General features: G+C 58.0%; 4 protein-coding genes across 4 annotated transcripts; 3 read left to right on the top strand and 1 right to left on the bottom strand.

Annotated features, from left to right (window-relative positions):
* The first annotated feature begins 5,966 nt into the window (after window positions 1-5,966).
* On the top strand, window positions 5,967-13,917 carry PSMF1 (proteasome inhibitor subunit 1). The gene is made up of 7 exons (XM_075166855.1): window positions 5,967-6,200; window positions 7,236-7,388; window positions 7,842-7,924; window positions 8,613-8,798; window positions 10,315-10,368; window positions 12,389-12,547; window positions 12,657-13,917. Exons 1-7 carry the CDS (start codon window positions 6,072-6,074, stop codon window positions 12,706-12,708), a joined length of 816 nt encoding a protein of 271 aa, XP_075022956.1. The 5' UTR covers window positions 5,967-6,071; the 3' UTR covers window positions 12,709-13,917.
* Window positions 13,918-26,220: 12,303 nt separating this feature from the next.
* On the top strand, window positions 26,221-40,088 carry RAD21L1 (RAD21 cohesin complex component like 1). Its single transcript, XM_075167067.1, has 13 exons — window positions 26,221-26,364; window positions 27,952-28,090; window positions 29,422-29,521; window positions 30,855-30,961; window positions 31,356-31,541; window positions 32,163-32,264; window positions 33,201-33,311; window positions 34,322-34,551; window positions 35,892-35,994; window positions 36,766-36,905; window positions 37,619-37,708; window positions 38,390-38,467; window positions 39,900-40,088. Exons 1-13 carry the CDS (start codon window positions 26,221-26,223, stop codon window positions 40,086-40,088), a joined length of 1,719 nt encoding a protein of 572 aa, XP_075023168.1.
* Window positions 40,089-51,187: 11,099 nt separating this feature from the next.
* SNPH (syntaphilin) lies at window positions 51,188-55,801 on the top strand. Its single transcript, XM_075166853.1, has 4 exons — window positions 51,188-51,333; window positions 52,118-52,318; window positions 53,827-53,976; window positions 54,670-55,801. The coding sequence occupies exons 1-4, from the start codon at window positions 51,188-51,190 to the stop codon at window positions 55,799-55,801; spliced, it is 1,629 nt and encodes a 542-aa protein (XP_075022954.1).
* Window positions 55,802-56,259: 458 nt separating this feature from the next.
* SDCBP2 (syndecan binding protein 2) lies at window positions 56,260-60,257 on the bottom strand. The gene is made up of 8 exons (XM_075166854.1): window positions 59,926-60,257; window positions 59,725-59,800; window positions 59,350-59,453; window positions 59,004-59,165; window positions 58,530-58,705; window positions 58,293-58,464; window positions 58,047-58,138; window positions 56,260-57,940 (listed from the first exon to the last, which is right to left on the bottom strand). Exons 1-8 carry the CDS (start codon window positions 59,977-59,979, stop codon window positions 57,886-57,888), a joined length of 891 nt encoding a protein of 296 aa, XP_075022955.1. The 5' UTR covers window positions 59,980-60,257; the 3' UTR covers window positions 56,260-57,885.
* Window positions 60,258-63,646: the final 3,389 nt, after the last annotated feature.

The following is a 63,646-nucleotide window of genomic DNA, read 5'->3' as shown; positions in this document are numbered from 1 at the left end:
TCGTGTCCCAGCAGCTCCAGCTCCGGCGGCGGTGCTGAGAGCATGTCCCACTTTAGCAGTCTGGATCCTGCCCGGTTTGGGGCAGTTTCCTACCAGTTAACGGGGAAACCTTCGAAGGATGTGGATCAGCCCTGCCAGGGTGTCAGCCCCACTGGAGGATGCTCCGGGCACGCAGGGGCCAGGGACCTCCTGCCTCACAGCGATGCCCAGGGCATGGCTTCCCGGGGGTCTTGGCGGTGCAGGGGCATGGGGGCTCACCGCAGCCCCCATCCTTGCCGCAGCCCCCATCCTCGCCGCTCCCCCATGCACACCCGAAGTTGTCCGACCCTGCAAAGACATCTCCCTCCCCATATGTTCTTTGTCCAGCTTGTGGCCCTGCCTCTCCTCCCTGTTTTTTTCCCCTTCTTTTAATAAACCTGGCACCTGGAGAAGAATTTTCCATTTAAACACCCGGCCCTGCATTTTAGTGACTTTTATTCTGTGCCTTAATTAGCGAACTGGAAAAAATGTCAATTGTTACCTACCATGGGCACACGCGTACCGCAGGCTGCAATGGCAGGAGGTGCTCCCCCAGCGCTGCACACACAACTCTTCGTGCCTTCAGGGCGGGCAAACACCGGTGGCACAGGCTGCAACACCAGCCCACGCTCAACCTGGGTGATAAAGCCCACCCTGCGGTGGGATTTTGCTGCCTCCATCCCCTCCCCAGCAGTGCTCGGGGTCTCTGGGCTGCCAGTGCCGCTGGCAGGTCTCCGGGTGCCCCGATGGCTGTTTCCCGGCTGCACCCGTCGGCAGCCTCGTAGCGAGCACAGGAGCGGGGCCGGAGCAGGGCACAGGCCTCTTTTGGGGTGTAGAAGGGGGGTGTGCATGGCAGGGCCGGTCGACGCAGGCGCTGGGGCTCAGCCTGGCTCCCTGCACGCAGAGACGTGGTCCTCCCTGCTCTGTCCCGTGCTGTGGGTCACAGGGCAGAGCCACCCCGACCCTTTGCTAGTGGGGAAATAGGGGATATTTGGAGGTTTGCACCCAAATTGCTGTTGCACTGCTGCACCCGCACACCTGCACAGCCCCAGGGGGATCTGGGTGCTCTCCCTTGCCCAGACCCCCCCTCCCGTACGGCTAACCTCGCCATGGCCCAGCCCGGCCCACCATGACCAGACCCCCAGCTCCCCCCTCGCCATCCCCAGCCCCACCGGCAGCACGTCGGGCCGGTTTCGTCGGGGAATACTCGCCACCATCTCCCCAGAAGAAAGGCGAGCGCTTACCCAACAGCACTGCGCCGGGAAGCTGATACTCCCCGAGAACATTGCTTCATACCATCCGTGCGTGCCTGGGATGGGGAGAAACGCCGGGGAGCTGCAAACGACATCCAAAAATGAATGTACTGTCTGCAGCAGCGCCGGGGCAGCAGCCCGGGGGAAGCGACCGCCATGTGTCATGGAAGGAACTGCAAAGGAAAGGGTCTTGTGAGGATAGCGGGAGCTGCACCGCGGGAGCAGGCTGTGCCGTCCCTGCGGCTCTGCGGGCTTCGCGCAGCCTCTGAAGTGCTCCGGGATGAGCTTGGGATGGGACCAGCTCTTCCTCTGCATGCGGTGCCTCCTCCTCCTCCTCACCCCCACAAAGGGAAGGTGCTGCCAGCCCCAGGATGCTGCGGTGGGGTCCTGGCCCTGGGGCAGCATCCGCACGCCCCGGCCTTTGATGCTCCCCGCAGCTGACGTGGCCTCGGGCATCCCCCGCCGTACCCCGAGCAGGGAGCAGTTTTTGCATCCCAGCTTTGCCGCCTGGCCCCGGGCAGCGAGCGGAGGCAGCGCCCGCGCAGGCAGCGCAGACAGGCAGCTCGTGGGCAGGGCGCTGCCCGTCTGGGCGCTGGGGCGGCCCGGCAGCCAGCTGGTCCCCGCTTTGATGTGGAGTCCCTCCGGCTCCGCACAATGCAACCCGGCTCAGCCTGCAGACTGGGGTGGGAGTGAAGCAAGGGTGATTGATTGTCTTGTTTTGTTCCTCCAAGGCTGTCCCGGGCCGTTCGGATTCACGTCTGAGGTCCCCCGAGAGCAGGGGGGCGATGGCAGCGTCCACCCGGGCTGCAGGGACGGGGTTGGTGGGGTGCAGGCTCTGGCCGGGGGCAGTGGGTCGGGGGACCAGGGTTGCTGCTGCCCTCCGGGCTGCTGGCTCAGGTGGTTCAAGCACTCTGTGCCTCAGTTTCCCCATCACCACTGCCCCTTAGGAAGGTCTTGGTGTCTCTGGATGACACACGTCCCGTGAAACCGTCCCCGTTACTCGCAGGTGTGTTGGGCATCCCCTGAATTAATGCAGGCAGAGGGAGCGCAGGAGCCCTGCCGAGGGTAAAGCTCATTAGGGCTCGAGCGCGTTGACCTCCAAAAAAATTGAGTTTAGCTCCATCCAGTTGATGAGTCACGACTGTGTGTGTGTGCGTCGCGCTCCCTGCAAGCAAGGTTTCCACCACAGAGCTAACAGGCTTTTCTGGGAAGCACTGGGGCTCTAGGCTTCTTAATTATTTTCAAACCCTATTGGCAGCCTCCCTCCAACGGGGATTATGCCTGCTCGAAGCACAGCACTCAAGCATGTTCAGAGTCCTGAAAGTGCTAATTGACTTTACGTTTGGCCTCGCTGCTGAGAGCCTGCTCTCTCGCAGCCCCGGTCCCTCCTCCTGCTACTGCAGCGAGCCTGCCCGCATGTGGTTTGAATTTCTTCCCTGGAGAAAAACCCCCTTTCTCCTGCCTCGGTGTCATCTTTCCCTGGAATTGGATTTGGGAGAAATGAAGAGGAGGCCAAATTTTCATGGAGTGACTACCTCTCCTCTCAAGGCCATGACGGCAGCCCCATGAAAGCAAGGGGTGAAGCCCGTTCCAGGAGCCACCAATGCCCTGTCCTATCCAATGTCCCTTGGCACGGCAATTTCGGTCACCTTCAGGTGGCTCCTTACGTGCCAGTAAGCCCCAGGCAGTTGAGCAGAGCGTGGAGGAGCCTGCGCCGGCACCGCTAGCTCTCCCTGCTCTGCAGCGGGGGATCCTTTCCTTCCCTCCAGCTGCGTGCTGGGGAGCGCTGCCCGCACAGCAGCGCTGCCTGGGAGGAAGAACAGGCAGCCTGGGAGGAAACACAGCGGTGCCAGCACCCGGCACCCGGCCCTGCTCGCCCCGGGCGAGGTGATGCGTGTGGGCTTTCCCGTCCACGGGAAAGGAGCAACAGCGAGCTGACCCCGAGGGAGGGACGATGCTCTCAAACAGCAGCAGCCTGCAACACCTGAACATCAGCCAGGGATTATCCACGGCCCCTCTCTGCCTTCTCCTGCCGGGCCCCGGGTGATACCCGGTGCACGCGGCGCGGCACGGCACGGGGGTGAGCCAGTTGCCCCAGCCGTGCCGGCTGCCGTTCCCAGCACGGAGGGCTTGCGGGCTGCCAGCGGGGCGGGCGATTGGGAAATCTGTTTCCTCTTCTGCTCGTTACGACACCGCAGTGGGCGCATCCACCGGAGGCAGTGAGGCAGCGGGAAAGTATGAAGGTCAGGGGAGGCTGTGGTTTGTGTGACGGAGGTGACCCCGGCTGATGCATCCCTCTACCTGCTCCAGCCACCGCCTCCCCTGGGACACCGCCCCCGGCCCCGCTCCTGCGGTGAGCAGCTCTCCACGAGATGCGCGGCCTCACGGATCCTGTTCCCGGGTAAAAGAAGGAGGAAAACAGCCACGTGCAGCTTCCCCTGCATTTCCACGGGCAGGAGGGTTGGTGCAAGAGCTGGGCACAAATCCTCAGGAACATGTGCAAGGCGTCCGGGGCAGCATCGCTCCCGCTCCCGGCTTTGCTCCGGCAGCCCACAAAGAGAACGCGGCTGCTCCGACGATGGCACCGGCGTGCCCAGCAGCCAACGTGACGCACTTGCCTTGCAGCACTAATGAGCCAGCTCTGCAATCCTTGTCACCTCGTTAATGACTTGGCCACTGCGTCCCAGCTGGGGCTGTGCTGTCTGCTACCTCCCACGTAGCTTGCAGGCCCCCAACTCGCATTAGGGGAGCCGCTTTCATGTGGCCAGTGGTTTTCATCATCAACGAGCCACAGAGCGAGTGAGACGCTGGAGCAGAGGAAGGAGCCAACGGGGAGCCGGGCGGCGCGGGCTGGCACAGCGAGGCACCGCGGCTGCTGGAAAGGCAGCTTTGATGTAGCGGCAGCCAGCCCCGGGGCCACGGGCTCAGGTACGGTGGGGTCCCGGTGCCGAGGAGGGTCCCGTGATGAGGGGATGCATGGAGGCATTCCGCTTTACCCCATGCTGTGCCCACAGAGCGGCTGCTCGGGCCAGGGGGGTCTCGGCACCAAAAGTCACCCCTGTGTGTGGTCTGGGTCAGCCGGCACGACACGGAGAAGGGAAAATAAATTAAGGATGGACACAGAGGTGAGGCCACAGGAGGACAAGCCGATGGCTGTCCAGGAGTGCGTGGTGATGGGTGAGAGGGTGGACAGCAGATGGTGAGTGAACAGGGATGGCAGCAAGTTGGATGGAAAAACGAAAGCTTGGTAAGCACTCGGTATAGCTTGTGTGCGACTCCTGCTGCCTCTCGCCCCACCGAGGCTCCCGTGGTCGCCGATCCCAAACACCCACACGGTCCAGCACCTGCACCGGGTCCGCAGGCAGGTGGGGGAAGACTGTTAGTGGCACCGGGATACAGGATTTAGGATCAGGTTTCTGGAGGAAGACCCACGATTTCAAATCTGCCTCAGGAGGGGGCATTTGAACGAAGCTACTGGTACGCCCATCGCCCACCCAGGGACTGGTTGTGCTGGGAAAGTGAAATGTGGATGCCGTCAAAGCCTGCAACCGCGGCTGCTGCCCGCCAGGAGCAAGCCGTGGGGCGGAAACGCTGCCTGCTGCTGTGAATCACAAGCCCAGCACTGGAAAAGCTCCGGCTGAGGCATTTCCTGCTGTTCTCATCACATCCCCATCCGATGCCTCCCTTGCGAAGCTCCCGTGCTGAAATCCCGGCCCCACGGAAAATCAGCGGTAGCTTTCCTGCCGAGTCCGGCACAGCCGGCGCAGCTCACCCGGCTTTCAAGCCGCGGCAGTTTTCCGTGGAGCTGGGCCTGGTGGGGGGAATAGCGGGAGGTGCGGCAGCTCCCCGGCCAGCGCGGCGACGATTCGTGCGAACGGGCAGCGCCGAGCCGCAGGGGCTGCCGGGCAGGCAGGCCTGCCGGTCTGCGGTCGATTGTTCAGCCTCAGTGACTTCTTGAGGGTGAAATGGAAAGAGCGAACAGTGCGAGTTAATTAATTGACACATAATGAAGTCAAGATGAGCATCCCCAAGGAGCTGGAGCTGGGCTTGGGAAAGCAGCAGATGATGGCGTTCCCCAGCATGGGGCTGCTTCATCCCGAGCCCCAGCCTCCTGCCAGCCACACCGAGGACACCGGCCCTGGCCCAGGGGCAGGAAAAAAAGCCCCTGAATACCCTTCGGTGGCAACTTTAACAGAACTGAGGTGTTACAAATACTGGGCCCAGAGAAAGGAGCTGTGGAAGGAATGAAATAAACCCATGGATGCGTCAGTCCCTTCGGTCCCGGGGGAAAGCCTCGCTGCGGCAGCGCCCGCAGACCCTGCCGCGGTCTAAGGCTCTTCTAACTACCGAGGCAGAGCGGGGCAGGGGCAGGGGCAGGGGCAGGGGCAGGGGCAGGGGCAGGGGCAGGGGCAGGGGCAGGGGCAGGGGAGCAGGGGCAGGGGCAGGGGAGCAGGGTCGGGCAGACCCCAGCCCGCAGGCTGCTGGACGGTGCCGGGTGTCCGGCCCCGCACGGGGGGTGTCGGCGGGCAGAGACCCCTCGGCGAGGCCCGTCCCGCCCGCGGTGGGAAAAGACATTAAACTTCTCCGGGGAGAACCCCCCCGCTCGCCCCCGGCCCCCGGCGGAGGCGGGCCCGGGCCCCGCGCAGGTGACGAGGGCCCTCTAGTGAGGGGCGGCCCGCCCCGGCCTGCCGGGTGCGACGCTCCGCTCCCCGCAGCGGCCTCGGCCCGGCGTTTGGGGCCCTGCCCGGGCGGCTCCCCCGCGGGCCCGGCCCGGCCCCGCCTGCTCGGTGCGGCGCGGCCATGGCGGGGCTGGAGCCGCTGTACGCCTGGGCGCGGGCCGCCATCTCCCGCCCGCAGGACGCGCTGATCTGCGGCGTCCACTGGGAGCTGGTCCGGCACGGCTACCGCTGCCTCGGCGCCGGCGACCAGGTACGGGCCGGGCCGGGCCCCGCCGGGCTCCTCCGCCGCGGAGGTCGCGTAGGCCGCGGCCAAGCCCCGGCCTTTCCTAGCGCCGCTCGCCGTCGCTGCTCGGCCGAGCCCGGCGCCCGCTGCCGGTGGGGGGAGCCGTGCGGCGCCGGGGGTGTCGGGGGCACCCGGGCCGGTGCGGGGTCTGAGGGGCCTCAGTGCTGTTGTGGGGGAGCTGCGGTGCTGGGAGTTGCGGGGGTCCCGGTGCTGGGGGAGGTCTGTGCGGCGTCGGGGGGTGGGGGTTCCTGGTGCTGGTGGGGTCCGTGTGATACCAGGAAGGGGGCCAGTGTGGTGCTGGGGGGATCTTGGTGCTAGGGAGGGGAACCCCCTACCAAAAGGTGGGTGTCCAGTGCAGTGTTGGGGGTAAATGTGGTGCCAGGGGGGTCCCAGTGCTGGGGGCGTGCCTGGTACAATAGCAGGGAGAGGGCCAGTGTGGTGCTGGACCCAGTGGTAAGGCAGGGGTCTAATGGGCTGGGAGCCTGCTGCAGTGTTGGGAGGGTGCCAGGGGGGCAGTGGTGGGGCTGCAGGGCACTGTCTTGGCAGAGAAACCCCCAGTACCAGGGGAGGGGGCAGTGTGGGGCAGTGCTCCCCCGCTGCACCGCTGTGGGGCTGGGACAAACAGGATGACAGCCTTCCCCCCCCGGCCCCAGACAGCTCTGGGGAGCCGAGAGGTGCCAGGCAGGGAAGAGCATCATCCCCCAGTTTGGGTCTTTGTTGCCTCCTCCTGCTCAGCAAAGGGTGGTTGTGTCCCTCCTGTTCCAGCGCAGGGACCCTGTGGGAGGCCAGCAAGCAGGCAGGGCCAGCCATAGGAAATAAAGCCCTGCTCCTGCAGTTGACACCTGGAAGGCACTGAGAGATCCCCTCCCAGAGACCTAGATCCACTCCCAGAGACCTAGATCCCCTCCTGGATCTCTCTGTGCAGCCAAGACAGGTCCCCCCAGCCTTGCAGCGTGCTGGGCTCGTGGGCAGGGTCTCAGCAGCACGTCTGTCCTGTTGCAGCCAGGTCCTGATGAAAGGAAGTCGGAGCTGCTGCCCGCCGGCTGGGAAGCCAACAAGGAGGTGTATACACTGCGCTACAAGTCCACGGACAATGCCCGTGAGCTGCTGCTGAAGGCCATCATGGTGGAAGACAGTATGATCCTCAACGTCATGGTGAGCACCCAGGCTAGTCCCTGCAGGTTTGGGGTCCATCAGGTGCAGCGGCTGCTGCAGCCCAAGATATGCAGAGAACAGCAGGGCCCATTTCTTAAATTTTTGCTGTTACTTGCAGTTTGCCTTGCACACTCTGGCCCAGGCGTTGCCCCTTTTGTGTCCCCTTCCCAGCTCAGGATTCTTCTGCAGATCTTTTCTCCTGTCCCCCACAAGCATCTACCCGGGGTGTTTTTGCTTTCACCCTTTGCAGCCCTGATCGGGAGAGCGAGCAGGGAAAGCCTTGCTGTACACTGGAGTTTGCTCCCGGGGATTTGGGCACAGCACAGGGATGGACAGGAAGCAGGCAAGCCCATTCCTTGTGTCCCAAGCCCTGGGCTGTAGCTGTACCTCCTCCTTCCCTCATTCCCAGCTCTGCCGGGCTGCTGACTCTGTGTTTCACCTGTATTTTGCCAGGATCGTAGTTCTCAGAAGGTGGCAGATGTGACCTTGGCAGTGGCAGACTACATCAACCCGGAGCACCTGGACGATTTCCACAAGTAATCTCAGTTCCCTGGCATTTTCTGCAGGAGAAAATGTCCCACCGGCGTGGGGAGGCGGGCAGGGACCAGGTTAGGAGGAACCTGGAGGACTCTCTTCCCCAGTACAAACCCCGGGGGCAGTCCAGCCAGCCCTGAAATGCAGCCAGGGCTCCCTCCTCTGCCTCCCCCTGTGCTGCTGGCTAGCAAGAGGGATTTAGGGGATAGTGGGACCCTGGGTCGGAGCCCAGGGGAGAGCCACCCCACCTGGGAACGGGCTGGGCCAGCCCAGCACTTTTATTTCCAGAGCACTGCCTGCCTGTCTGTGCTGGGTGGACACTGCCCAGTGGTGCTACAGCTTCAACCGTGAGCCAGACACCTTCGGCCATGGCCCAGACACCCTGTGGCCTTGCTAAAGGCCAGTGCTCTGTGTTGTGGTTTCCTCCAGTGCAGAACTGGTCGGGTCACGGCCACAGCACAAGGGAGTCCCCTGGGCTGGGTGGCACCTCCAATACGGTCAGGGCTTTGGTGCCACTGTGTGCCGTTACCCCTTCACGTCCCCTCCCTGCTGCCAGCTGGGGACACGTTTTGTGCCAGGGATGCTTTGGGCATGTCTGTCCCCTCACCGCACCTCTTGCAGCCAGTCTGGCACCTTGCACGCGGGTGCCATGGCCTCCCCAGCCCACCACATCACCTCGCCTCCCTGCAGGGTGTACAAGAACACCGAGGAGCTGCGGACAAGGATTGCTTCGGGCATCATTGCTCCCCTCGCGGCCCCTGCAGAAAAGGCCAAAAAGGAGCCTGAGGCTGAGAAGAAGGATCCTGACTTGCCCCGGGATTACGACCCCCTCAGGGTCCCTCCCCGGCAGCCAGCAGGCCCAAGAGCACCCTCCTGGTGAGTAAAGAGCGGGTGGCTGCTGACGGTCCTCCGTTAGAAGGGATGTGGTCCTGGCACAGCCCTCCAAACTTCACCTCGGGTCCCCATTTCACACACATGGGATGCGGAGCAAAGGGGATCCAAACCTTCCCCAGCCAGTCTCAGCCTCGTTGGCCGCACGCTTGGGTTTGATTTAAGTTGCCTGCTGAGGGATGGCCTGTTCTGGAGCTGTGTGTTGGTTGGACCCTCCTTTGGCATTGCCTGGGGGTGTAGCTGGAGACCTACAGACCCAGGAGGGAGAGGGCAGCGCGCAGGGCAGGGGGGAAGGTGAGGGGTGGAAGGAGGGAGACCCTGCTCAATGCTGGCTGAGGGACCGTCAGGGCTCCGGGGCTGGCAGAGCAGCGGGAAGGACGGGAGGGAGGGACACCAGAGCTCGGGGTGTCAGATCGAGCCGTGGGTTCCAGCAGAGCTGTGGGCTCTGTGCTCACGGCACAGGGGAGGGGGCATGTGGTGGGTGCAGAGCTCTGTCTGCGCTTGGCACAGAGCCGGGGCTGCCTCTAAGCCTCCTGCCTGCTGTGGCCGGTAGAGCTGCCCTCCCAGCGTGGTGCACCCAGCCGAGGCTCAGGGCCTGGCCCAGGAAGTGCGGGCTTGGTGGAGGGGAACAGAGACCTCTTCTCCTTGCTTTCCTGACCCCACTTTCCCTTTGAAACCCTTTGCTGGCAAAGCTGGGGAGAGGGGACACATGGCACCCGCTTCACCATCCCTGCCTGGCCCCTTCGTGCCCAGCCATCCCTCTCTCCCCCCACAAGCTGTAATCCCCTTTGGGCTGGAAGTCAGAGCCGCTGCGGTAGCTCTGCTGTCTCTTGGGGACTGGCCGTGGCTTCTGCCTCGCGTGTCACCTCTTGCTTCTTTAACCCCACTGCTGTCTGCTGGTGCTCGGGGCTGCTCAGGGTGCGAGATGCTCCTCGGGGAGGCCTGGGCAGACAGGCTGGAGTTGGGCACAGCTCTGAAACCATGTTATTGGCACATATTATTGGCAAGGAGATGTGACAGCTAGCTGCAGGCTCATCGCCCCACTGTCCACACGCTCCTGGAAGCGGGACCGTCATTGTGTCTCCGACTGGGACACACTGGAGAGTCTGGCCTAGCCCGGCACCGCTCGGGGAGCCCCTGGCATGGAAACTCCCAGCGTCCACAGACAGCTCCAGCCCGGAGCAGTGGGAACAGCAGGGCCCCCTTCATCTCAGCCAGCTTCCTGCAAGCCTGCCATGCACACCGGTGTCCACACCCAGCTGCACCCTGGAGCCGGGAATGCTGTGTCCTGAGCATGGGGTGGCTCCCAACGCCAGCCCGCTCACACAGGGTCCTGCAGGTCCCAGGGCCCTTTGGGTGCTGCAGTGCTTGCCGTGAGAGAGCACCCATGAGCAGAGCACCAGCAACCACGCTGGCTGCACTGCCCTGCCTGCTTGCTCGCTCCTGCTCGCTCCACGCAGCCGGTCTCCGCTGAACGTCTTCGCTGTATTCTGTGTTTCAGGCCTTCCCCCTTGAGCCCCTTCGCTGTTGGTGGGGAAGACCTGGACCCTTTTGGGTGAGTATGGCTGGGAGAGGTCGTGCTTTCTGTGCCTGGGAAGCATCCCCTGCTCTGCCCTTGGGATGTGTGGGGGTGGCTGGGGACCTTCTCTGGAACAGCTGGAGTCCGCCTGGCTCAGGCATCCAGCGAAGTGTCTCTAAATGCGGATGGCGATGGGACAGTTGCTCAGTGCAGATTGCAAGGGACCAATTGACAGTTGCTAAACCTCAATATGGTTCTAATATTGTAATAAGATCCCGTCTCTTGCATAGATGATAGGTTGCAATCTGCGTCTGCTTAATAATCAGCTTGTATTCATTTAACATGCAGTAATTCCTCCAGTAAATCAAAGCTGAATATGTCGTTAAGTGAATGTAAGCCTCTAATTTAAAATGTTACCAGCTGCTGCGTCTACAGCCCAGCAGTCTGGAGAAGGGGAGGCTTAAAGCCGAGTCCACAGATTCTCGAGTCCTGGTTGTGAGCCTCCCGGCTGTCTGAGGCACTCGAGAGAAAGCCTGGGTAGAAGGAGGGCTGTCTGGGGGGCTGATCTTCACAGATACATCTCTCGGTCTTTGGTTTGGTCGGGCAAGGAGAACCTGTCATCTTCCATTCCAGTTAAAAGCACATAGTCAGACAAAAACCAGCTCTTGGAGTCATTGCAGAGCATCCTGCAGCCCAGGGGAGTCCTATTTGGAACCAGTCTCCTGTGGGGATCACATTTTTTCCCCTCTTGCAAGACTTGGTTCTCCGTGGGTTTGGCTAGAAAAGGGCCAGCTAAAAACGTCCTGCCTGGCTGGAAGGAGAGGCCTGGAGCGTGGGTGGCTGGAAGGAAACCTGATAGCACGAGGAGAGGGGGTTCAGTTGTGGGGGAAACCCTGTTTCTCTCGCTGCCTCCAGCCCTTCATCAGAAGTTTCTCTATAAATGACAAAAAAGATTGTAAATGGAAGTAGATCTGTGCACTGACACCTGCCAGCGCTGGGGCTGGAGACCCAGACTCCCAGGCATATGCTCGTGGGCCTGGCTGTCCCAGGGCGCTTTGGGCAGCTGGCCTGGCGTAATGGAAATCATTAGCACGGTTGTTAATGACTTGTATGATGGCAGCGGTGTCCAGAGGCTCCAGCCGAGTTTGCACAAAGCCAACCATGAGGAATGGCACTCGCAGCGTGGGGCAGCTCCGAGGAGCCGCCGTGGTCAGCAAATGACTTCCAGGCAGCTCTTTGGAAGGGCTGGCGGGAGCCCCGGCCGGGTCCACGAGCTCTTGCAACACTGCAAGGGCAGGACGTGCTGCTCGCCCGGGAGAGCAGAGAGCAGGGATGGGAGGACGAGCCGGCAGCAAGGGCCAGCGGGTCCGACACTTCCCCAGGGGATGGTCAGCAGCCCACTGGGACTCACCAGCCATTGCTGATGCCTTAAATGGCTCCTTGCAGGAACCAGGGGAAGAGGTGCCTCTCCGTTGCTCCGAGTGTCTGTTTTGGCATTGGCTCTGAGGAATGCAGGCGGGCGAGGGCTGTTGCTTCCCTGTGCATGTCTGCAGCTAGTCTGGGGGTTGGTGGCATGGTGATGCCCCAGATTTGGGTGTTTGCTGGTGCCCTGGCTCGGGCATGCGCGCTGCAGCTGCAAGACTCCCGCCTCGGCATGGCGATGAGCTGTGATTCGCATCCTGCCCCTGGCCTTGTGGTGTAGTGCGGGCAGGTTTGCAGGGCTGTGATAACCCCAGGTAGGAGCAGGGCGTGATGCGTTCGGGTTCCCTCCTGTGGCAGACAGCAGCCTCCATGGGACAGGGATCTGCTGTGCCCCCCACTCTTCCACACGTACACATACAGACATCAGGTGCTCTCTGTCTTGCTGCCGTGGGCTCGCCTCGCTGGCTTGCCCTGGCCCGTGTTGCAGTGGGTTAGGGATGTTTTCCGTCCCATGTGCTGTGTGTCGGCTTAACCCCACATTCCCGTGCTCAGCATTCCTGCAGCACAGGGATGCGCTTTGCTCCTCTCTCACCGGTGCCAATCTCATCTCCTTCTCTGCCTTCCCTCTCCCCAGAGGTCGGAGTGGGGGAATGATCGTGGATCCTCTCCGGTCTGGCTGCCCGCAGCCCGGCATTGACCCATCGTCAGGCATTCCAGGCCGGCTTCCCCCAGGAGCGGTGCCACCAGGTGCCAGATTTGACCCCTTTGGCCCATTAGGAGCTGGTAGATCTGGGTAGGTATTGGTATCCCCAGCCTGCTCTCTGGGCTGCCCCTGGATCTCCCTGTTGCTGCGGGACTGAACTCTTGCTCCTGGTTTGACTCTGCTCTGAATTTCTTTCCAGGCCAGATCCCGACCACCTTCCCCCTCCAGGCTATGACGACATGTTCATGTGAGGAGTCGCCGCATGGTTCTCATGGCTGCGGCCGGAGCAATCTCCTGGGAAGCAGGAGCACTTTCCCCTCTTCGCTCTCCGTTCGGTGGACTTCGATCTTTTCAGCAGCGTTTTTCTTCTCCCCATTCGGGGCCACGTTCCTGTGTGTCAGACCAGCTATAAAGGTTTCCCTGTGTGCAGAACAGAAGAGGAGGCAGTAGGTTCGTTTCTTTCCGTGCTCCTCTGAGGGTGCCAGGCCGTTTGCTCCCAGCCGAAGCGGTCCTGCCCCGCAGGAGGTGGCAGCGTGGGGTGCGGCACGGTGCTCCGAGAACGGCCTGGGTGCTGTGGGGTTTCCTCCTCTGCTTCTCCGGGGTGGCACCACTTTTGCTGCTGGGGTTACACAAGCGGTCGGTGCTGAGGAGGGAGCTGGCTTCTTGCCGCTCCTGTGCTGGGGAGCTGCAGTAGCCTCACTGCAGGTGACAGCCAGAGTGGGCTCCCCATGCAGAGATGGTTTCTTTCTTGCTCTCTATCTGAGCGAGGGGCTGATCAGCGTGAAGGGCTAGAAAGCCCGACCCACGGGGTCTCCGTGGGCAGACCCCCAGCAGCAGCCGAGATCAGCTTCCACGTGGCCGTGCCCACTGGCTTTAAAGAGCACCACCAGCAAAGCCTTTAATGTGCGTGAGAAGAGACACATATGGAATTCCTGGCCCCACCTTGCCCCCTCTCTCCCCTGCAGCCGTGTTTTTCATTCCCGGGGTGCACGCAAAGCCCCGCAGGCAGCGTGGTGAGGGCTGGGGTGGGAGGGAGGGTGCGTGGTACCCACACGACCTGCCAGGCCCAGCCTTGGCTCTTCAGGCACGGCGGAGCTGAGCCCAGCACCAAGCTGGGGCCCTTCTGGGGAGGCGCACAGGGGGCTTGTTCGGCTGTGGGATTTGCTTTGCAGAAGAGGTTTATAGAACACGTTTCCTTACCGTCAGTCCCGTTGCATCAGGCTGATGCGGCTCTGCCTGGCTGAACTCTGCCAAACAGCTTGGGGAGAACGGGTGAGATCTGTGTGGCTCGGGCTCCTGAGCTCTTTCTGGAAACCTCCTCCCTTCCCCGCAGCTCCCCCCAGGTCAGTTAATTTTGAGGCTGCAGCTCGTCTGTCCTGTCAGGAGTTCATATGTTTTTCTTCTCATGGTTTGATTTCTTGGAAGGATGTTCATGAGATTGAAATAAAAGCCTGACATCAGTGTTGTGTTGGTGCTTGCTGGGGGTGGCCCCCCGCTGCTCCCCTGCCCCAGCCACAGCCCCCTTCTCCCCGCCATGAGAAGGGAAGCCCCAAATCTCTGCCCAGGCGAGGATTCACGCTGGGAACCCGCTTTGTACCTTCCCCTGAGCAGCAGCGCTTTTCCGAGACGATGTGACTGTATTAAGAAAATGAAGTGGAGAACAGCCCAGCCTTGGCTCTGGCTGCGCTCCTTGCGGTAATTGGCTCTCCGGGGTATTGAATGCCATCGGTGCGCTGCATGCAGCGTGCTGGCATAAATAAAAAGGGGGAAGTGATCCCCCTGTCTATCTCTTTTCCCCAAAGGCTTTTTCCTTTTAAAACCCCTTTGCCTACAAACGCAGCTAATAAAGCTGAGTTACGGCGTGTGCAACCCTGGGCTGTGCGCGGGTGAGAGCAGGGAGGACCGGCCGTAGAAATTCAGCACTGGGGGCAGCTGGAGTATCCCCTGCATCTCCCCGGGGCTCGTGCGTGGACCCCTGTGTTTGCTGGTTTTGAGCCCAGACCCGGTGGGGATGTGTCCTCCCCGCTGCACGTCCCTGGGGCTTTTGGTGGACAGTCCCATCTGCAGATCCACGGGTGGGCAGTGGGCGATGCCCGTGACCGGAGCAGACAGCGGCTGTGCTCGCAGCATGGGTGGGATGGAGAGCGAGACCCAGGGCTCGGTGAGACCCCTGCTCCTGCTTGTCCCCTCTGTCCCCTCCGGCTCCTGGGGCAGCCTGAGCCCATCCACAGCTTTGCCCCGGGAGAAAGGAGCCCCGCACCTCGCTGCATGGGGCTGGGAGACGTGGGGTGCTTGGGGAGAGGAAACAGCTTTGGCCTTATCAGAGGGGCCCCTCTCCGCAGAGGCGGCTGCTTTCTGTGCCTGAATTAATCATGTTCTGTAACCTTTCAGGAGGGAGAGACGCAGCCGGCTTTGATGGGGCTAATTAAAGCGAGCCAGCACCGGGAGAGGCTGTGGCGGGTCCTGATAAACAACCTTTTGTCTGCAGCGCTCAACCCCAGCGGGTTCGCGGTGCTGTGCAGCTGGGGGAGCAGGTGGGAAAGGAGAGGGGGTTCAAAGAGGGCAAGTGCCCGGCATTGAGCTGTGCCCGCTGCAGGCCCGTGCCTGAGCCTCGGGGCTCCCCGGGCTGTGCCATCTGCTCTCTGGAGAGGATGGGTGAAAGGAGGCGAGGATCCTCCTCTCCAGGTCAGAGGACGGTGGGGACAGGAGACCGTCCCTGCGGCTGGCTCAGCGCACGCTGAAGGGCGGCTGCGGAGCTGCCCGGAGCGCGGCAGAGGTGGTTCCCAGGGACCAGCGATCCCGAGCGCGTTCCTCGCTCCATCCGCAGGGCTGGCGGCCAGGCACGAGCCCCTTTCCCCGAGCACGGCTGGGGGAGCAGCCGTCCCTGCTGCAGGCTCGTACCGCACCGAGCACAGCGGCTGCGAGGGCCGGGTCTCCCGCCAGCAGGAGGGACGGTCCAGGCCCCCGGCCGCGTGGCCCCATCCCTGGCACGGCTGCTGCTAACGTGAATGATGGAAAGCATTAACATGTAAGGGCGCACATCAAGCCACGCACCTCGAGTTAATTTTATGGGGAGGCCATGAAGATCGGCTGGGGCTGGCGTGTGCGGTCTTGGCATGGGCACAGCCCTCCCTCCTCCCACAGCACCGGCGAGGCGCTTCCATGTCACGTTTGAAGAAAGACGCTGGATTATTGGTAATGGCTTGAGATCCCCGGAGAGTCCTTCAGGCCATCTGCCAGCCCGCCCAGCCCGGTGGCACCTGCCCCGCGCACTCCCAAAGGCAGAGCCCCCGGCGCTGCTAATTACCCCGCAGACGATGCTCTGTCCCTGGGATCCTGTGTGTCCTGTGCACGGTGCGAGGGAGGAACTGGTGCGTATTGCAGACACGGGAAAACAAAGCAGCTCCCGTTATATGGGACTGGGAAAGGCGTGCTGGGCCGTTCCCTCTTTGCTCACCCCTGGCACAAGGGGAGACACCCTCAAAGCCCCGGAGCTGGGGGGCTGGACACCTCTGTGCTGAGCAGGGGGACGAGGACGCGCTGCCCACCACGTCCCTGCCTTTGCACCATACTCCGTGGCCCGGTGTGGTGGCATTGCCGGGGGCAGCCAGCCTCGCGCCCTGCCCGGCGCCTCTCGCTGTGGCTGCGCTGCCCATCCCCGTGGCATCAGGGCGACCTGCCCGGGGTGCGGCTGTGCAAAGCACGAGGCAGGTGCCATTGTCCCCAGCTCTACAGGAAGGCAGCAGGGCCAGGGCCGGTGTCTGCCGCACGCCGTGCTGCCCTCGGTGCCCTTCCCCTTGCCGCTGGGCGCGGTGCCACCCGCTCCTCCCCAGTGCCCATCCCGCACCTCCCACCTCCTCCGGCAAAACCGGCTTCTCCTACGGAAACTGGAGAGGATCCAGGAATGGCATGTAGGGGTGAAATGCTCTCCCACCGGGCTGGTTTCGCTGCACCTCCAGGGGACGGGGGGGACTTCTGGGGTATCTCAAAGCTGCCTCCAACCCACGCACCAGCACCTAATTCCTGTGGGTGGGCGAAGGCCCCGGGCCCCCCTGCGCTGAGGGGCCGGTGACCCTCATCCCACCCAGGCTGCCCAGCATCAGACCGCCTTCCCCAGCCAGATTTTTCTCACCACCCTGGAATATTTTTGATTGCTTCCTAAATACACCCCTGCACATTAACCATCGCAGGTCAGCGCCTCAGGCTGGCTGCGCTGCTCTTCCCCAGCACCGGCCGGGAGCGATGGAGGGACGGCCAGGCCAATGCAGGGAGGAAGCACGGGGCAGCCGGCTGCGGCGCGGGGCAGAGCGGCTCTGGGGCCGCCGGCACCTCCGTGTTCCACTGCAGCCACCCTCCGCCTCAGCCCAGGGGGGTCTCTATGAAATCACTTCCCCGTCCTGGAGCTCTTGATGGGGGAGCTTATTTAATGGCACTCCTTCCTCAATGCGCTTCGATCACCTTAAATATATATCTCTCAATCGAGAGGCTTTTCCCCCAGTCCTGCAGCCTGACGGACAGCCCAGCAACGTGCTGACAGAGCAACGACGGCCCCTTCCCGTAGAGTCTCTTGGGCAGCCTCATGCTCTAATCCATGGGAGCATTTCTCGCACCCACATAAAGCAGGTGCTCAGCAGATGTAAGGCTCAGCCTTTCAACCCAGAAAGACCCCTTCCATCTTATTTAAAGTGACAAAAATTGATGAGGATGATTTCTCCCTCTAATGGGTTTATTTTCTAATCCAGGCTCGCAGGGCCAGCACTGAGAGTTGCAGGAGGGACTTCTGCCTTCCCTGAGGGAGTCTCCTTGTGAAAACCCACGGCTCCCCCGGCAGACCCCATGCGAGAGCCTTCCTCCTCTTCCTCCTGTGGTGTGCCCCGCCTGCCGCTGGATCAGCCCCCCCCGACAGCCACGATGGCATTTGCCCCCCTGCCCTGCTTGGGCCCTTCATTTGACCCCGCAGGCTCTGCTCGTGGCCATTCGCCCCAGGGATGTGGCGAGCGGCGATGCCTGTTCTGGGAACAACGGATCACAGGCAACCCATTTCGCCCCAAGCATGGTTTAATCCCAGGGAAGGGTGTCAGGGTGCCAGGGCTGCGGACGTGGAGCCATTCGAGATTGTTTCCCAGGACCCTACAATAAATATGGAGCGTGGACGGGTGACGTGGTGATGGGGAGAGGGACGAGTGGCCCTTTGCAGCAACAGGAAGAATCAGCTGCGAAGCGTTAGAAATGAAGACATCAGGCAGAGAATGCTGTCCCCAGCATCTGAGGGGGACACTGGAAGCCCTGAAATAAAACCTGACCCAGGCAATCTCACTGCCTATAAGAATGACTTTCCTCTTGTGTCGGGCTGTCTGGAGAGATTTGTCTCTGCCTGGAAACATTTGAAGCGAGTAATTTATGGGATGGATTAAAACCTGGTGGCAGTTCATGACAAACACCATGACAAACCCCCGTTTTGTGGGTCTGCATTTTCCTATGGGATAATTATTTTCCTTTTTCAGCATCCTGCTCATACCGATTTTTCTTTCCACAGAACATTGTGCTTTAATGATGCTTCATGTTTAATTCCCGAGATGCAATTTTACCTTCACGCCGCAAACAATGGCTCTTGCGATCAGCACAAAGGCTCGCGCGCGGGCACCCCGGCGGGCAGAGCTGCCTGTCTAACATGGGAACAGAAGAACCACATCGTTTCGAGGCGTTGGGAATTGTCCTCTCTCCTCCAGACAGAGCACCATGATTTTTGAGGAGGCCGTTCTGGGGTTGCTGGTGGGAGCAGGGTGCTCGGCACGGTGCGTGCATGTGTCCTGGCCTTCATCCCGCTCTCCGGAGTGGGGCTGGTGAGGTGCAAGGGCTGGGGGGCGGGGGGGGGCTGGACCCCACCACACAGACGGTGGTCACGCTTGCTATCTCCTTCTCTTCTGCCCAGAGTGGTGCAAGCGCCCACTCTACACCACAGAGTTTTACAAGAAACTATTGCTAAAAAAAGTCACTGATGGCAGAAAATGAGAAGCTCCATCCCAAAGAGGAGCAGCCGGCCCCAGGCCCTGGCTGCTGGGAAGGAGCTGGCTGCGGCTGCGGCAGGGAGCTTGGCCTCGCGTCCAGCCCAGGCTGCAACTGGCCAGGGCATGGAAATCCCACGGTGTCTCGAAGGTGCCGTTGCCCCGATGCTGGCAGGTAGGACCCCGTCCAGGAGGGTGCCAGGGAGGCGACCAGGGTGTCTGAAGGCCACGCTGCCCTAGTGCCGGGCATCCCAAAGCCGCATTGCTCCCATGCTGCCGGATGGGAGCCCCATCCGAGAAGGGTCCAGGGAGGTGAGGAAGGTGACCGAAGGCTGCCGGGCGGGCGTGGGTGAAGCCTCACCGGACGGCATCAGTGTCGGGGCGTGGCGAGGGGAGCCCCGCTTCTGCCTGCGGCGCGGGGTCCCCGGGACATGTGGGGCTAGGAGCCCGGCCCCTCGGGGGACTGGGGCGGGGGGCTGAGCTGGGTCTCCAGCAGCGCCCGCGTTCCCTCGGCCGACACCCTCCGCATCCGCAGGCGCACCGAGCCGTAGGTGCCGCCGGTGCGGCGGGCGGCCCGGGCGCGGCGGCGGGCGGCGGCGGCGGCCAGCAGCAGGGCGGCGAGCAGCAGCCCGCCCAGGGCCAGCAGCGCCAGCCCGGCCACGGTGCAGCGGTCGAGGCGGGCGCGGAGCCGCGCCGCCCGCGCCTCCAGCCGCTCCATCTGCCGCGCCGGCACCGCCGGGTCGGGACGCGCCGCCCGCGGCACGGCCCCCGCCAGCACCACCAGCGCCGCGCCGCTCAGTGCGCAGCCCAGCGCCAGCGCCAGCCCCGGGCCCGCGCCGGGACCCGCCGGGCCGCCCCCGCCCGCCGCCGCCGCCGCCGCCGCCTCGCTCGGGCTCCGCAGCTCCGCCGCCTGCGGGGACGCCATGGAGCCTCCGCCGGCCTGCGCGGCCAGAGGTGAGCGGCGGACCCGGACCGGGATGCTCCCCCGACCCGGCGCTGGGTCCCCGAACCAGGCTGTACCCCCTCCCCGGAGCAGACCCCCCGGACCGGGATGCTCCCCCTCCCCGGAGCGGGGTCCCCGAACCGGGCTGTACCCCCTCCCCGGAGCCGACCCCCCGGACCGGGATGCTCCCCCTCCCTGCAGCCGGGTCCCCGAACCGGGCTGGCCCCCGGACCCGGGTCGCCGCACCGGGCTGCTCCCCTTCCCTGGACCCGGCACCTGCCTCCCCCAACCGGGTCCCCCCGGGTCTCCCCCTCCCCGAACCGGGCTCCCACCGCGCGACCCACCTCCCCGAACCGGGCTGACCTTCCCCCCGGGGACCCGTGTCCCTGTGACCCCGCCGGGCTGCCCCTCCCGGACCCGCTTCCCCCGCCGGAACGCACCCAAGCCTCCCCGCCCGCTTCCCCCGCTCCCCGCACCGGGCTGGGGCCCCGGTCCCCACGCCGGGCTCCGCTCCCCCTTCTCCGGTCCCACCTCGGTCTGCCCGCCCCGCCGGTGCCCGCACCGAGCTGCTCCCGCCCTCCCCGGTCCCCCGCGCCGGGCTGCCTACCCCCGCCGCGTCCCCGGCTCCCCGGGCCGGTGCCGGTGCAGCCGCGGCGGCGGGCGGGGCGGGCGGTGGGTGCCCCGAGCTGCCGGCCCCGCCGGTGCACCCAGCCGCCGCACGCACACGCACACACACGCACACACACACACGTACAGCGGGCCGCCCCGGGGGGCACACACACGCCCGGTTGCAGACCGGCACCTTCTGTGCACGCCCCGCCTGCAACAGGGGCCCCTCCGTGCACCCCCCGACAGAGCCGGGACCCTCTGTGGGCACCCCGGGGAGTGGGCTGCGTGGGGAGGGGCACGGGTGGAGAGCAGAGAGCAGCAGGGTGGGTCAGCACAGGGGAGAGCGTGGGTCGTGCCCGGGGGACGTGCTGGGTCGAGCGGGCACCCCGTGACCAGCCGTCCCCGTCAGGGACGCGGGGCAGAGCTGGGCTGGGGGCAGTGGGACTGCATCCCAAGTCCCCGCAGCCCCCAGCCCTGAACGCAGCAGGGAGAGCTCCAGCCCGGCCGGCTGCCCACTGAGAGCCCCTGCAAGGGGCAAGCCTGCCCCCAAATCCCCGGGGGAACATTCAGGGCTTTGACCTGGCTTTGGGCCAGCCATGAGATGCTCCAGCCTGGGACAGAAGAGCCCGTGGTGGTGCTCGCTGCCCAGAGCCATTCCCCCAGCCGGGCTGGCCCCCGTGGTCCCACCACGGTCCTGTAGCACAGACACACACACCCCCCCCCGCCTCTCACAGCGCTATTTATTCCATTTTTCACGGAGCACTTGTGTTAGTGCCCACGCTCCGCTTCTCACTGACCTGAAACTGGATCCGGGCCTGAGCCCCAGCAGTGACCTGCTGGCAGCAGCACGCTTTTAGCTCATTTGTTAATAAGACGTGTGCTATTTCCGTGTTTGGAGCGGTGCCTGGAGATGGGCTTGTGGATGTAAATCCTGAGCGATAGTGGGTGGGCTGCTGAAAGCTGCCGGGAAGATTTGTCCATCACATTGCTATTCCCTTCAGCACATTCACATGCTTCCAGCATCTTCACAAGCTCACCCGTCATTGCGCTAGAAGATGCTGGTGCTGGGTGAGCTCGCAGCGCCGGGGCCGCAGGGATGGGTGGCCGGTGCCCTGAGCCCCCCGCGCCCGGCGCCCTGGCCCCCCCGCACAGCGAGCCCTTCTGCAGCCGCACTCGGCTTCAGGCGACCCGCGGTGCTGGGGCATTTTCCTGCGTGGTGACAGCAGATGGGAGTCTCCTACCACCCGTTTCATGCCACAGGCGGGGACTTTTGCTGAAGTCTCTGTCAAATACAGCTAAAACTGATCAAAAAGCTTCAGAGAGTTTAGGGGGGATGCCCGCACAAATAAAGAGGTGCATTTGTATTTTCTGAGGGAGCCAGGCTGAGGGCTGGACAGGCTCAGCCCGCACCCATCCAGGCACTGGTGCTGGCAGGGTCCCGGCTTGGCTTGGGCCACTGCTGCTCAGCAGGTTGATGATGGGTGACAATGTTATCCTTCGTTGGACATCTCCCTCATTAAACTCTAAAATTTCTGTTAAAAATTAACCTCTGGATAATTTTTAGCCATTTTCTCACATTTTTTTTATTTTCCTCCAGGTTGCCCTGGGAAGGTTTTCTGTCTATTTTAATTATTTGTTTAGCTCGGCAAAATGGGTTTGCAGGTTCCCCGCGTTCCCTGCTGCGATGCACTCACATCACGGCTGGTGCTGACCGGCACCCTCGTGAGTCGTGCAGCACTACCTGAAAAGGGACCCACCCACAGCACCTCCGGTCCCCGAGCTGCGGCAAGGCCGGGGGGCTGTGGGGTGGGCTGGGATCTCCCACTACTTTTTGCTGTGTCAGGGACAGGGATACACATGATTTTATTATTTTTGAAGTTTGTAGTGGAGGTTGTGCGTGCTGCGACCCACCCGCTCGCTGCTCCCGTCTCCTCTCATTGCACTGTGTCGAAACGCAGAGGCTTCCCAGCACAGCGTCCCCGGGGACGCATCCAGAAGTGGGCCGAGAAAGAAGCAGAATTAAAAATAAATGTAAGTGCATCCTGACACGTTAACCACATTTAGAGAGGCTTTAGTACCAACCCACTCCGCAGGAAGGCAGAAGATGCTTGGAGACAAGTAGGTCACGGGACACAGATTGTCCCGAATCAGCAGGAAAAGATGGATCTGGAGCAGGCGGGCACATCCCTGCGAACAGACGGGCAGGCAGGAGCAGGGCCGGGAGGAGAGTGCGCCGGCGCCGGGGACTGCTGCCTCTGGCATCGCCAAATTCCCTGGGAAAAACAGAAACGCTGCCAGTCTGCTCCAGAGCAGAGCCATGGTCAAGCCCTCTGTTTTGGGGCACCCAAACCCTGCGGCTGACGATGCACCCAGGAGTCCCCAGGGTGCTAATGCCAGGACCCCTGTGAGGCTGGGGGATTGGGGGGCAGAGGCAGAGCCACTCGTGCCGCGGCTCCCGCCTGCCTTGGGACGCAGATGGGGATGAGCCCGTGGGCACAGAGGCAGCCGGTGCGGCGGTCGGGTCCGTGCTGTGCTCTGCTGCTCCTGCACCCCAAACCCGCAGACACGCTTGAGAGGATGAGATGGAGGGACGCATCCTGCAGTCATCGTTGCTTTTGCTGTGCTGCCGCTGGGTCCCGCTGCCTTTGCTGGATGGGAGCTGGGAGATGGCCTCAGGCCTTTGCAGGGCTGGAGGGCGCAGGGTGGGCAGCCCGAAAGCCTTCCCCAGCCTGATCCCGAGCCGGCTGAGCCTGGGGCTGGGGGCTGGCACCAAGGGAAGGGGAGGAGTGATGGAGACAGCCAAGATTTATGCTGCCAGCGCAGGAGCAAAGAGAGGAGGGAGACAGCCAAGGTCAGAGACAGCACTGCCAAAATGCACAATGAATCTGCAGGAGCGCTGGAGAGGAGGGACTGAGGGCTTGGAAAGAAATGGAAAGAGGAGGGAGGGAGGGAGATGGAGCAGGGCAAGGGAGTTGGGGGACAGGGCTGCCGGGGCCAGAGAGATGCCGCTGCTTGGCCAAAATGATTAAATGGGGATGAGAGGGACAGAAAAGGGGAGCCCCAAGCCAGCAGAGGAGACAGTGGGAGCAGGAATGGGAGGGAGTCGGGAGGGCTGTGGACATGTCTCTTGCCCTCCGGGCCCCTCCAGCGCACCCCCGTGCATCACAGCCCAGTTTTGGGGTGTGCACGGCTGCTGTGGCTGCCCGGGGCCCGCTGGCAGCGCTGACTCTGATCCAACCCCACCACAGAGGTGAAGTTTAATTCCTGCCTCCTTAATATTCACAGCATCCCACGGCAGAGTGAATGCCCGCAGCCGGCACGGCTCAAGGTGACTCGGAGGTCAGGGAAAAAGCAGCCAGGCAATTCGGGAGCCAGCCGCTGGCTCCACACCGGTGGGGAGATCCAGAGGATTGTGAGGACCGGAGGTGCCTGGCACACTGCGGCCTCCCCTCCTGGCACGGCAGGTCCCTGCGTGCCACGGACACGGCACCCTGGTGCTCCCCGTGCACACGAGGACGCACACACAGTGCCAGCTGCCCGTGGGGTTTCTGATCCTGCAAACTGCCCCTGGAGCTGTTGCCACCAGCAAGGCAGGCAGGGCTGGCTCTGCACCCCGGGGCTGGAAATCAGCCTTGGCACTGGGGAGGACTGGAGCCGGCACAGCCGGGCACTGGCGTCGGTTGTTTCTCTCTCGCAGGGTGCTGGATGCCAAGGCCGGCTCGGTGCCCTTGCAAGGGCAGTGGATGCCTGCTTCGGGGCTCACAGGGGGGCTCCTCCAGGTCCCCATTGGGGATGCATCCCTCCGAGGGTGTTTTGTAGCAGAAACCCCTCTCCCTCCCCAAACAGCGACATCCCAGCCCAGGGTACCAGCTCTGCCCAAAGGCAGCCGGAGGGACAGAGCCCTGCCTTCCAGTAACACTAGCTGCAGAGCCACGCTGGGAAGAGGCTCCAAACTTTCCTGGTGATAATTGAGATCTAATTATCTCCAGCTAACACCAGGCCGCCGGGGAGACAGGGAAAACCACAGGTGCCTTGTGATATGGCAACAGCTGATGCGCTGGGCTGTGGCTCAGGAGCACCGGGAGACTTGCTGTGCTCTGCCCGAATAGAAAGCAAAGCACGGAAAGCATGAAGCAGAGGACTGACAAACTGATTTTTTTCTGGCTGGTGACCTGTAAGTGTGCAAACACGCTGCCGTTTCCTCTCGGTTGTGGCTGTGGCTGACACGGGCGGGTGGCTGCAGAGCTTTACCCTTGTCCCTCTGCACAGAGATCAGATCTGAAGCTCATTTTTTTTCCTTCTGCAAATTTCCTTCACCAAGACAGTTTTGTCAAACGTGCCTGGAGCCACGCAGGACCTGCTCACCTGCAGAGAAAGAGATGGGGTGGTGCCTCCCAAGCAGGCTTTTAAAATGTCAAGGGCGAAAGAGGGTGGGAAGAGGAGGAGGAGGAGGAGGAGGAGGAGAGTGCTGGGGAGATGCTCTCTGTTCACAGGAACCTAAAATGAGGGGAGCAGCACCATGCTCCCTGTTAGCCCCAGGAAGGAATGGGGATTTATTTCTACGTCCCTGCCTGGGGGCCGTGGGAATCACCTGCCCTGCAGCAGTGCAGCTGCATGCACACAGGGCTCTGCAGATCAGTGCAAGCGCCAGCGCAGTCCCTGCAGGGACCGTGGCCCAGAGCTGCCACGCTGCCCCCGCAAAGACAGCGAGGGGCTTCTCCAAGGGACCCCGAGGGGCTGCCGGCTGGGTCCGAGGACCGGGAGCCCCCCGGGAGCAGCGCCCGCCGTCCGGGGGGCCCGGCTCGCTGCAGGGACCGGGCCGCGCTCAGCGCGCGCTCCCGCCGCCGCGCGCGCCCCGCTCCCCGGCTTTTGGCGGGAGCGCGCAGGCAGCCGCCGCCGGAGGCGCGGTGCCGCCGCAGCGCCTGAGGGGGGTCCGCCGGCCCAGCGCCCCCGCCCCGCGACTGACCCTCGGGGCCCGCTAAATCCCCCCCGTCCCCTCAGCGCCCGGCTGGGTCCCCCATCCCCCGAGGTCCGGCTAAATCCCGCTGTCCCCTCAGCACCCGCTAAATCCCCCTCCAATCCCCTCAGCGCCTGGCTGGGTCCCCTCGTCTCCTCAGGGCCCCACTAAATCTCCCTCCATTTCCTCAGCGCCTGGCTAGGTCCCTCCATCCCTTCAGGATCCCGCTAAATCCTCCCCTCCATTGCCTCAGTACCTGCCCGGGTCCCCCGTCCCCTCAGATCCCACTAAATCCCCCTTGTCCCCTCAGCGCCCAGCTGTGTCACCCCATCCCCTCAGGTCCCGATAAATCCCCTCGTCCCCTCAGCGCCTGGCTGGGTCCCCCCCATCCCCTCAGGTCCCGATAAATCCCTCCTGTCCCCTCAGGGCCTGGCTGGGTCCCCCCCATCCCCTCAGGTCCCGATAAATCCCGCCTGTCCCCTCAGCGCCTGGCTGGGTCCCCCCCATCCCCTCAGGTCCCGATAAATCCCTCCTGTCCCCTCAGCGCCTGGCTGGGTCCCCCCCATCCCCTCAGGTCCCGATAAATCCCTCCTGTCCCCTCAGGGCCTGGCTGGGTCCCCCCCATCCCCTCAGGTCCCGATAAATCCCTCCTGTCCCCTCAGCGCCTGGCTGGGTCCCCCCCATCCCCTCAGGTCCCGATAAATCCCCTCGTCCCCTCAGCGCCTGGCTGGGTCCCCCCCATCCCCTCAGGTCCCGATAAATCCCGCCTGTCCCCTCAGGGCCTGGCTGGGTCCCCCCCATCCCCTCAGGTCCCGATAAATCCCGCCTGTCCCCTCAGCGCCTGGCTGGGTCCCCCCCATCCCCTCAGGTCCCGATAAATCCCTCCTGTCCCCTCAGGGCCTGGCTGGGTCCCCCCCATCCCCTCAGGTCCCGATAAATCCCTCCTGTCCCCTCAGGGCCTGGCTGGGTCCCCCCCATCCCCTCAGGGTCCCGCCAAATCCCCGCATCCCCTCAGGGTCTCGCCAATCCCCCCCCTCCCCGTCCCCTCAGCACCCAGCTGGGTCCTCTGTCCCCTCAGGGTCCCGCTAAATCCTCTCATCCCCTCAGTGCCTGGCTGGGTCCCCCCACCCCCTCAGGTCCCTCTAAATCCCTCTTCCCGCTTTGTGCCCCAGGACCCCTCTCCCGTTGGAAGGGGAAGAGCCCAGGGAGGTGGCAGCAGGGCTGGCCCGTGAGCCTCGGCCCAGGCGCCATGTTTTACATGCACTTGCTCATCAACAAGCGCGGGCCGTTGGCCAAAATATGGCTTGCTGCCCACTGGGAGAAGAAGCTCACCAAATCTCATATATTTGAGTGCAATTTAGAGACTACCATTGAAAAGATCATCTCGCCAAAGGTAGGCTATTAAATGATGAGGTGTCTTCTGGTACGTTCTGGGGCAGAGGTGTTCATCTTTCGCAGGGAGCAGGACTATTCCGTCGTGGAGACTTACGTTAGGACAAATTTGTGGCTATTTCAAAACCAGTGTGAGGTAAACCCCTACTCTGATTTTATTCAGTTCTCATTCGGATAAAACCTCCATCCCGTTAAATGACAGTTATATAAATATTTTACTTGCTATTTTACTCCTGGAGATCTGTGGCATACATTTATGTACAGTGTAAGAAAATGTTACCACAGTATATTCAAATGTATTTTTCCGCACACGGATAGAGCTCCAGGGAGTGCTCTGTGGGCACTGCTGGCCGAGGGATCACGGTACGTGGGTTTGAGCTGCTCGTGAGGCAACAGGAGCCCATCAGTGCGGTGTGGAGTGGTAGCACTGGCCTTTCTTCGGAGACTTTGAGTACCAGCTGTGGGTATTGTTCAACATAATTTGGGAAATGCTGGTGTTTGAGGAAATTGTCTCAAACAGATCAAAAAGTCAGCTGCTTAACCAAAGTCAAGGGACTAAGAAAACGGCTGTGAAATTGTACACAGACCATTTGAGGATATTGCTTTTACTGATCTTATAATAAGTAACTTTTGACATATTGTAACCATCCTTCCACTTTCAGTGGACTTCTTCCAGGTCCCCCATTATAAGCCAATAAATATAGAATTAAGCATACATAGTGCCTATGAGAGATTCTGTATGAACAGTCCCAGAAGCTGAAGTCCTCTGTGTATCACAGATAAGGTACGACTCAACGAGCGCAGATGCAGGCAGTCAAGTACCTGTGACTCAGTCCTTGGCCTCGCCGTTGCGATCGCATCCAAGGGAACAGTGAGGGACGCTTTGCACTGTCACTAATCGGTGGCTCAGGAGATCCAAGGCTTTCAGCTGGTGCAAGCAGATTTTTTAATTCTGTCCATGAAAATACCTGCTTGATATTTGGTAGCCCGAATTTCATTGTCTGTCTTGCATGGGTTACGATTAATAATGTTGTTAAAATGATCTTGGTATTATTTGGTAGTATTTTCCAAGAGGTACTAGTTAAGTACCCTCTACTTTCTCTTGCATGCTGTCCTGTCTAGCATCTAGTGTGACCACGTTGAGTATGCTTGGTGCAGGAAGACTTTACATAAATGAGGGCATAGTTATGAACTTTATTTGCATAAATAAGGGCATAGGTGTGGTGTCTGCTCACTCAAATAACCAAAGCGTCAAATACTAGGATATGCGCAGCTACTTTCTGTTCAGGGCGTGTTACACTGTTCGTTGGCAGTCAGCTGAGATGTTTTAGATAAAATAAGAGCTTAGGTAAAGTAAAGAGTTCAGGACTCACACTTCGGCATGGCAATGTTTAGGAACAGAAGCAACTAAAAGTTCGTGGCTCTGAAAATTCATTTCTGTTCACGATGCTCTATATCAGCACAAAGCCCTGCTGAATTTCATAGAGCTCTGTACTGGTATATTTTAGAAGAACTCTGTTACTGCTGTGTAATATTTTCATTTTAATGTTTTTGCCAAAAATACTAACTCCTGAACAACTTTTTTAAATCATCAAAGTTTACAATAGCTCTGCGAACTTCTGGGCACTTACTCCTAGGAGTGGTGCGGATTTACCACAGGAAAGCGAAGTACCTCTTGGCAGACTGTAGTGAAGCTTTGACAAAAATGAAGACAGCCTTCCGCCCGGGTATGTACAGAATTCTGCATTTTCCTATCTGTGTCCTTTACAACTCTCATTTTAAAAGTTCATTTTGGATATTTCTGTTAAATACATATTATTGATTCCAAAGGAAATTGAACTTATTGGTGCCTACTGCTGATGTGTAGTCTGGCTTAATTTAATGCCATTTCAGGTCTTTGACTCCTGTAAAAGAAGTAGTATCTGAAGTGGTCTTATGAGAAGAAGCTTGAATTCAGCCTCTGTTGCTAGATAATTAATTTTAATTTCTGATGACACCAACAACATGTCTAACAGTTTGTTAGTGCCAGATCTGACAGTGTTTTGAGCTCCAGCCATGTAGCCAGCGAGAAGGGAGCAGAGATGACTGGATCCTTCTCCAACGGGCTGTACGTTTGTCATACTTGGGCACCAAATGGGGAGCAATGTTGTCTAAAAAAAGGCTAAGAACAGGACACCAGTGTCTATTGCCAGCCTTAATGTGCTTTGTGACCTGGTCTGTTTGGAGAATAGTGAATATCTACTCTACGTTATTCTCAAGGATAAGATAATGATTAGTTAGTTAATATGCATAAACATTTGGAAATCTCTAGAAGAAACACTTAAGTACAGAGTACTATCTGTTTTGAATAGATACTACAGTAGCTTATAGAGGACTGCATGGCACAAAAACAAGACACAACGATCACAGCTGCAGCAAGGGAGACTCCAAATAGATATAAGGTGGAAGTCTCAGGGGAAGTGGTAAAATGCTGAAACAGGCTGTCCAGGGAGGGATGCTGTGGAATCTCCATCAGCAGAAATAGTCAAAAGTGATCTGACTTAGAAATTAACCCTGACTTGAGCAACAGGTTGGATTAGATGACCTTCAGAAATCCCTTCTCATCCGAATTGTTCTAGGATTCTCTGATTACCAAGTATTTGCAGTCTCACTTCATAATTATTTGATGCTGGAGAATAGCGTTATACAGACACCGGAGAGAAAAAGAAAATGCAATAATTCATTTGAAGTGGTGTAAAAGACTCTAGGCTAAATGTCACCTGTGAGAATCTTTCAGGGACTTAAAGTAGCTGTTCATAAACTCAATGGATTTACAGCATTTCAGGTCCTGTAGCAGCAGACTCTTCTGTAAAAAAATATGGCTTCTGAAGTATATGTAAACTAAGGATTTTAATTCCACTTTGGAGTCCTCTTGACAAAGTGCCTAAGCTTTACCTTTCTGTTATTTAGAATGGCAGCAGACCATCCTGACAAGTTTATAGTCTTATTATACATACTTGGGAGAACATTACTTCTATTTTATTGATACTTATTTTGTTATGTTGTCTGTTTCTTTTAGGACTTGTTGACCTTCCAGAAGAGAACTTTGAGGCTACTTATCAGTCCATTACACTACCTGAAGAATTTCATGATTTTGAAACACCACTACCTGATTTAAAGTAAATGCTTCCCTCGTTTTTATTCATTATTTTAGTATTTTCAGAAGTAAAAGATATCCTTGCTGATATCTGATCAAGACTCAAATTGAATTGTTTTGATTTGATAACTGGATTCTCCTAAATTCTGAGTCAGCTTTATAAGGCTACAGTCACAGGAATTGTGCTTTTGTAGAGTTCCTCAAAGTCTATTTAATCAACGTTACAACGAAATAATGTGTTGAACTTAGACTTCAGGATTTTCTAATTTTAAATTGTCTGAGTGAAGCCTGCAAACAACTTACTGACCTCAAGAGAAGATAGAAAAGTTAGTATAAATCCTGTTACTAGCTCTGGCTAGTAACCTCGCAGTGTTGTACTGTTCCATTGTGTAACTGCATTTGATTTCTGCTCCACTGCTCTTTGGGGCCGGAGTATTTTATCAGCAGTAATCAGCTTGCCTCCCGATGAAAAGCCAGCATATTTCTTTGGCTTTTCTGACACAAGTCAGCATTAATGTAGAAAATAAGCACAGCTGTGATGTAATACTATTTATTCAAGCACCTCAATGTGCTAACTCTGTAAAGCGTGCCTTTTCTGCCTACCCAAAGAGTCCCTGTGGTTTGATTTACAGATGATGGTGTTTTACACTAATTAGATGCTTTCTGTGTGACAAGTGTCGGGTAGATAGCAGGGCCTGGACGGGAACAAACTCACACAAGCTGAAGTTTACTGGCAGAAGAGAGCGGAGAAATATGAAATATGGAGAGGAGGATGGGTGCTTCCCTTGTCCTTATAAATATGTCTGCTGTTTCTTGGGGGATGGCTTGCTGAGTATACACCCGGATCATTTGTTCATGGAGTTCCAGGCGCGGGGAGCATTTCAAAGTGCAGTTAGCTAAATGCTTTCCCCTCCTCGTGGACCTCTCCCCAGCTATCTCCTGTTACGGCTATTGCAGAGTGAGTCTTCACTGTACAACGTACGTTGGAGATTGCATAGAAACTTTGGCTAGCAAAGAAGGCAGCTGCCTACTTGCTTAGAGGTATCAATTTTAAAAAACATATAGCACCTGTTTTCCACATGCTTATTTTTAGCTTTTAGAGGAAATTAAAAGCAGTGAATTTCATCAATAAAACCTTAAATAGCTTGAATGCAAATAGCTTTGGGTTGTTGTTCTCTCTCCACAGAAGTGAGGATCAGCCGGGGTGCTTTCAATGCCATAGAAAACAGAAGCTTTCTTTGGGGGTTTTACGATAAAAGGATTGAAGACTGTTTAGAAACAAGTTTTCACATTCCAGCTAAATGGTCAATGGGTTTCAGTTCACCCTATATTTTGTATAATGTTTTTTTCATCAGTGCCATTGATGTTGCTGAACATTTTACCTTGAATCAGAGCAGAGCTGAAGACATCACACTTACAGAGGATTACGAAAGCAATATACTTCTCTGTGATAGAAACTTTGGTGAGAGAAGTTGAGAAATTAGAAATATTCCATAAGGAAAAGTGTGTTTTATGCAAAATTTTGTACAGTTTGAGTCCTTTCCACATGTGAAGAAGCTATTATTAAAAATGCGTTTGTTTCATGCTTGTGCTGATTGGCCCGTCATACCATCTCATGCTTAATTTTTTGTGCAAGTACTCTGCCTAAGTAATATAATATGATATCAGAGATGGAGAATAAAACCCAACATTTTTTGCTTTTTACTGAATTAGCTAAAATTGTTTATTGTTTATTCCATTTGAGGTATGGGATACCTTACAACCTTTTAAAAATTATCTGAAAAATTAGGAAACAGATAAATATGTATTTCAAAAATTAATGCAGATGAAGCATCAGAAATTCTGTCTTTATTCAGATGAAGAACCAGATGCACTAAGAAAACAGAGCTTCTTTGACGGCAGCATCTTAATGAGCAGTAACAGCCTTGTGGCTGATCACAACTCTGCGAGCGTGAATGGAGACAAGTCTGCACTGCATGAAGATACTTACTGTTTTGAGCACGACTGTTTTGGAGATGAGGAGGATGCTGCCGATATGATTGGTAGGGTTTACTGCAGATAGACAGAATGACTTTCATTCCAAATATTCTTATTCTTACAGGAAAACAAACAAGACAGCATGAAAGTGATTGTTTTCAAACATAAATTCTATATTTTTTTGTTGTTTTCATACTTCATTTTTTTCTACTTGTCATTAAATCTATGATCACTTAGACATTGCCAAGTAAAATTTACTAAAGAAGGTATTTCCGTTTTTTAGAATTAAAGGCATTCAATTTATACTTAATGTTTACCAATTTAATTTATATTTTCCAAGGTGAAATGCTGCAGCATTTTTATCCTTATTGTTGTAATAACAAAGGCAGCAAAGTAGCTTCTACATCTTTATGATTTAGAATATTTACGTAAACCTTTATAGATTTATACCTTTTAAATAATATCAATATCATACTTTTCAAAGAAAAGGTGGAACTCTCAAAATTAAGACTAATGTTCTCCTTTTTGTACTGTTGAAGGCAGACGTATCATTGATAGCCATCTGTGGAAGCTGAGCTTTGTTTGTTTGCACAGAATTAACCTTAAATAAGTAACATTAGGCTGAATCAGGCTACTTCATGACTTCTAAGGCTTAGAATGATTAAAACTATGCATTTTGTATTAAGAAATCCTGTTGAGGGATGAGCAAAACGGCCTAGATAAAGAGACTCTTGATATGGAGGAAGAACGTCCTTTGTCACAAGATCTGCCAGAGAACAGCACAGCCAGTGAGTTTGCAGTGTCCGCTCTGTCTTACTCATACGAACCCTCTGTTCCTGTATTAATGCCTGAAGTTACTCACATTCAGCTTTGTATAATATCCCGTGCCTCTTTCCTTTGTTCATTACTTTTGTTTTTTTCTAATATGCTTCACCCACCACTTCAGGTATAATTTCATTTGACCTAGGGATTCCAGATTTGTAACTTGACATTGCTTAGAAACACTTTTATATGATCTCCTGTTGGATACGCTGTGGATCCACCCTGCTGCTTAGACAGCATGATACCACTTTGTAGAGGAAACTGAATGGGTATGCTGTAACTTTGAACTTTACCTATGAGTATTTCTGGCTTCATATTTCGCTGACAAATGACACTTTAGTAGTCCATAAAGGTGCTGTTAGTCTTCTTTTGGTTTGATATCGATGACATCAATTTTTGAAAAGCGTTTCTGGAGTTTTTTTAATATCTTAAACCCTTATACCCCCATCACACTGTTACTTCAAAACTGAGTAATCTGGAACAGCTTTAAAGGGAAACAGTGGCACTTGCCCCTCCTTGCACTAGTCCTGGTACTACCTGTTCCTTTTATGTTGACAGAAATGTCCACACTGCCATGCAGTTGCCTGGAACTGGAATCAGATATGTATTGAAACTAAACACTTTCCCCCCTCAACACTTTTCGTCAGGTGGGTTTTCCTCCAGATCAGTCCTTCAGACTGTTCCACCACCCGGTCGTACAGATTCTGGGGTCAGCAAAGGAAAGCATGCAGTGCAGAATATGAGCAGCAGCAGTGCCAGTTATTGCTGAGATTATAGACAAAATCATAGTTTTCTAATTCTGATCTTTTTTGTCTGATATCATTCTATGTCATGAGATTGAGAAATTATTCCATCTTGTAAACTTTTTTTTTATTTGGGTTGTTTGCGGGGTTTTCTTGCAGTTGAGTCCAACTGCGCAGACACCACCATTAAGACAGTCAGTCATCTAATGAATGAAGCAATGCTTTTCTTGAAAGAAGACGACGGATTTGTGCTTGAGCCAGTTGATACAGGTCAGAACTTCACCAGTTTCTTGCTGAATGTTTGCGTTACTAGGTTTGGTTTTCTTCTTGTTAGTGAAAATATTTGCAAAACAGATTATTTCCACTTTAGATTTCACCTGCTCCTGCTGTCAGAGTTATATTTTATCGTAACTATTATACAAAAACAGTATCAGGTTATTCATCTAATCAGCCCAAATCTCTGCTTACAGTTTCTTTCACGTACCAAATCAAGTTTTGTTGCTCTGCAGTTCTGCTGGCAGTGCAAGCCCAGCCTATTCATGAGTGTTACTGAAGTTTCAGCTGAAGAACTTTTATTGCTAGTGACACATCGATCTTAAAACTTTCAGGCCTTTGTAAAATTTTTTTTTGTGAACTTTTAACTTTAGTAAGATCCAAAAAGAAAAATGTTTCATTTGTTCTGTGAGTAAATCTAAATGTCACTTATCATGTTGGTGGCTGTTAGCAAATAAACAAGTTCATGTTGACACTAATATTTAGAATACTGAGTTTTTCAGCCTGCCAAAACATTCTTCAGGAAGTTATGGCTATATAACCAATCCGAGTCTTTCTTTTGTGTTTACTACGTACATCTTAATTAAATTGCTAAAGGATTAAACTGACAAATACAGATACTAATTATGAGGTAATGAAACCTGTTGAATACATCAGCAATTCTTGGAACAATTAACTTCCTGATGGATTAAAGATAGCTTATTCAGTCTTGTTGGTATACCATGTGTTCTCATTAAGGCCTCATGTTCCCGGTTCTTTAGTACAATAGTCATATGTCTTCCATAATTAAACAGACGTGAATTTCCTGTACAAGAACACAACGAGTATACTTCACGAAAACTTTTGGAGAAATGGCCCATGCACTTGTACTTTGATTTTCAAGTCTGTGTGGTGCTTCAGGAAGTCAGCAGCCTGTCCGTTTGATTCACAGTGCTTTTTTTTGCGCTGAAGTGTTCTGTGAATAGACCTTATTAGACTTTTTTTTTTTAAATACTTGCTCTATTTAGCTGTCACCCAGAGGAAAAAAAAGAAAAGAAAGAGGAAGTTGCTTGTGGATGTAGACAAGGAGCTCGGCTGCAACGCTATATACAACCAACTTAACAACTGCATGGACATCCTTGCGACGTTAGACCTTGCACCCCCAACAAAAAAAACAATGATGTGGAAGAAATCAGGAGGCGTGGATAAACTCCTGTCCCACGCTACACAGCCTGTGGTTCATGCTGAGCTGCAAATGGTAAAGATCAATTCCTTGTTGGTTTTTACGGGACTTTTGCACATCTAGGATCTAACTGTGAGAGATTTTGCAGACTTGGTTTTATGTGAACTCCTAGAAAGCTGCAGGTGCATAGCATCGTTGAAAGTATTGTTTTGCAGAACAGTTCAGTTGGACACCTGATGATTATTTGCACTCACCACCAATTGCTTCATCAGAAAGACCACCTGTAGAGCTCACGGCTTTAATCCCCAGTGCTCCAACCACAAGTGAAAAATGACAAAGAAACTTGAGAGCTGATGTTTCATTTCACATACTGGCACCTGACTGATTGTACAGTAATATACGACTTTTTAGATTTCTGTCAATTTCTTTTCTGGTTTCTACTTTGTTTTATTATTTTCTGTTTTGTTTCTGCTCTGTAGTCAATATGACACCACATTTTTCTTCTACATTTACTTTAAAGACATCGGGCTTAAACATCATTATTATTATTATATTGTTAATGGCTTTGGAAAGATGGTATGGCAATTTCTTTTGTACTTTCCCTACTGGAGATTAAGCTTCCAGCTGGAGGGCAGTCAGGGACTTGCCTTTCAGAGGACCAAGAGGTTCCTGATCACTCTGTCGCTTTGGCTAGAAGGCTGGGCCAGACCACCCTTTCTGTGGCTGTGGACCTGACTGCTCTTTTTGCACAAGAAAGACTTGTTTCGTGGAAATAGGATCTTATCAAAGCCTCTCGTGTCCCAGGTAGTATCTGACAGATCATTCAAAGCAGCTGTGAGTTTAGAGCTGGTGGTAAGATAAAGAAGAGATCAACGTGTAGACAAGGTGATACAGAAAGATACGGTGTAAACTAGGTGCAGCACCTTATGCTGACTGCACTGTTTTTTCTGTTGTGTAGCTTGGAGAGATCTGGGAGGGAGAGTCTGCAGGCAAACAGCTCTGCAGGTTCCTTACAGCAGCACAGCCTCACCACTTAGAGTCGAGGTGCAGAATTACAACTTGTTCTTTATGAGGATGAAAAACACTCACACGCCAGTACGTGGGGAGAGAAATCCACACGCAGATAACTGCAGACGTTTTTTTTTTCTTTCATCCCTCCTTACTGGCTGGCTTCAAGGAAAAACGATCCAAGCTGTTCCTAAGCCGTTTCTTCGTGGAGTTCAATGCCAAAGTTGAAGCTGCAGAGGAAATTACTTTTTTAAAAAATTGCAGGTTTTCAGAATGACCTAATTAAAATCTTTATATCTAGGTTGCATTAATTAATATGCAGCTCATGTTCATACCTTTGTGTTGATGTTTGCAAAAAATCTAACGTTATAGTCTGAAAGCAAACAAATAAAAATAATTGTTTTCAGTTGTTTGCAAAATGCTTCAAGAGTCGCGGATTTAAGATGAGAAGAAATAAAATACAAAGGGAGTCTGAAATTGAAGAAACAAGAAAAGAGCAAGATGCCACAGGTAATATTTTAATTCTGTTGTTGCAGAATTAGCTGTTAGAAAATATTTTCTATTTTATATAAAGTGTGAGAGACACATGCCCAGTGTTCGTGTGCAATATTCTACAAATCAAAGGCCAAAGAAGTTAAATGTTAAGGAAATTTGCTGTTAATTATTAAAACAAAAAAGGGGTTTTGTTTTTGTAAGTACTTTGCTGTTCTTTTGTTCCTTAGATCAGAAATTAAATGCAAGTCTTTTTCTTCCTTGTGGCATAAGGAGGTATTCTTGGTTTCACCTGTGGTTTCTCTAATTGTCTACCAAACTGCAAACTAAAAAAAAAAAAAAAGAAGCTTCCCACTTATTCTGAGCTTAATCAAACTACTCTCCAAATTTCAAAATTCATGTAAATAACTTCTACTTGTATCTTGAAGATTGTGTTTTGGTTAATATCAAGCAAGAAGAAATGTTCCATTGTAGATCTCCTGTGAAGGTGATGCATCTGCTTTCACTCCTTTGCTCTGCTAGAAATATAATCTGTATGGCTGTCGCAGAAGTTAATCAACAAAACCACCTCCTGCAAGTCCATAAAGGTCAACTTTTAGAAAAGGAAAAACTCTCTTGAAAGGTTCTTTTGTGGTCCTATTGGGAATGACATTTATTCTGTATTTACTCATTCTGGCTCTTACTCTCAAAGATTGCTAGCTAGGGTGTGATTTTTGTTTTACAATTTTTTTTTTAAGGACAGCGATTCATGGTAATTTCCTCTTAAACCTTGTTTTTTTATTAATACAGAGATGCTGATAGTAGAAGAGCCAAGTTACCTACAGGAGTCAGCTCATTCAGAGACTGAGAGAAAAATTAGAAATGATTCGTTTATGTTGACATCACAGAATAACAGAAATGAAACTGATGATAACTGTGGTGAAACTATAGTGAGCAGTTTCCATAAATTTTAGAGACCTAAATGTATTTATTGGTTTCATTTTATGCTAGGGTTCCATTTAAAACATGTTAAGAAATTACTAATACGTTTGAAAAGGATGCTAGAGACAGCCGATATAGCATTAAGTGGCTTGTGTCAAGTTTATTTATAAGCACTTTGGTAGACTCTCACAATGAATGAACGATTAATTAAAATGTCTATTAATCAGTATAGATTACAGTCTGATCACTAAGTATAAATGAAACCTTATTATGAAATATAGCCTCTTTGTACCAAGGAGATAAATATAATCATCTTCATAAAGGATAAAACTTATCTTTTTTGTCTCATATTGAGGAAATACTTAAGCAATAACAAATTATCTATTTCTGCCATCTTTATTTAGGCTAAGGTGAAAGGGCATTCTTTAGAGAATAGGAGGCTTATTCAAGTTGAAAAAGAATGACAAAATTGGACCTATCGGCAGTGGAAAATGTAGGGTCTGTGCCTGAATTGAGCCCATACGTGTAGATCCAGCTGTAGGATAAACACTACAGCAAGGTCCTTTCCTATGTGAGAAAAGGCATGGTAGAAATAGCAACTATGAAATCATTTTTGGAAAACATTTATTATGATTAATTATTTGAGCAGAATTATGTAATTGAGAATTACATTGTATGCATAAATTGTAATGTCTATTGATCGTTCTTTCTGTCCTAACAGCAGGATGGAACGGCTTTCTCTGAGAGCTCCTCACTGGCGAACAATTCACTGGGCCAAGAAGCTGAAATACAGCAAGCTGAGTTAACAGATGTACGTGTACTTGAAGCTGACAACTCTGGCTTATTTCAGAACAGAACTGTGTTCTCTCTCAGAAATACTAAAAAAAAAAAGTGATGGCATCATGAACTTACAGTGACTTTTGGTGTACTAACACCATCTTTAGTTTTGCCAGTCAAAAACTTTAATAGCTTGATGAGAGATATGCGTATTCCAAAGAGATTGTGCTTCCTGTAAGAAGGAAACAGTTTCTGAACTTACTGGCTGTGAAGATACTCAGGCACTGAAACAGGGACAGTCTTCTCCTGTCAACCTCGGAGGTTAAGCCCAAAATCCAAAGCCAAATGTTTGAACATCCTTTTTGGCCCCTGACCAGTACAAATACTGTCAGAATCCCGGTCGCGCAGAACAGTATTGTGTTGTGAAGCTGCCTCCCCAGGGCTCGCTGGGACCACTTTCACAGTACCGAACGTGGTGTTGCACCTGATCTGTCTCTTTGTAGCAGAAAGAACGTAGTTAGCATTCCTTTCTCTGCTTCACAAAGCCTAGTATGACCGCAGAGGTGTTAGAGGTCCCAGATAGCCCGAGTACGTCCATCAAAATGCCTGGCTCCCATTGGATTTTCTATTAGGCTAGCACCTTTGTCCTTTTTATCATCATGGTGTGTGACTTTTTACACATGCTGTCTAACCTTCTGTTCTATTTCCTCTCAAGGAGCTAACGAGGAACGGGAAAGACAGTGAAGAAATAAGATGGAGCAAAAGAACTCTTCAGTTACTAAAAACTTTACAGGTACCTGTATTTTGGTACTGGATTTTGTACTGGATTTTGTAATTAGGTGCCAAAACCATGTGTTGATTTCAGTTGGACCATGTCGGAAGATCTCCTACTCATATTGCTGCCTCTCACATGCAGCGTATAGCTGTGTTTTATTGGGTATTTATGTAGGAAACCAGGATTCTGAGTGCCCTCTCCCACAGCTGCTGGAATCGCTAGAATTTTCTGAACATTTGCTTCCACGGCAGCGTTTGCTGTAACGCTGAGCCCTTGCTCTCTTCCTTCTATGAGTATGCTCTGGAGTATCTCTACAAAACCCAACTCCCAGCTGCTTACAGGTTGCCAGACCTTGGCTGAGCGCTGCAGGGTGCCATCGCTGGGCTGTTCATCTGCTTGAGCTGTTTCTGAGATGAAGGCTAGGGAAATGAGTGAGGGTTATGTTAAGAAGAAAGCTGGTCACACCTTCTTTAAGAGGTTTTAATGCCCCAGTGCTTGCGAGGTGCTTAAAATTTAGCAGAGAGCATAGCCTTTGCATCAGGATGGCTTATTCTGCTTTTCTTGCAGAAATCCTTGTAAAACTGGTGAAGCTGTACCGTATGATACCATATGCGTATCGACAGGACTGCAACAGGAGCCAGCACAGGCTGCCCTGATGCTGAATGTCCAAACTCCTGGCCTAATGCCTCAGTGCTCTCCCTTCCTTTTCGCCTGGATGAGTGTTTTGGTGTTTCAGCATTGGTCTGGTTGGGGGTGGGTAGAAAAAACACAGAAAAAAGTTATTTTTCTTCAGGTCAGTTCTCTAATCCGATGTGCCACGTGGCTGAACATGGAGGAAGGCGATGGAGAAATCTGAGCAAGAGGGCGAGGGGAGCGGGTTTTGTCCACAAAACACAGCAAACTTTGGTCCAAGCTTAGCTCTTCCCTAGTGCCGGAGTTTGACTTCACAGCCTTCTTGGTGGTTTTGTTTTTTTTTTAAATGATTTTATGTGAACATACTTAAAAAGTTCTATGCAATGCCCATAAATAAATACTTACATAGAAGTGTAGCCATTCAAAACCAAGCAATAATAACACTCAGTTAGCTGTGGCTGAAATTGCCTATGATATAGCTGGTACTCTGTATCCAAAGAACACGGAACGCAATGATTTTTATTGTTTTGAATCATAAAAACCATTATAGATGTGCTTCATCGCATACCTCAGTACAGTTTCATTGAATTCACTGCGGGCATATGTAGATTTTAGTAACATATGTAGGTGCTAGCAATATTATGGCAATAAAATGTTAAGAGCCACTTATATAAATGCAAATGCCAAGATAAGATCTATTCAAAGCGTTCAAGCAGAAAATATTAACTCCGAGCAGCACTCTTCAGTTCAGACTTGATGGCGTCTGGTTTTACTGGCAGTGAAGCTGACCTGACTGATTTTCTTGTCCCTTCTGCAGCACCTGAAGAGATCAGGCGTGCGTTCTTTCAGTTTACGGGAGCTCTGTCGGAAAAACAACCGGAAAGAAGCTGCAGCCAAGTTTTACATCTTTCTTGTTCTGAAGAAGCAGTCGGTTATTGAGCTTAGTCAGAGTGCTCCCTTTGCTGACATTACAGCCACCCTCGGCCCAACGTTCACCACTCACTGAAATCATGTAGTACTTGGATAAGCTAATGAAAATAAATCTTATTCTAAATTTTTCAGCAAATATATTTCCTGGAAAAATGATTGAAAGTCTTGTCAAACGGTGGTAACTGAGCAGAGCTCTTTTTCCATGGTATCACCTCTCAAAACTGGCCGAGTAACCGGCTTGTGCAGGTGTGCTGCTTCGGCATTGGTTACCCAGGTGTTCACTAGTGTGTTAATTTTTAATATATATGGTTATATAATAAGCAGTTGCTTATTCTGTTAATAAAATACAGCTAAAATACATCAGAGATTTACATTGTGAGGGATTTTATGAAAGTCCTTAAAAACCTTTTCTGGCGACCAGCTTTGGAGGTTAAATTATTTTTAATGGGGCTTGTGTGTGTTAATGATCTAACACCATCAGTAAGAGAAGTTTTTTAAGCTCTCTCTATCAAAAAATTTAGTCTATTTGAAATTATTCCTTTCAAAGAATGTTCATTATTTGATATTTTAAGGTCTAGGAAGCTACTGTCTCGAGCATCGTTTTTGCGTGTTCGGGCAGAGAGAAGCTACGCTATCCCTAGAAGAGCCACGTAAGCTTGAGGAAGAAATCCTATTCCGTAGAAATCCTGCAATTTTAGATTTCATGGAGCATGTTTACCTAAAGACTTTTTATTTATGTGTAGACCTATTTAAAAATGGATGTTAAACTGAAATATTACTAGTTCTTTGCATTTTTATCTAATTTAGGATAAGTTTTAACACTTTTACTGTCATTTTGTAAAGGTAGTGTTTTTCAGTTGCATCAAACCTGCGACGCATGGGATGGTTGTGTGCCTTCAGCGCTCCAGTGTTACAGTGCTGCGGGTATGCTGACGTCTCTTGATAGGAAATCAATAAAAATCACAAGAAGATGTTTCCTTAGCTCGTGGCGTTTGTTCTGAGGGATCAAAACTGGCAGCCGCCTAAGCCGTCCTTTGGGTTCGCCTTCTCAGACTCAGTGTTTTCAGTGATTTTCTTAAAATTTGAAAGGACGGGTGATATTGCCATCCTGGTTTTCCAGGTGTTCGCTCACCTCAGTTACACCCCTGCGTGCTCTTCCTCTCATGCGTTGATTTACTCGTGTGTGCAGGGTTTAGGGAAGGTGAGGAATTGGTTTCGAGGGGTCTGTTCAGAGGAGCAAAAAGGCTTTAAAATGGCGGAAGACCCTGCGCTGGGCAGGACGGGATGGGCTGGGGTTGGGGTTTGGGCTGGCTGGTTGCGGGGGATGTTTCCCTTGGTTTTCTTTTTTCCATGTAGGAATATTTGATGAAACAAGCAATTGGAAGCCTTTGCCACGGTTCTCCGAGGCGTTATGCTTTTGGGTGTAAGGGAGGGAAAAGTGACCCTGTTTGGTAAAAACCTTTCCAGCGAAAGAAACACTATTTTCCTTTTCTGATGCGAACAGGAGCCACGCTCTCCACGCGTAGCCCAGGCCAGACTGTAACGGAGGGCGGCTTGTTTCCCTCCGCTCTTGGGGGCCAGGCCTGGCAGTTTTGTTCAGGAGCCGCGACCCGGGGTGAGGAGAGGGTTTGCTTCTCCAGATCTCACACTCGGCGTCTTGGGAGCGAGCCCGTGGCAGGCGGAGGAGTGAAAACCTCTCCCTCATTCCCTGCAGCAGACCGAATCCCCCCCAGCACGGCGCGTCTGCCGGCGAGCCCCCGGCTCCGTAAGTCGGAGCGCCATGCCACGCATCCTGGGAAACAGCACTGCAGGCTGGGGAGGGAAGGAGAAACCATTTTTCTCCCCCAAAAGCCATCCAAAATGACTCTGCATCTCGCACCAGAGCTGCTGCCTGCGCCACGTCTGCCACTGCCACATGGCAAGAGCAGCTCCAGTGGCAGCAGATGCGACAACTCATTAATTTTCCTTTCAAGGAGAGAGGCTGTGCGTTGGATTCACCAGGAAAGAGGCAAACAAAAGGAGGCTGGAGGCGAGCAGGAGGCAGGCAGGAATAAATGAGAGGCAGGATATGTATATGTTGAAAAGAGTCTGTGTATCGGGATAAATGAGGTACAAATCTTGCAGGAAATAGTCCTGGAAGAAAGACTCACGCATATTTACAGAACAGGTTTGTCAGAACCCTGACATAACCGCGGGGAGTTGCCAAGGGCAAGCACAACGCGCTGGCGGGCAGCGAGGTCCGCGTCCCTGTGCGTGGGGTTTGAGCTCAACCAGCCGTGCTCAGCTGTCGGACTCGGGTCCAGACCCGAACTAGGAGCAGGTCGTGCTCCGACCTGGCCAACATGTGAACAGTTTCCCTCCATAAGTCTGTATGTGCATGCATACACATAGGATGTTACGTGTATACAGGTAACATAGGTATATGTATATGTGCATCTCGCCATTCTCCCAGTCTCTGGAGGGGTGTCTGCAGCCGACCTCGGGCGCTCCCGGCCATGGTCACCAGAGCAGAGACGGAGCCGAAGCCCCGTCAGTCGCTCGGTGGGTCCCAGTAAGCGCCGAGCAGCCTCGCCCTCGATGTTTGCTCGTTAAGTAATTAGGAAAGGTTAAGCTCAATAGCTACAGAAGGAAACGTGTAGGTAGTACCATGAGTAACCAGACTGTGCTGGAGAGATGAGACACGCCGCGCCAGTGATTACCAGCATGATTTCCCGTCGAGCGAGCGGCGAGGGCGCTGACACAACCCGCTCCGAACGCGAGCCCGGTGCAGCAGGTCGGCTGTGCCGATGCTGGCTGCTCGTCAGCCCCAGCCCCGGAGCCGGCGGTCTCGCTGCCGCCGGGCTGACCCATAGGTGTTTAAATGAGGCAAAAAGATTTTCTTTTATTTTTTTTATTTTACTTTATGGAAGTGCGTCATTAATTAGGCGCGCGGCTGTCCTCAGAATTGGAGTATTTAGATGAAAATTACGACGCGGGGGGGCGGACGGGACTCCAAGGGCGGGGGGCCGCAGCGCGGGCCTGCCCCGGCTCCCCCCTCCTCTTCCTCCTCCTCCTCCTCCTCCTCCTCCTCCGAGGTTACGCGGGGAGAGGAGCCGAGCGCGACCCGCCGCCGCCGGCCCCAGGCGCAGGGAGCTCCCGGCCCGCGGGGCTCCGTCGCCGGGGAGGGACCTCAAAAACCGCCTTTGTTTTTGGGGCGCTGCGCCCCCGCAGACGGGAGTTGCCATAGAAACGGGGGGAAACCCGGCGGGGGGGCACCCGCGCCGCCGTCGCTTTAAGAGCGCAGAGGAGGGAGGCAAATTACGCAGCTGCAAGGCTCATCCCTCCCTCCTTCCCTGCCTCCCTCCCTCCATCCCTGCCTCCCTCCATCCTTGCCTCCCTCCGCCGCCGCGCTCCCCGGCCGCCGCGCCGCACCCATGGAGGCCGGCGCAGGTGATGGAGACGGGGGAGGGCGCGGGGCGGGGGGGATGGCACCGCACCGCACCGCACCGCACCGCGGTCCGCGCCGCGCCGCGCCCCGCGCAGCCGCCGCTCACCGCCCGCTCTCTTCCTTCCCCGCCAGGTCGCTGAGCCCCCCCGGCCGGCGCTGCCGCCCCGGACATCGGCGGGGCCCCGCGCAGGTGAGCGGGGCGGGGGGCGGGCGGGGGGCGGCGGGGCCCGCGGCCGCCGTGACTCATCCCTTTCTGGCTGCAGACTCGGGGCGGGGGGGCGCAGCACGGGGCTGCCAGCGCCGCTCCGCATCGGGGGGCGGGTGGGGGGTGCACGGGGCAGAGGGTGCTTGGGGCGGGTCACGCATCGGGCCCGCATCAGACCCACATAGCATGCACCGGACCCCCATGGCATGCACCGGACACACGTCACGCCCACCAGACCCGCAACGCATGCACCAGACCTGCATTGCATGCACCAGACCCATGTCGCACTCACCAGCCCCATATCACATGCACCTGGACCCACATCACACACACTGGTCCTGCATCATAAGCACCGGACCTGTATTGCATGCACTAGACCCACACAGCATGCATCGGACACACATCACGCTCACCAGACCTGCAGTGCACTCGCCAGACCCTCCCTGCATGCACCAGACCCACATCACATGCACCAGACCCTCCCTGCATGCACCAGACCCACATCTGCTCATACAGCATCCAAATGTGTCTCCTGGCACCACAGGGCGTTGCAGGAGCCGGAGCTTCTGTGCAATTGAGATTCTATTATTTAATGGCTTAATGCTCCATCTCCGAAGGGATACGGAAAATACATGAGCTGACTGATGAGCCGGGTGCTCTCTTTCTCTCCTCCCAGCAAGGTCAGTGCTGCCTGGTTGTCGCACAGAAACCCACTGCTGTGCATTTGTTGTGCTTATAAAATACCGGCGTTCCCACGCTCCCTAGGCAATGGCTGCGTTGTGCCGTGACCTTGTGCAAGAAAGTCCAAATCCTGATTTCCAGGATTGCAGAGGTCCCTGGCCGGGGGGTCAAGAGGGGGCAATGCCCATGCCACACCTCGGCAGCGTTGCGGCGGGCTGAGGCAGGAGATTTGGCACGTTGTTAAAGTAGGCCATTCCAGCGGTGCGGAGACCCAGGGCTAATCCTCCGTGACCATCGTCTTTCCCAACCCTCGTTCAAGGTGGATGGTGGTTAGGGGAGACCTGCTCCGAGACCGCGGTGGGGTGTGGAGGGGAGGAGTAGCTGTTGCGCTGGAAGCTGGATTTGTCTTCCATGTTTTTGCCTTCGTATCCCGAAGGAGTGGGCTCTTCCTTCTGCGTACCGGTTCAGCTCGGCTCCCCAGCAGAGCCCCCGCACAGGATGGGTGTGCGGTGTGATCTCAACCTGCCAACCTTCCCAGCCTCGGCTAAGACCGTAGGGTCTGCTTCCCTATGCTCATGGCAATTGCTGCTGCTACAGCATTTGTCATGGAGCTCTTTTCCCTTTTCCCTTTGCCTCCAGAGGCCCCAGCAAGAGACCAGCCTGTTCCCTCTGGTCAGGCACCTTATTTTTAGCTAATGAGAGCCAGGAATTGCCACCTCCCCATTTGGTGCTGCAGCCAGGTCAGCTGGAAAAGTGATGAGCTGCATAACCCGACCTTTTCGAATGGTCTCTATTTTCCTGTAATCTCTGGGTGTCAACTCAGCATTTTATAACAAACAAGAGAATAAAGGGAGATGCTCCTGTGTTTCGTTGCGTGATACAACAACTCTTAGCTAAATTGATTTTTCTGGTGGTGTTGCATAAACATCCTGTGCATTTTGTCCCTGCTCTTGCCCCAAGCACTCTGCTCTGGCGTGAACTGGAGCATCTCTCTCTGTCCGGCACCCAGGTGAAGCTCTGCTGGAGCAGGTTTCCCAGCCTCTGGAGATATCGCCGCTCCCTCAGAAACTCCTGGGCAGGAGCAGAGCAGCCCCTGTCTCCCAAAAAATCCCCCGTGGCAGAAGGAGGAGCGCAGACATGGTCACCGTTGTGCACCAGGCAAGCGGTGTTTGCCGCTGCCGACAGCTCGGATGGTGCCCGCGGTGCTGACCCCCTCCTTCACCAGACTTCTGTCGGCCTCAGCCCCAGCTGCCGGACCCTGCTCCTTCCCACCACCACCCAACTGCATCCCAGTCCCTTTTCAAACACAAACTGATCCTGGCTTGCTGCTGTTTCAGGGACGCAGTGCTCCATCCCGAATCAGGTTGCTGGTTGTTTGCCATGTTCAGCGTTTTGCTTATTTTTAGTGTGAAGAAAAAGCAGAGCCTGTGTTGGAAAGGCAGGGAGGTCTCCTCGGGAGACCTTTTTGTTCCCCAGAAAAACGAAGCTGTGATTTCCCTCCCTTTGTTGCTCTCTGCTTTTAATCTTGTTAGTACTGGAAGGCTGAAAATATGGGGCGGGACCTGCAGAGAAGGTGCCCACCAGCGCGTGCCGGGCATGGTTCTTCTCCCGAGGTTTCTGCAGGATTGGTAAAGCTGCTCTTAGGCGCTTGGGCTTTGTGCCACCGTTGCAAAATGCTCCTTACACAGGATGCGTCAAGGAAAACAAGGGAATCCGGCAGCGGGCAGGGTGATGGGAACGCCGACAAAAGAAGCAGTGAGCGAGAAATCCGGGGAAATGCAGCGGCTGCGGGGCCCGGGTGGCTGGGGCTGCCAAACGAGCCCGCCTGCTCTTGCACCTTCTCTGCGTGTTCCCCGCGGGGACGGGACGAGCTGGTGGGGCAGCTCGGGCCAGCGCAGCAGCCGGTTCCTTCTGAACCCTGCAGAAGTCGAGGAAAGTGAGATGCCTCGGAAGCTCACTGGAGCGAACTCGAGAGCCTGAGGTCGTGAAAGCCTGGAGGAACAAGCTGAAGAATCATCGGAGGCTTCACCAAATCAATAGCGAGGGTCTCTCCGGGGGTCCCGTGGCCCCGTTTCCCATGCAGGAAGCTTCTAGGAGGAGCGATACCTGCCCAGCCCTGTCTGTCCATCGCTGGCACGGCCGGGGGATCCAGCGTGGCGAGGGGAAGCGGGCGGCATTCAAGCCAAAGAGGCATCTCTGCAGGGCAGCAATCCCGAAGCGATGGCTGAGCTGCAGTTCTTAGGGAAATCGTCCCCTGGGGTGCCGGGCTGAGCCTTGGGTGCTCTGCCGGCACCCTGTCGCCGCTCTGCCACCCATCTGGCTTTGCATCGCCCTCGTGGTGTGATCTGTGGGGCGGCGGTGCCCCAGATCCCCTCTGCAGCCGGCGGGAGCTGGGGACCCACCGGGGGATGCAGCTCGGGAGCACCCACCCCAGGTGGTGGCAGCGTGGGGGGCTCTCGGCCCCAGGGGACGTGCCGAGGCTGAGGAACCTGTGCTGGCGGGGACGGGCCCGTGCCGTGCCTGGGGGTGCCGGTGCCAGACGCCGTTACTGGTGTGGGCGTGAGGAGCAGTGGCTGCCTGAGCCCTGCCGGGGGGGGAGCCCTGCCGGGGGGAGCCCTGCCGGGGGGAGCCCTGCCAGGGGGAGCCCTGCTGACCGCAGCAGGCACGGAAAGCGCTCGGAGAGCAGTTAGGGCACAATGTGCTGGTGAGGGGGGTGTCCAAGCCTGGGGGTGAGAGGCTCTTGTGCCCGGTCGTGCTCCATCCCACCCTGCGTGGGGTATCAGCTTTTCGTGCTGTAACTCCAGCTGTTTCCTTATCAAGGACCATTGCTTTTATTTAGCATGAATTCCCCAGGCTAATTCTGTTGCTCAGAATAAGCACTATTTTGTGCTGTTGTTTTTAAGAGAGCTGCCTTTCTGTTCCACTATGGGCCGGGAGATTCGCAAGGAGTTTTGCTGTCGGTGGCTCCAGGAGAGAGCGTTAGACCTTGCAACGGGCAGCGTTCATCCTGCCTGTCCTGAGCTGCATTTTGGGGTGGTTTGCAAGATGCTGAAGCACATACAGGTGGTTTGCAGCATGATCTCTGGATCTGGTGTAAGTTGGGCCGTCAGACCCTGACCCGTACCGGCATCCCTGGGGAGCGAGAGCGGCCGCAGAGGTGCTGCGCTGAGCAGGGTCCCGCTGGTCCCCGCAGCACGGGGATGAGCTGGCACTCCCCAAATCGCCCTAACTTCGCTCCCGGTGCCTGTGCACTCGCACTGGCGGTGGCTGTTAAAATCTCTGTATAATTGCAAGCCTGGGCTGCGCTACGGAGCCGGGACTGCGCGTCTCGGTGGGGTAACGGCGCGGAGATGAACTCTTTGGCTGCGGGGATCAGCATTTGCAGTTTGTGTCGCTGGGCTCAGCGCCTGTTTCTGGTGCCGGGTTATTGCCGCTCAGGGTCTCTCCGGAGCCTGTGCCGCGGACACGTCCCCTCTCCGGGGGCACAAGCTGTTTTCATCAGCTCCGTGAGGATCAACCCACAGGGAAGGGATTCGCCCGCATTTCTTCTCTGTCCTGCAAGACATCCCCCATATTCCTTGTTCTACAAAGATGAAAATAAGGTGGAGGAAATCCCTTCCCTGCACTGTCTCTCAGCTGGCACATGGGACCTGACTTTTTCTCACCCACCCTTTGCATGACTTGGGGTTTGCAGACCGGGAGTCGCTGGCAGTGGCACGCCGTCCTCCGGGCCCGCGGGTTTCCTCTCCCGCTGCCGAGGCTCCCGATGTTCCTTTTTGGAGTTTTGTCCCCGTACTGAGCGGGAGCTGCCTTCCCTGCCAGCTCTGCTGGCCCCGTCCCCAATGCTTCTGACATGGAGCAATGAGCCTGCCCGCCCTCTGCCCCGGCTTGGGTTGCTTTCCACCCCCATGTTTTTATGGGATTTCTTCTTTTCTGCTTGCTCTTGCAGCTTTGCTCTGACTCCTGCCCCAAGCCCATCTATTAGATGGTGTTTAGATTTTAGTGACCTGCTCTTGGTTACTCCCCTGTGTTTCCTGGCCCTCGCGGCTGCCGTCGTCTTCCTTGCTGGAGAGCGGAGCGTGCAGCGTGCTCGGGGAGGGGGTTATTCATCTTTGGACGCTTTTCGTTTCCTCTCCATGTGTTTTTCCTAGTGCCTAATCAACGAGCAGTCGCGGCAGTGAGCCGGAGCCACTCAAAGTGCCAGGCGCTGCAGGGAGGTGGGGGCCAGGCTGGCGTGGCTCCCACGGGAGGGCAGGGACATCCCCTCTGCGGGAGCAGAACCCTCTGCAAATCACCCAAGAAGCAGAGGTCTTCACTGCTTCTCCCTTTCTTGCATTTCAAATGTGATAAGATTGTCTTGGATTTCCTCTTGCTTTCGTGGCGAGGCGCCCTTTGCGCTATAGCAGCTCATCTGGTCCGTGCGATAGTGGTAATTCTGAGTGCAAATAAGTAATTCCCTCTGCCTTTAGGTGCAGAGTAGCCATGCACCACCTGGGAAGGTGTGTTTTCAGCTTTGGTGCTAAGTCTGCCCAACCTGCCTGTCCTTGGCAGCCCATGGGCACGGTGAGGCTTTTGGGGAGACCGAAATGGCCCGTTGATTCTTTGGGAATAAAGGCAGTGGCAATTTATTACCAGTGATTAAATTCAAGCCACCCTGGGGCAGCCTGGCGAGGCAGAGCCGGTACCAGGAGGGGATGCGCAGCCCATCATGTTCGTGAGACAGGGACCCAGGCAGGGCGCAGGGTGGTGCTCCCCCCTCCACGGGATTTCGGTGCCCACCGGCAGACCTCGGCGGGCTCCCTGCGGCAGCAGCACGGGGCTGCTCCGAGTTTCTCACCCCCTAAACCTGCCGGCGCCGCGAGAGGCATCGAGCCTCGGCGTGGGCGCCAGGCGAGTCTGCAGCAGTGGGAGGAGGAGGAGGAGGAGGAACTGAGCTTGCCAGGCGCGAGGCCGAATTCACAGAGCCGTTCCCGGCTGCAGATGCTGGGGCAGGCGCCTGGGGTGCTCGCAGGAGCCCCTGGCATGGTACCACCCCGTGTGCCAGACGCATGCGTGCCGTCTGCGGTGCTGGCGCTTGCCTGGTGCTGCATTAACCCCCCAGCGCTGCCGGGGAGAGCCGAGGGACCCCTGAGCAGAGCGGCTCTGCATGCGGGTAACTGCTGTGAACGGGGAGGAGCAGGAGGCAGCGGCGATGCCGGGTACCACGGGGCTGCCGCGGGCTCGGCCACGGGGCTGTGAGAGGGCGAGGAGTTAATCCCCGTGACGGCAAATCTCCCTAAAGCCCTCCCTGAGAGCTGCTCGGGGAGCACCTGCGGCATGAAATGTGAGGGACAGGCTGGCCCCGCTGCCCAGCTCTGCAGAGCCCCGCAGCCGGCGCCTGGGCTGTGCCGCAGCCCCGCATGGCGCTGCCGGAGGATGCTCCCACCAGCGCCGGGGCCGCGCTCGGCTCTCGCGCTGGATGCTGATTCACGCTGCTGCATTAGCAAAGCCCGCAGCCGCCGCTCACACTGTCGACTCGGGAGCAGTTATCCGGCTGGGCAGAGCACTGCCTCCCCCTGCCCAGGTCCTGCCCCGGCAAATCCATCCAGAGGAGAGCAGCAGGACCCCCAGATCCTGGTCGCTGTGTCCCAGGGATGCTGGCACCCACCCGGCGGGGGGCACCGTGGGGCTGGGGGCTCACCGCGGCTGCGCATCGCTGGCTCCTCTGCTCTGGCTCTTTGGGCTCTTTGGACCCTGGTTTGGGGATCAGGGAGTGGCGAATCCTGGGCAGAGGAGAGGCCTGGGCTGGCCCTTGTGGGCTTTGAGCATTAGGCAGGAGGTAGCCTGGAAAAAACCAGCCCTGGGGTGGCAAATGCAAAAGGCTGCATCGGGGTGAGCTGGCCGTGCTCCCTCCTGCTCTCCTGCCTCCCCTCTTGTCCTGCTCCTCGCGCTCCCCTGGACCGGGGCCGAGCAGCACTTAGCGTTTCCAATCGGCCATCGATTACCAGCTGGCTGGTCCCATCGCTCGCGTTGCTCTGGGCTGGAGCTGCCAAAATCTGGGACAAATACCAGCGTCGTGAATGGGCTTGGGGATGCGGGGGGGCCACACGGTGCCCCCAGCCCGGCCATCCCCGGCAGCCCGTGAGCGCAGAGGGGAGGTGCTGAGCGGATGCTTTCCGTAGCTCCGCTGCAGCAGTTCACACCCTGCGTGTGCCCAAGGTGCTGCCTCCTGGAGCAGCTCCCGCCAGTTGCTACGAGCCTCTGGATCTGGCCTATTTATTTACAGGAAAACGGGCTCTGTGTTTCCCGAGGGATTAGCTGCTGCTGCCGCATCATGCAGGGATCTGTGCTTCCTTACCTGATTTCACTGGTGAACGGGTGATTCTGACTTAATTCAGGAAAAGCAGGCGCCCAGCCCGCTGTGGGGACAGCCGCCTGCCCGGGTGCAAACTCGGTGGGGTCCAGGGCTGGGTGTCAGAGCCCTTGTCCCCATCTCTGCCCCGAGTGATGCCACCGCTGCAGGCACCCTGCGTCCCTGTGGCAGAGCTCCCTTCCCCGGCAGGGACGGGGACCTGGGGTCAGGGGAAAGCTTGTGCCGTGTCTGGAGCCTGGTGGGAAAGGGGCTTTAGACCATGGGCAGGTACCTGCTATGCTTCTGTGTTGCCTTATAAATTAAGAAAGCCCTCGCCCTGTGCCCGCAGCATGCCCTGCCGGGGCAGGACCCTGGGCACGCAGCATCCCGGTGTTCCCGGGCCGTGGGAGCAGGCAGGGAGCACAGCCCAGATGTGCCGGGGATGCAGTCCACATCTGTCCCTGTACAGGTGGCCCCGGGGACTAAACTGACGCCCTGGTGCAGGGGCTCACCCCTGCGCCGGCACTTTGCATGGTTCCCGTCTCCCCGGGGCCGTTTCCCTGCCTTCACCTCCTCTCTCTGTTGCGTTTAACCCGCAGTTCCCCCGCGCCCAGGACCCGCGGCACCGCGGCAATGTCTCTGCCGGGGAGCAGACGCTCGTCCACCAGATCGCGAAGGTGAATATGCTTCGGCCTCTGGCCCCTGGGACCGGGCACCGGTGCCTGCCCGGCACTTCTCCCGGCTGGCAGCAGGGAGGGAACGATCCCCACCTACACCACGAGCTGCCACTTGCAGCACAAACCCCCAGCCCGGCTTTCGGGGGGTTGCATGTCGCTGCCCGCCGCACAGCACTTCCCCGTCCGTGCATGCAGCCCCCCGAGCGCTGCACCCCCTGTCCCTCTCTGTCCGTCTCTGCTGCAGCCGGGACCAACCCCTCTGTCCGTCCAGGCAAAGGCAGGCGGTGGCGGAGGGCCCCGGCCCCAGGCAGCGGCACAGGGGTGCTGGGGTTGGGGCGGTGGAGCTGGGCGGGGTGTTAGCCCTTGAAAAGCCTCTCCTGGAGCTGCAGTGATACAGAGCAAGAGGGGAAAAAAGAGGGAAGAAAAGCATTTATTCCCCTCCAAATGTCTCCATGACCTGGGCTGCTGTTATTTAGGAACTGGCTGCCACCGGCAGCATGGGCAGAGAGAAAAGGCAGATCTGCCCCTGTGTAGGTGCTGACCTGGCAGCGGGGTGGCTCGAGCTCTGCCAGGGCCACGCTCCCAGAGGGCTCCCAAGGGGCTCCTGGTCCTCAGGGTGCAGGGATGCCATGCCGGCATCCGGGGGATGCCATGCCGGGGGGGGGAGCGGGTGGGCAGTCCCCCCAGCCTTGCCTGTGCACCCGTCACCGTGTCCGTGCCATTTTGATCCCTGCTGTTTGTTTTGTCCTTTTGTCTTGTGTGTTCTCGGTGTGGTGGTTGGCAGTCGTGGGTTTTATGGACGGAGTGGCTTTGCCTCCTTCTTTAAGTCTTCAGCGCCCTCAGCCACTCGGCCTGAGACACAGCCTCTTCTCCCTGCCTCCAGGCGCCCCTCGCCCCCCGGGAGGGACACCTACGGCACCTCCTCGCTGAGCAGCAGCAGCAATTCTGGCTCCTGCAAGGGCAGCGACAGCAGCCCCACCCCAAGGTAACCCATCACCCGTGGCCCCAGGGCGGCTGCCGGGTGCCCCTTGGCACGGGGGAGCAGCACCCGTGCTGCCGGTGCCGGTGCCCGGCGGGGACAGGAGCGCAGGGGCCGGTGGAGCGAGGCTGTGCACTTGGCGGCTGGGGGAGCCGGAGCCGGCGGAGCTGCTGGTGCGTCTCGCAAAGACCCCCACCGTCTTCCTCCAAACCTCTCCGCCGCCGTTGTTGTGTCTTTTCCCTCCCCGCGGCCCCGCCTGCCAGCCCGGCGCCCCGTCCCCTTCCCTCCCGTCCTGCCGTGGCTGTGGCTTGCACGCTGCACGCGTCCCTCCCTCCGCTCCTGCACCCCGAGGAGCACCCTGGGTCCTTCGGGGCCAAGGGCAAGGTGGGCAGGAGCTTCGTTTCCATCCCCTCCTGCTGCCCGGCAGAGGTCTGGCGAGAGCGGGTGACAGCCTGGCTGCTCAGTGGGGAGCTCCCGCTGCGCTCGGGGCATAAACCCAGCCGGGCACCGAGCTGCGGGATGGGCACTGGCCCCAGCCCTGTGGGCACAGCAGCCTGCGCCGGCATTTCGGGCTTCTCTTGCCTGTCCTCAGCCACCTCCCAGCTCCCAGAGGTGGCATCGAATCCGGGAGGCTATGAGGGGCCTGAGGGTGGCCTGGGAACAGAGCCCGCGCACGCCGCAGCAGGGAGCGGTGGCCGTCCTGCTGCCGTGGGGCGTCGCAAGGCCACGGTCCTGCCTGGCTGCTCCTAACGCAGTGCTTATGTCTCTGGCTGGAGGCTGCTGGTGCTGCTGGGCTGCCTGCCACCATGCATGGGGGTTTTGGGCTGCGCTGCTGCCATGCACAGGGGTTTTAGTCCACCCTGCTGCGACGCAGGAGCGTCTCGTGCTGCGCACAGCTCTCTGCGTGCCTCCCAGCCCAGACATGCAGCCCCGTCCCCTGTCCCGGGTCAGCCCCTGCTCTCCACACTGCCCGGGGCTTTGGACCAGAGATGTCACCTCATCCGTCCTGGTGGCAGCACGAGGAGGGTCCGGATGTGCCGCTGTCCCAGCCCGGAGCAGATGCCGGATGCCCCAGCTTGCTCTCCACGGGCAGGACGGCCGCCAGCTCCAGACCTGCTCCAGCCTGATCCCTCCCATTACACATCTTCCGACTCCATCTCTGATGGGGCTGATCCCACCCTGGGGACCTGCCGTTCCCCGGACAGCTCGCTCTGGGCACGCAGAGACCTCGGTGCCCACCTGCTCCCAGCTCTGCTCAGGCACCCGCTGCCCCGGCGAAGCCTGCAGCTCTGCAGAGGGCTCAGCGGCCGCGGGCAGCACCAGCACATTCGGGAGCTGCACCCACCCTCCTGCTGGTGCCACAGCAACCTGAGACACCCACTCTGCCCCTCCCGCCCATGGAGCTCCTTCGGGGTCTGCTACGGGGCTGCACGCCCTGCGCCCCGAGGGGAGGCATCTCCCTTGGGGCCCCTCCGCCGAGCCCACGCGGGTGGGTGACAGCCGTGTCCCCGCAGGCGCTCGGCCAAGTACAACCTCTGCAGTGACAACCATGGGATAAAGCCGCCGACGCCGGAGCAGTACCTGACCCCGCTGCAGCAGAAGGAGGTCTGCATCAGGCACCTGAAAGCTCGCCTGAAGGACACGCAGGAGCGGCTGCAGGACAGGTGAGCGTGGGGTCAGTGGGCACAGACCCCCCCAGCATGGGAGCCGCTGGGAAGGGTCCCAGCACCAGCCATCACCACCCATGGTGGCAGATCCTGCATGGACCTGGCCCTCCTGGGTGCTCTCGGTTCCCAGCGCCACGTCTTGTCCTCGGGCTCGTGCCCAGGCACCGGGTTCATGGCTTTGCAGCGGCGTCGCAGGCACGCAGTGCTCTGGCATTGCTGCCCATCTAACGGGGAAGCTGCAGATTCGGGGGGCTGCGGAGCCCGTACGTCCCACCTGCGGTGGCTGCGCTCTCCCCTGCGCCCCCGGTTAAGTCTCTGCCACGCTTTTTCTGAATTTCAGCGTCAGAGAGGGCTAATCCCCATCTGCTCCTCTCGGGCTTAGGCACGTCCTCGCTGGCGTGCCAGCTGCCACGCGCCCGCCCGGGGCCCCTGCCCGTCCCCACGCAGCCCCTGGGCTCTGCAGCCTCTCCGGGAGGGGGCCGAGCATCACTCTCCCGGGTCCCCGAGCATTGCTTCCGAGGGTCCCCAGGCATGCCTCCCGAGGGTCCCTGAGCTGCTGCATCCCTCCCTGGGTCTCAGCTGTGGGTGTTACTGGGTGAGCTGGCTCCAGCTCAGGGCCGGGCACGCGAGGACAGGGCTGGCCCCGCAGCCCCCTCAGCGCCGCGGCGGTGCCGTCCCCGTCTCCCGCAGGGATGCTGAGATCGAGGACCTGAAGACGCAGCTGTCGCGGATGCAGGAGGACTGGATCGAGGAGGAGTGCCACCGCGTGGAGGCCCAGCTGGCGCTGAAGGAGGCCCGCAAGGAGATCAAGCAGCTGAAGCAGGTCATCGACACGGTGAAGAACAACCTGCTGGAGAAGGACAAGGGGCTCCAGAAGTATTTCGTGGACATCAACATCCAGAACAAGAAGCTGGAGACGCTGCTGCACAGCATGGAGGTGGCGCAGAACGGGGCGCTGAAGGAGGAGGGGACCGGCGAGTCGGCCGGGGGGTCCCCGGCCCGTTCCCTCACCCGCAGCTCCACCTACACCAAGCTGAGCGACCAGGGGGCCGGGGACCGCAACGTGGGGGGCTCGCAGACCATCTCGCTGGACGAGGGGGCCGACAGCGGCTTCGTGGGGGCAGAGGAGGCTCCCGGCCATACGGACCCGCTGGAGGGGGGCGGCGAGCCCGGCGCCCGCCTGCCCCCCAGCTCCACCTACGAGAAGCTGCTGGGGCTGCGGGGCAGCGTGGAGGCCGGGGTGCAGGCCAGCTGCATGCAGGAGCGGGCCATCCAGACGGACTTTGTGCCCTGCCAGCCCGACCTGGACACCATCCTGGAGAAGGTGATGAAGTCCCAGGCTTGCAGCCTAGGCAGCCCCACCTCAGCCTGGGTCTCCGAAATGGAAGACATGGTGCCCGGCCCCGAGCTCTCCAACCCCGCCGGGGCCACGGACCTGCTGGTGGCCGAGCCCGACGCCGTGTCGGCGGGTGCCGGGGCCGAGGCAGGTGCCCCCTGCAACCCGGCGGTGCGGCAGCCCCCCAGCGCCAGCCCCTCCGTGGCCATCGCCTGCGTGACGGAGGAGGAGACGACGGAGGTGACCGGCTGCGAGGCTGCCCCCTCCAAGAGCTACTGGAGCCGCCACTTCATCGTGGATCTGCTGGCGGTGGTGGTGCCGGCGGTGCCCACGGTGGCCTGGCTGTGCCGCTCGCAGCGCCGGCAGGGCCAGCCCATCTACAACATCAGCTCGCTGCTGCGGGGCTGCTGCACCGTGGCCCTCCACTCCATCCGCAGGATGGGCTGTCGCCCCGTCGCCAGCCCCGGGGGCAGCACCCAGCCCTGACCCCCCACCCCGACGCCCCCCGCCCGCCCCCATGGACCCGACCGCTGATTGTAAAGCCTCGGCGTGTCCCCGCTCTCCCGGGGTTCTTCGTCGGCTCCAGCTCATTATGCAGCCCCGAGGGGTGGGAAGGGGCAAGAGGGGTCCATGGGTGCATGGGGACGTGCTGTCCCCCTGCAGCTCCTTCGTCCTGGAGGAGGGAAAGGACCGTTGCTGGAAGAGAGGTGTCAAGCGGCGATGTGGGACGTGGCCCCAAGCATCATGCTGTGACCCCCTGCCTGATGGACGCCCCTGCCCGGCCGCTGCTGCAGTGCCTCGGCTGTGGGGGGGCTGCACCCCACCGGGTGGGCTCTCCTTCCGTTGCACTTGCTTTTCCGTTGTCCTGTCCGTTGGCCCGCAGCCAGCCCTGCCGCGGGCGGGCAATGTCGAGGAGCCGCCCGGCAGTGGGGAGAGCCGGCGGGCACAGCGGGACCCCCCCGGTGCGTTTCTTGCTTCAGGTGCAGGTTGCACCGTGACAGCAAAGTCTGGCTGCGGGCAGGACGGCGGGAACCCGCCCGGGCACAGGGACCGGCTCTGGAGGTTCGGGAGGCGGTGGGAGCCCGTGGGGCACCTTCGCCCCGGGCTGCCGACCCGCTCCGGTGTCCGTCCTCCTGCCTCCGGTGGGACGGTGCCCTGGCCGGGCCCTGCTCGGCCCCTCTTCCAGCCACCCATCGCTTGGGAGATGCCTCCCCGCACCGGGACAGACGGGGCTGTGGCTCCGACACCATCGAGCAAGGCTGAGCGGCCCCGGGGGAAGCCGCGCGCCCTCCCTCCCTCTGCTTTGCACTATATTCACTTTTTTTTTTTTTTTGGCCAGACTGAAGCCCTGTTGTTGGGGGCCGAGCAGCGGCGAGCAGCGGGGGAAACCCCCAGCCCTGGCTCTGGCTGCCGCGGAGCAGGACCGGGGGCTCTCACGATGCCGGTGATGCCGGCGATCCTGCCCTGCGCTGGAGCCCGGGGATGCCTTTGCTGGGAGGCAGCGAGGGAGTGCGGGCAGGGCCGAGCGCCTTTGCCTGCCCCGGCCCAGCCGAATCCCCACTTTGCTGGTGACCTCTGGAAAAATGCCTTTTTTTTTTGAAAAGCAAAGACAGCAAGGATTGCTCAGTGGGGGCTGGTGTGGCACAAGACTTGGGGTTCCCCCGGGCACGCGGCGCTCCCGCCCCGTGAATGTCTGTGGCTTCTTCGTGACTTGAACTAACGGTGTTTCCCCCTCTCCCCGCTCCACCGCCCATGGGTGCTGCCGGCTGGGCGCCCTGGGAGCCGGCGATGCTCCACGCGCCGGCATCCAGCAGTCCCCGTAGGGGCACATGCCACGTCCCGCATCCCCCGCGCTTCCCCGCATCTCCCGTCTGGCGGCTGGGCGCGGGGCAGCGGCTCTGCCCGTGCCGGGAGGCAGCGGCAGCCGCTGGCACAGCACCGGGTGCTGGGTGAAGTATTTGGGGAGAAACGGTGGCCGGGGTGGCCGATGTAAGCGGAGCTAGGATATACGCCTCTTGTGCAATGTATTTGTGGATCTGTGTACACGTCTGTTAGACTATCCAAAGCTTTGCCAAGAAATAAATGTAATGATTATATTTGAAAGACAAATCTATATAATATATTTTTTAAATACAGAACTGAAAAAGCTGTAACCCCCCTTTTCTTGTTTCCCCTGTCCTGTACTCGCTGTCTGTGGTGGCTGTAATAAACGTCGCTGGGTCTGTGTCTGCTTTGGCTGGAGCCGGCCTTTGGCATCTGCCCCGAGGGGGGCTGGCCCGAGAGGGACACGGGGACCCCGGGACAGGGGGAGGCACGTGCCCCATCCCTGCTGAGGAGAGGGAGGAGAGGGCCGGGGGGGCGCGGGGGACGTCACAGGCTGGCGGTCCCCCCGCGCCAGCCTGCAGCCACCAGCTCCTGTAGGGATGAGGGGTTTTGTGCTACACCAGCTTCTTTTGGGGATGCTGCGGGGGTACCTTCAGTGGCTCCTCCAAGCTTCCAGGAGCGCGCGCAGGCTTGGCCGCGGGGGCTGCCCACGCCGGCGTCGGCCCCCCGGGATGGCAGTGATGGCGTCAGAGGTCGGGGATGGAGTGGTCCATGGCCGACTTCACCAGCCCCGCCGAGAGCCTGGGCACAGGGACGGGCGCTTAGGGGAGGGGGTCGTGGGGGCCCCTCGGGGGGCACCGGGGGCCATGGCGGGGTGGGGGTGGGCACCGCGGCCCCGCGGTCTCACCGTTTGACCATGTGCTCGTAGATCACGGTGGGGATGATGGTCAGCGTGATCACGTTCCCGGCCCCTGCCAGCACCTCTGTGAGCTGCTTATCCTGCGGGAGAGCGCGGGAGGGTCCCGTGGGGTGCCCGGCTCTGCCCACCATCCCGCCGCAGCTCCTTACGGCTCCAGCCCCCGCAGGGCTGCCCTGGCCGGATCCTGGGCACCCCCGGGCACGTTTTGCACCGCCGGTTGTGCACAGCCCCTACCTTCATGCCGATGACGTTCTGGCCGTTCACCTCGCAGATGTAGTGGTGGGTGAGGAGGCCGTTGCGGGCGGCAGAGCTGTCCTTGGCCAGCGACACGATTTTCCCCTTCTTGACTACGACTCCGATGTGGCCGCTGCTGTCCTTGTGCACGGTGACGGTGCGCTGGAAAGGCCTGTGGGGACAGCACGGTCAGCACCGGCACTGCCGCCGGCACTCGCCTGCCCGCCGCCCGCTCACCTGTCCCGCACCACCATGACGATTTTCTCCGGGGACGCCTTCTTCAGCGCCCGCTGCGCCTTGTCGCTGCTCCAGCCCGTGCAGTTCTTGCCGTCGATCTGCAGGATCTGGTCACCGAAGCGCAGCCCCACCAGCGCCGCCGGCGAGTTGGCCTTCACCAGCTGCACAAAGATGCCCTGGGGACATCGGGGGGAGATGGCATGGGCACTGGGCAACCGTGCCATGCTGCACCATGCCGTGCTGCGCCGTGCCACGCCATGGCATGCTGCACCCTGCTGTGCTGCACCGCGGCATGCATTGCCATTTAATGCCACACATTGCCATGCCATGATGCACCGTGCCATGTCACGCTGCGCTGTACTGTCATGCTTGTGCCATGCTGTGCCACGCCGTGGCACGGTGCACCACGCTGTGCTGTGCCATGCCACACCGTGCCGTGCCGGGCACGGCCCCGTGCCAGCCCAGCCCCCTCACCTGGTCGACGTTTTTCAGCTGCAGCCCCGTCTTGCCCCGCTCGTCCTTGCAGAGGTGGATCTCCCGCACGCCCGGCTTGATCTCTGCCCGGCGCAGCCCCGCGTTGTTCCCGCTCAGGGGGGCGACCAACTGGCCCGGGGGGGGCCCGGCGGGGGTCAGCGCCTGCGATGGAGCCGGGGGTCAGCGGGGGCACGGGGCCCTGCGCACATCAGCCCTCGGGGGGATGCTGCATCCCTTCCCTGGGCAGGATGCGGCCCCGGAGGGACCCCCCCTCAGCAGCGATGCTGTGGCATGGGGTGGGGGGGCCTTCGCAGGGCAGGCGAGAGCCGCCAGCCCAGACACCTACAGTGCTGCCTTCCGGGAGCAGGTTCTTCTGGATCTCTTCGCTGGAGAGAGCGAGCCCCATGTAGTTCTCCAGCTCGGCCAGGTTGGGGTACAGCACGGGCGGCGCTGCGGGACACACCGGGGGCGGCCTCAGCTCGCGGGGTCCCCGACCCATGGCCATTGCCTCCCTCCCCACGAGCCTCCCGGGACCATGGGCCAGCAACCGGCACAAAGGACAAGGCAGGGGATGGGCCAGGGGAAAGAAACTCCCAAATCCCATCCCCCTACCCATGCACCGAGCTGTGGGGGGGTCTCAGCTGAGCGCCCCACCATAGTAAGCATCGTCCCCTGTCCCCACACAGCCTCGACAGGGAGAGCTGATCGCAACCCACGTTACCGGTGCCCGAGACGAGCTTCGGTTTCTCCGTGACCACCGTCGTGGCAGGGGTCCTCACCCCGGCAGCTGCCTGCGCCTGCCAAGAGACGGGGTTTGCTCGAGGCTGTGCCCCCCAGCCCTGGGGACCCTCCGAGGGTGAGACCCCACAGGGACCCACTGGGGTCTGCTCACCCCCTGTAACGCTGCTGCGCTGACACTGACCTGCAAGATCTGGTGGCCCTTCATGTCCTCCAGGGAGGGGTAGAGCGTTGCCATCGCTGCTGTGCCTGGGGATGGGGACGGGGCGATTCAGGGCTGGGGCCCCTCTCCCCGAGCATCCCCCCCGTCCTGCACGCCCGGCTCCCTGTGCCGGAGACGGGCTGTCACCCGGGGCCTCTGGCGTGACTCAGGGCCGTGTCACCGGTGCCACCGCCTCCACCATTTTCCGGCAGCTGGGACACGGGCAGCCGCGTTCCGGGCACGGGCACCCCAGGCATCGCTTGGCTGGGGGCAGGTCCCGCTCCCCATGCCCACCGGCCTGGTGGGGCCATTCCAGCATCACCCAGTCATGGGAGCAGGATGTCCCATGGGAACAGCCCCCCCGACCGCTCCTCGCTGCCTTTAAACCCCCATAAAGTCCCCTCCATCCCCCAATGCACCCCGCTTTGTGCCCATGGCAAAGCTGTGCCACCCAGCCCTGCCCTGTGGCACCGTGTGCCCCAAAACACATCGCCCAAACCTCAGGGCGTGGGGACCAAATCCAGACCCAGCTCCGAGCCCCGCGGGAACCGGGCAGGATCCCGCACGCAGCCCGGGGACCGCAGCATCCCCCCGCCCGGCAGCAGCATCCCCAGATGGGTGAGACCCCCAGCCCCAGCTCCCCCGGACTCACCTGCCAGCAGCTCCTGGCTCCCTGTGCCGCCCTCTGCCCGGCCCCGGGCTTTTATAGCCCTGCCCGGCCCAGGGAGGGGCCAGGCAGCCTCAGCTGACTGCCACCCCCGCCAGGTAGGGCACAGGTGAGGAAGATGAAGAGGAAGGTGAAGCCAAAGCTGCACAGGGCCCTGGCACTGCAGGGATGGGGACAGGGATCGGGATGGCTTTCTGTGGGTTCGGGCATCCTGGGGGAGCAGGGACGGGGCTGTGCTCCCCCCCCCAGCCACCATGGTGGCCCCCCCTCCCACTGCATCGCCACCTGCGGGTGCCACCACCGCCGGCACCGCCACAGCGTTTGGCCCCACCACAGCCCTTATGCCCCAGCCCGGGGACCGAGGGCGCTGCCGGGGGGGCGAAGCGGGGTCCCCCACTGTGAGCAGCCCTGCGTGGGCGGCTGGCTCCTGCTGACACCTTGCTGCCCAGGCGCGTGGGGCTGACGCGGCCGTGACCGGGATGCCGTGTCCCGCACCCTTCCAGCCGTCACCGGTGGCCCCGGGGCACACGCCGGGCGTGACGGTCCCATGGGAGTCCCGCGCCGTAGGTGGAAAAACTGAGCGAGCGCAGAGCTCACCTGAGTCAGGGCACGGGGTGGAGCCGGGCGTCCCGCTGCCATGGGACATCGCCGCGTCACCCCAGGGTCCAGCCTTCCAGCACCCATCCCGCTGCTGGCACCGGGGGTGCCACGGGCCACCGTGTCCCCAGGAGCCGGGCAGTGGGGTCCTGCGGGCACCCAGCCGGGTCCGGAGGCACCAGCCCCGGACCCTGCCGGCATGGGGCCAGCCCCGCCATGGAGCAGCAGCCGGGCACGTCCCAGCTCCCTGCGGCTCCCCTCCTGCGTGCCAGGCCAGGAGGAAGCGTTTTATTTACAGGTGTTATTTTTAGCCCGACGGTGCCCGGCTGCCTCAGCCAGCCCGGGACGAGAGCAGCTCGACCGCCGATACACACGGCCAGGAGCAGGGGCAGGGAGACGTCCTACAGCAGCCAGAGAAGGATGGGTCTGTGCCTGCCCCGAAACCCTCATCCCCGCCGAACCGGAGCTGGAAGGACCCGCACCCCATCTGCACTTGTGGGTGCTGCGGGAGCCGCCGCAGGGGGCCGCGTGCCCAGGGCGGGGGGGCAGCTGCTGGCCCCAAGGCACCGGGCTCCCCCCAGCCTCCCACCAGCCCTGGCTTATCTCCAGCCAGAAGCCACGGCACTGCCTGGCACTGGTTAATAATTAAAGCAAAAAGCTTTGCAGGAAGAGAAACCCAAGCTCGCCTTGAGTTTCCACCTAGGAGCAGCATTAAAGGCTGCAGCAAAGGACAGAGCGTGATGCCCCAGCAGCTCCCCATTCTGCTTAATTGAGTAGCAATTAAGGGTAGTGCTAGTATCCGCACAGGGTGGCCCCGATCCCGCACGACCCTGTGCAACTGTTGGTGTTCCCAAATGGGGTGCTGGAGGGCCCAGCCCGGAGCCCCACGACTGCTGTTCCCTCCAGCGCCTTCCCCAGCCCCCCCATTAAATGCAAACTTTGCTCCCAACAAACCCGCTCAGGAGCCAGGACTCAACACGTTATCGATCAGGGCCATGTTATCGATCGTGGCAAATGGAGCAAAGGCCGTTTGCGGAGGAGCCTGGTGCTGGCACGCAGCGGTGCCCGAGCAGCGCCTACGCCGTGAGCCATGCAACGTTCGCCAGCCGCCGCCAGCAAACGCCCGAGCTGCAGCAGCACAGACCAGAAGCAGGGGGCTCAGGGAGCCCCACCGACCAGGCGCGGTGGGGACCACTAAGAAAGGCTCCAAAAAATCCCCCGAGAGGCTTTTCAGGTCCATGGCGACCTGGCCTGTAAATACCGGCTGCTGGACGTGCCCTGTCACACGAAGCAGTGTCCTCCAAGGGGGACCGAAATAAATACCTAGGGACACCGATATGCTTCTCCAGAGCTGGAGGGACCCTGGGAGCACACGTCCGTTTGCCCTTCGTGCTCCCAGTCCAGGTTAAGTCACCGCCACAACGGCAAGAGGCTGTCAGGGCAACGCTTAATAGGTTATGGTAAGGCAATTAATTATGCAAATTCCAGTAGGCCACCGTCACCTGCCCGCAGAGCCCAGCGAGCCCCAGGCTCCCTCTGTGCTCCCAGGGCCAAGCACCCGAGCCTCACCCCAAAGCAAGCCAGCACAGCCAGAGGCCGGCCCTTCCTGCTGCCACAGCACCCCGCAAGCCCGGCACAGCACCCACAGCACCCCGCGAGCGCGGCACGGCACCCACAGCACCCTGCCAGCCCGGCACGGCACCCACAGCACCCCGCCAGCCCGGCACGGCACCCGCTGTGCTGAGCGACAGACAGGCGAGGGAAAAACCTCCAAGACACAGGGTTGAGAAAAGCCAGCATAAAGCGTTTTTATTGCAATAATAAAACTTGATACCTTTATGCGGTGGAGAAGGAAGTGAACGGCGGCAACTTCTCTTACCAAATCACTAGGCAGGGCGGAGGGAGGGGGCAGATAGGACAGCGGCGGGGAAGCTATGCATCCTTTGAGACCAGACAAGCGGCGATGACCAGCATCAGGTGTCAGGAGAGAACGGTCAGGTGTGCTCAGGCTGGGGACAACTGGGGTCTGGTGTTTCCTTTCCAGGGGGGAAAGAGGGGACAGGGGCGTTTTCTTTGAGCTGACTCCCCACCAGCCCCGCCACCTCCCCTGTAGACAGCACCTTCCGTTTGTCTGCTGTTTTCCTTTTCCTTTAAAGAAAGCTCAATGTAAGCTACTGAATTTTCAGGGTGTGGTGGAGCTCCGATGGAAACCCATCTCCATAAATCCAAAAGCGGGCTGGGGCGGGGAAGGAAGGTCCACCGTGAGATGGCAGAGTGAAGCAGGGGCAGAGCAGCCCCCCTTCCCGGGAGCAAACCCACGGTGCCCGCAGCGATGCTGCGCCCTCCCCGGGAGCAGGGAAAGGGCACGCTGCTCCCTCGCTGCCCCGGTTCCAGGCTGGGTACCTACACACAATCCTAGCGCTACTTTGCCCTCCGCAT

The sequence above is a fragment of the Calonectris borealis genome, chromosome 17 (assembly GCF_964195595.1).
Source record: "Calonectris borealis chromosome 17, bCalBor7.hap1.2, whole genome shotgun sequence".
NCBI classification, from domain to species: Eukaryota; Metazoa; Chordata; class Aves; order Procellariiformes; family Procellariidae; genus Calonectris; species Calonectris borealis.
This window is presented reverse-complemented; position numbering and strand designations above follow the sequence as displayed.

Excerpts from the sequence above, each read along its gene's own strand:
- PSMF1 (XM_075166855.1), top strand. The coding sequence starts at position 6,072 with ATGGCGGGGCTGGAGCCGCTGTACGCCTGGGCGCGGGCCGCCATCTCC. Across the intron at positions 7,389-7,841 it reads GTATGATCCTCAACGTCATG|GATCGTAGTTCTCAGAAGGT; the intron begins GTGAGCACCCAG and ends GTATTTTGCCAG. Across the intron at positions 7,925-8,612 it reads CACCTGGACGATTTCCACAA|GGTGTACAAGAACACCGAGG; the intron begins GTAATCTCAGTT and ends GCCTCCCTGCAG.
- RAD21L1 (XM_075167067.1), top strand. The coding sequence starts at position 26,221 with ATGTTTTACATGCACTTGCTCATCAACAAGCGCGGGCCGTTGGCCAAA. Across the intron at positions 26,365-27,951 it reads AAAAGATCATCTCGCCAAAG|TCATCAAAGTTTACAATAGC; the intron begins GTAGGCTATTAA and ends AACTTTTTTAAA. Across the intron at positions 28,091-29,421 it reads GAAGACAGCCTTCCGCCCGG|GACTTGTTGACCTTCCAGAA; the intron begins GTATGTACAGAA and ends TGTTTCTTTTAG.
- SNPH (XM_075166853.1), top strand. The coding sequence starts at position 51,188 with ATGGTTCCCGTCTCCCCGGGGCCGTTTCCCTGCCTTCACCTCCTCTCT. Across the intron at positions 52,319-53,826 it reads GACAGCAGCCCCACCCCAAG|GCGCTCGGCCAAGTACAACC; the intron begins GTAACCCATCAC and ends GTGTCCCCGCAG. Across the intron at positions 53,977-54,669 it reads CAGGAGCGGCTGCAGGACAG|GGATGCTGAGATCGAGGACC; the intron begins GTGAGCGTGGGG and ends CGTCTCCCGCAG.
- SDCBP2 (XM_075166854.1), bottom strand. The coding sequence starts at position 59,979 with ATGGCAACGCTCTACCCCTCCCTGGAGGACATGAAGGGCCACCAGATC. Across the intron at positions 59,454-59,724 it reads GAAGCTCGTCTCGGGCACCG|CGCCGCCCGTGCTGTACCCC; the intron begins GTAACGTGGGTT and ends TGTGTCCCGCAG. Across the intron at positions 59,166-59,349 it reads TGCTCCCGGAAGGCAGCACT|GCGCTGACCCCCGCCGGGCC; the intron begins GTAGGTGTCTGG and ends GCTCCATCGCAG.